Raw genomic sequence first — 72,089 nt, 5'->3', positions numbered from 1 at the left:
AATGGTCCTTCCCACTACCCTGTGCTGGCTCGATAATTGGTGTATACAGAGAATTGTAGGAGGGACCAGGGGGTGGAGTAAAACTATCCAGGGTCACTTTGGCGGTAGATGAGGAAGAAGGAGGTCAAGGAGATTCTGCTTCCATCCAATTCAATCCTACCTCTAAAGATCAAGAATAAAAACTAAGGACTTTTGCTTATCCTGACTAAGTTATCCAGGGTGCTAATGTGGTCATCACAGGGGACAGCTAGATGGTGCAGTGGATAGAGCGCCATCCCTGAAGTCAGGAGGACCAGAGTTCAAATCTGGCCTCAGACACTTAACACTTCCTAGCTGTGTGACGCTGGGCAAGTCACTTAACCACAATTGCCTCAGGAAAAAAAAAAAAAAGGCACTTTTGGCTGAATAGAGAATGGATCAGAATAGGAAGAGACCACAGGCAGGCAGACCCAACCAGCAAAGTTATTGCAGTAATCCAGGCATAAAATGATAAGGGCTTGCACTAGAGTAGTTGATGGCAGAGGACTGAAAGGGGCTTATTCAAGAAATGTTGCAAATATGAAATTAACAGACCTTGGCCATAGCTTGAATACTATGAGTGAAAAAGGAAGAAATCCAGAAATACTAGGTTGTGAGCCAGAAGTACTAGAAAGATGGTATTGTCATCATTAGCAGCAGCAGATTTATATAATGTCTTAAGATCTGCAAAACACTCTACAAATATCATTTCATATGATCCTCACAGCAACTCCAAGAGCTGGCTACTATTATTACCCTCATTTTATAGAAGAAACTGAGACTGAGAGAAGTTAAGTGACTTGTCCAGTGTTGCAATAGCTTGTAAGTATCTAAAGCTGGATTTGAGCTCAGGCTTCTTGATTCCAAGCCCAGTGTTCTATCTGATGTTGTCTCTAAGTACTTATTTCATCACTGTTACTTAGAAAAAAAATTCATTGTAAAGTGTAAAACTCCATATGTATGTATATACATGTGTGTGTGTATATACAGGCAAAAAAAAAATATATATATATATATATATATATATATATATATATATATACACAGACACACAGACACACACACATATATATACATATATATATATGCATTTTTATCAACCATCATCTCACCCTCAAAGTGCTGTATTGATGCTTCATTATCGCATGGCAGTGACCTTAGTCCTTGAGGACTGTTGAGGCAGCAGTGTGATTGCTTTTAGGTTCCATTAGTCTGGGAAAGTTTCAGATACAATTTCAGTGATGAAACAGTAGGTCTGTCATCCAAGGACTAGTTTGGTGGGGCATGAAGAGGGTCATCACCAGCTGAATTTTCCAGCCATACCAATGCTCGCCAAGGCATCTCTAAGAATGACTACTTGGTTGTAAAGGAAGTATAATTGGCATAAATGTAGAAAGAATGTTTTAGTGAAGCTTCTGGACTTAGTCTGCAAAACGAGTCTTGTGTCTGACATGAAGACTCCCACAAGACTGCTGTAGCCACAGAAAGCCAAGTCTACTTTCCCCTCAGGAACTCAGATGCTTGATATCTGGAGCTGTCAACACACAGGTGGGAAATCCATTTAAAACTATCCCTTGCAGCTGCTGGGTCAATTACTTTTAATGAGCTTGCATATTTATTCAGAGCGAAGGGGCAGGATCTCTGATTTCTCTGAAAAATCTCAGACAACACAACTGATTAGTTGCTTACCCCTTCACTCCTCCCCCACCACCCCTTTTGGTTTTAATTTTTTCAAACCACAGCTGCTGCCAACAGCTCTTTACAATGCTATTGCTCTTCACTAATATAGAAGCTTCTTCTCCATGTGTCAGAATCCCTTTCCTGCTGTCTCCATTCACATAAGTATCTATTTAGTGTTTGAATGTGTGAATGATTAGATGAATTGGTGAATGAATGAATGAATCTTCTAGTCAAATCAGGCTGAAATTGCCTAACACATTTCTGGTTTTTATACAGGACAAGAGTGTTGGACTTAAAGAGTAAGACATATTGTGTTTTATGGCATTTTGCTTCTTTGTACTTTGAAAATACTGTGGTTTTTTTATAAATTGAAAGTATGTGGCAACTCTGTTGAGTATATCTGTTGGTTCCATTTTTCCATGGGAGCAAATGTTCACATTGTGTTTCTGCTTCACATTTTGGTAATTCTCACAAAATTTCAAATTTTTTCATTATTATTGTACCTATTATGGTGATCTGTGACTGGTGATCTTTGATGTTACTGATGTAAATTGTTTTAGGGTGCCACCAATTGCACCCATACATGAAAGTGAGCTTAATTGATAAATGTTGTATGTATTCTCTCTGTTCCATTAGCCATCTGTACCCCTATCTCTCTCCTCCTCAGGCTTTTCCATTTCCTTAGACACAACATTGAAGAATAGTATATAAACTTAATTGATAAAGCAATGGCAGGGGTTGAGAGGATTGACTCTAATTTTGAAAGAAGTTCTATTTTGGGCTAAATGCTATAAAACAGCATTGCATGCTACAGAGATCTTCCATGAAAAGTCTATCAATGCAGCAAATTTCATTGTTGTCTTATTTAAGTGATTGCCACAATCACCCCAGCTTTTAGGAATCACCACCCTGATCAGTCAGCAGCCATCTAGGCAAGGCCCTCGACCAACAAAAAGATTACACTCACTAAAGGGTCAAATGCATTTTTTTAAGTAATAAAGCATTTTTAATTAATATATATAAATTTTTTCATTAGATAACATATAGTTGCATTTTAATAGACTACAATATGATGCAAACATAACTTATAAATGAACTGGGAAACCAAAAGTTTCATGTGATGGACTTTTATTGCAAGATTCACTTTATTACAATGTTCTGGAACAGAATCTGCAATATATTTGAAGTATGCCTGTAGTGAAAAGAAATTTAATTTAAAAATAAAAATATAAAACACTGTTTGCCATGAAAAGGTTTTATAATAGATCTTTTGAATTTGAGGGTATTAAATGATAAAATATTTTTTCCTGAAGTGTTAGAAGTCAGAAGACCTTGCTGAGAGCTACATACAGTTCATATGGCCTTGAACAAGTGGCTTAACTTTCCTGAGGAATAGTTTTTTTTTTTTTTTAATTACAAGATGAAATAGCATTTGCACTGCTTAATACCAGAAGGAGCTAGATGGCACAATGAATAAAATGTTGGAGCTGGACTTGAAAGACATGAGTTCAAATTCAGCCTTACTTACTGGACATTTACTGAATACTTAAGTGACCCTAGATTAGTCACTTAACGTAAGTTTCGTCAAAAGTAAAATATAAGGTGTGTCTTTAACTGTAAAAAGAGGTTGGGAGGGAGGCGGCGTTGGAGCATAGGTAAGGATCAAATTAATTATTTCTAAAATACTTAGCATAGCTCCTGGGCACATAGTAACTGGAACCTGTTTCTTTCCTTCCTTCCTTTTCTTGAAGGATAACTTCAAGTACAATGCATTGCAAGCTTGTAAATCCTAAAGCAAAATGAGCTACTGATATTAGTACTGGACTTTCCCTTCTATGATCTTCTCACTTCCCATCATTCTCACCCCCTAACAAGGCAATGGTCTCCACAAAGAAGGGTAACTTTGTTCTCAGGACACTGCATTTCAAATTAATCTGGATTTTCTTGTTAACCACTTTTTTAAGGTTTAGGATTCCTTTGAAAGAGGCCAGCTCTCACTTTCTCTCTCAATTTTTTTTTTAAGAAGCCAAGTCTCTCTTGAAAAATTTAAAACCTAACTTGAACATAAAAAATAATTTAAATAAATATAGAACTTTAGTTTCCTAGCAATGTGAAGCTTAAATCCTGAATTTAGCTGCTTGTAGAAGCTCTGATAAAAGGCTTAGTGAAAAAGAAATTTTAGCCTAATCTCTAAATGAAGATTTTACATTATCTATAGGTTTTTAATTCTCTCTTCTCCCTTTTTTGTCATCACCGTATATAATCAAAAGTTTAGCCATATTAGTTTCAAATTGGCTTCACAGGGTGAAGGGTGATATACTTTCATTTCTTATGCCTTTGTGTGTTCTCTTTATTATTGCTTTAAAGTACAATGTTATTTTATCACTTTAAGTAACTTTAACTACTTAGAATTATTCCCTTCGACTCCCCAGGGCTCAGGGACTGTCTGTGTGCATTTTTAACAAGCCAGCAATAGATAGATTTGGACATATAGTTTGCCTCAGTTCTTATGAGATGTAGTTATTGACCACATTCCTAAAACAAATTAAAGTTTTTGCTGGCAACATGCCATATTCTAATGTCTCTCCATAGTGTGAAGGTTGACCCAGAATTCTCAATAATTCTGCCAGTGATAATCAAAATCTGCCGAACTGAGATGTTAAAGCTTTAAGCATAATCCTGACAATCCTGGCATCTCTTTGGGAAGCCTATCAATCTAATCTAGCACAGAAAAACTCGTTATCAGTAGGCTAGTCACTTGGTGGCAAATTCTTTGCCCATAATGACTTGGGAAGTAAAGTACAAATTAGTCTTTATTCCTGCGCAACTGCCTTATACTTCTGTAGTTCTATAGCAGACAGAATGGTTGAAGAATATTAGAATTAACTTCTAAATATCAAATGAGCTGTTAGTTCTCTCTATAGAGAGAATCTTGTCCCATCCCAAAGAGTAAATCTTTTGTGATCTTCTCCATTAGAATACAAGCCCCTTAAGAGCAGAGAGTGTTTTTATCTTTCCTTGTTTTTTTCTTGTATCCCCAGAGCTTGTTAGTATACTTGGTGTATAGTTTGCACATAATGAATACCTGATTACTGATTGTCAAGATTAACAGGATTTTATTGTTCAAACATTCTCATTCTAGAGAAAAATAGAAAACAAAGGGAAGTTACAGCTAAAAAGAATAGCAAGTCAAATATTCTATAAATGAAAAAGGAGGTTGTACTGTTGAATATATATATATGTACATATGTACATATATAGATATAGATATAAATATAGACATTTTTATACACAGAGAAACAGAAACAGAGACAAAGAGAAAGAGGGAAGTAGAGGGAGGAAGGGAGAAATGTCATAGATGTATTTGTCTCCACAATTAAAATTTAAGCAAACTTGTTCCTTTGTACTTTTAATACCAATGCCTCATATAGTGGCTGAGCATAGAAGAAATATGTATATACATACATATACATGCATACATATGTATAGATGTAATGTATAAACATATGTATGTATATAAGATGTGTTGGAAAATATGACTAAAGAGCAAGAATTGAGAGACATGAATGGTTTGTAGACTATCCAAAATCTATATGTCTATATCATGAATGTTTCCTTCAATAAAAATATCAGAAGGTACCATACCAAGCATAAAAATACATTAAAAAAACTAATTATACCAAACATAAAATGATTCATTTTTAACATAGAAGACATTGCTAACTCAGTTGCATGTGTCCAACCAGAACAGTGATTTGTTAGAACAAAAATAATTAGACAGAACATGAAATAATATAAAATTAAAAATAATAAATTGAGAAATCTGTATACAACTGAAATAACTGAAATCGGCTTTTTAAAATGAATTATTGACACTAAAATGGAGTGCAGAAAATGGATGGAGGAATGGACAGCAATATAAATTGCAACAGTTTGCTGAAGAAATTAAACCAATGTAAAATTAAGTGTCTTAATAAGTTGATGAAAAGAAGCTTGACATAGAAGATAAAGAATACTTTAGAAGTCAGAAAGACCTGAGTTCAAATGCTGCTTTTGACACATGCTGATAACCCTTCCCTGTGCCCAAGATAACTTTCTAAAGTTCTACATTATAAAAAGGTAATTACCTGAACTGACTGAAAGAATTCTCTAATTAGTATTTTCTATACTAATAAGATCACACATCCTCAGTATCACTATCAAAAAGAAAAAAAAAAAAAAACTTATAAATCACCTTCGTTTAAAAAAAAAATCCTCATCTTTCCAGGTAATAAGATATGGGATCCAAGGACAGCAGTGGTTCAAAATATTAACTCACTCATTTTTAATAATAATTTATTTCCCAGTTACATGTAAAGATAATTTTTAACATTCCTTTTTTTAAATTTTGAGTTTCAAATTTTATCTATCTCTCATCTCCCACCTCTCTGAGATGGCAAGTAGTTTGATATAGGTTATATATGTTCAATCATGTAAAACAGCATACTGTACTAATAATATTTTGAAAGAGGACATGAACCCAAAGACAGAAAACACAAAAAGAAATACAGAAAGTGCAAAATGGTATGCTTCAATCTGCATTCAGACTGCATCAGTTCTTTCTCTGGGGATGGATAGCATTTTTATCATGAAGTTGTCTTGGATCATTTTATTGCTGAGAATAGCTAAGTCATTCATCTGATCATACAATATTTCTATTACTTTGTGCAATGTTCTCCTGGTTCTGCTCACTTCACTTTGCATCATTTCACATAAATCTTTCAAGATTTTTCTGAAATCAATCTGTTCCTCCTTTCTTATAGCACAGTAATAATATTCCATTACATTCATATATCACAACTTGTTCAACCATTCTCCAGTTGATGGGCATACCCTCAATTTCCAGTTTTTTTCCCTACTCCAAAAAGAGCTGCAATAAATATTTTTGTTCAAATGAGTTCTTCCCCTCCTCTCTCCCCCTGTTAAGTCTCTTTAGGATATAGACCTAATAAGGGTATTGCTGAATCAAAAGATATGCACAGTTTTATAGCTCTTTGGGCATAATTTGAAATTGTTCTCTGGAATGGATGGATCAATGAGCTCATTTATCAAATCATACAAGAGGTTAAGATATAATATACTATGAGCAGCGTTACCTAACAGCACAAGAAGAAGCAAGAGAGAAAAAAAATATATTTTAAAAAAGCTTAACCAAAGACCTAATTTAATAAAGTTATTCTGAGCATATTATCACAAAACTGGAAGGACAACAAACAGATGACAAAATGGAAAATTTACTAAATACTTTTTTTAACAAACAATTTTCATAATAAGAATAGCAGAGCTTCCAGAGTTAGATAATTTCATATGTGTTTCATGGAGGAGTGGAAATGTCATTGGATTAATCAAAGATGGGAAGAGCAGCTGGACTAAATTAAATATATCACATAGGAGATTTGTTCTGGAACTAAAAATTTTAATAATTGATCTTTCAGAGTTAATTTAAAATAGGCAAGGATACCAAAAGTTTGGAAGCAAACTATATTTACTCCAAAAAAAAAAAAAAAAAAACTAATTTAGTACATCTCAATTAGCCTAAAACCTGTAAGATTTTCTTTTATATCAATATAAAATGTTATATAAAGGCAGTGGAATCACTCTCAAAGCAGAAGCGTATTGATTTAGAAAACTACAAATTAGTATTATCTATGTTGTACTGCATTTTATTTAGTTTGATAAACATTTTCCAGTTACATTTTTCTCTGGTTTGGCTGAACTTGATAGTTCTCAGGTTTCTTGGTCCACAGTTGGATATCTCTGCACTACAGATACATCAAGTACATCCTTGATGAAGGTAAGATGAGAGAACAAATTGTCAAAAACTCTACTCTACAGTAGATTACACCTTTACAATCACACTAGCGGATGAAATGAATAAAATGCAAATTTCCACAGTAAAAAAAGCATGTTTATGCAAGTGAAGCCCCTCCTCTATTAAAGGGTCCCCCATGTATATGTGAAAATTATACATGATTCTTTGAAGGATTTAATAACATAATAGCTTCATTTGACATTCATAATTATTACCAAACTAGGCATAAAACAAGAATGATTGATGTTCATTTAAAATGTTTCTCATCATCTTGAAGAAGATCCAATATAAAGTAGAGATAGGACAAACGCCATATCAGTTGTGAGCTCCTCCAGATATTCCTGTTTGTGAGATGGCATGGCACTAATTACATCAAGCCCTGGAGCACTGCAGGCCCTCCTAAGTGAGATCTATAATCATTAGAGAGAGTTTGGTCTAACTCTGAAAACAAGTGAATGAAAAATGCATATTGTCTAGAAATGCAATTGAATTGTACAAACCATGGAGCATCAGAACATAGATCTTCATTAATCTTTGACAAATGTTACAAATGGACAGTGATGAGTAGGCTTACAATTGAAAAGAAGAGCAGAGTGAACTTCCTTTGAAAAATTATGAAGCTTTCTTCTGACTCCAGACTTGCCCTTGAAATAAATACTTATCTTTGTTAATGCCAAGATTCTTCCAGTAATGTTGTATGGCTCTCATACTACAAACTCCTAAAAAACTAAGGTTAAGTATCGCCTAAAGGTCAGTAAATGAAAACCTAGAGGTGATGAACAGTTTGCAAATTATTGTAAATGAAGATTTAAAAAGAAGTAGCTTAAAAGATATAATCAATTCATTGTATGACTTAGAATAGGGGGAGGTGGGAAGTAAACTGGTCATAAAGCAAAAGCAAGAGATAACTAATAAATAGCCTATGTGTTTTAAAATAAATCATTCAGTTCTCCTAATGAAGACCTCTAGACTATCAGGTAGATTCATGACACTGATTTATGAATAAGTGAATAATTTGCACAAATTGGGCAGGTCGTAATATGCATTGCTGGAGGAAATACTCATATTAATATGATTATAGTGCTATTATAATTGTAGTATAACTATATATAACAGATTCTTAACAGTTGTTCAAGATTGTAGAAAAACTGAAACACAAATATGCTATTAGTAGATCTATGAATTGGTTCAACAATTCTGAAAAGTGATTAAATGTCTAAAATATCTATATTTTAGAGATTCCCTAGATATATATCCCAAGAAGGTGAAAGATAAAGTGTGTGTGTGTGTGTGTGTGTATATATATATATGTTTTTTTTCTCTGTATGTATATATATAAATATAGATAACATATACCCTTTTTACCATAGCAAGGAACTAGAAACAAAGCTGATATTGGGTAGTAAGTAAATATATTATAGGATATTAATAGGCTATTATGATGAAAACTGAGAAATATGAATAATATGGGGGAAAGAAATGTCACATTAATTGATATGAAAACAAATAAGTAAAATAATAAAAAACAATTAACATAGTGACTATAATACTAAGGGAAAGAACAAAATCAAAACTGATGGGGTATAATTATAATGATCAAGATAAGCTGTCAAAAAAAGACATTCAGGAATGCACATCCTTCCCTTTTCTAAAAGTTGGGGGCCATGGAGGTAAAACAGTATATAATAATGGATTTGATTAAAATGTTAATTTTGCCTTCTTTTTTCGTGTGTGTGTGTATGTGTGTGTGTGTGTGTGTGTGTGTGTGTGTGTATTTTAGATAGGGATGGATATCTAGACCTATTATATTATAAAGGATTATTCTCATAGAGAGGGAAATTTTTGTATAAGTATATATAAATGAAGGTTATATTAAAAACTAGATAGTGTTGTACTTCATTTTCCCTAAATTTTCCTGATTCAATTTCCCTAAATGGTCCTCCCTCGGTTTCCTTAAATTGCCCTAAATTGCTCAGTTTCTCTAAATTGTCCTGTCTCAGTCTCCCTGAACTGTTCTGCCTCAGTTCCTTGAATTGTTCTGCTCAACCGCCCTGCTTACAACCCCCCTTCCTGACCATTAGGACTGAGATAATGAGGCTTGTAGAGATTTGGCATTCCAAAAAATAAAACTCCAGATGTCCTATCTCAGATGCCTAATTGGTATCCTCTATCTCCAAGTTCCAGACTTTCTCTCTCTAACTAACTATTCCAAGTTTATCAGAATTTATAGTCCTACCCCCACCCTATCAGAACCAGATTGATGGTTCATACTTGGAAATTTCCGCCGTTTACTAATGCTCGGACTCTACCCCCTTGCTTATCCTGACCTATGGAAACATATATAATTCATTGGAATTTCACATTGAATGATGGATTCTTGGAGACAAAAGTCTCATTCAGCCCTGGGATCAAAAATGGATTCTTTCAGTCCCAATAAATCTCTCCCTCTCAGAAATCCAAATAAAATATTAAAAACTCTCCAATTTCTATCTTGCCTCAGTTTCTCCTACATTACAATAGCAACATTTTTAATAATCATTTTTATCCCACAAACTTTTAATGATACTATATGCCTGGGAGGTGGGGATATAATAATGAAAAGAATTTAATTCTTGCCTACAGTGAATTTATAGGAGATTAAAAATTATATGCAGATATTACAATATGAAGCAATAAATAACATAAGAGGTATAAAGTGCTATAGAAGTCTGAGGAAGTAATACTTCTGGCTAGGATAATCAGGAAAGGTATCATGAAAAGAGATCTCACTTGAACTGGCTCTTGAAGAATGTGTAGAATTTCAATATATAAAGTAGAAGTTAAAAGAAATTTTAAAAGGAAAGAGAAGATAGGATTGGAAAGAAGCATATTTTGCCCTCCATTTTTAGCTATTTAGTTTTTGTTATTAAGCAAGATAATAAGGATCTATTTGAAGATCAAATGAGAGAATATGAGAAATGTATTGCAAAAATATGCTCTATATTATTTTATTTTTATTTTTTCAGTCTTCTAGAACTTTCAATAATGTTTGCTAATTATTACAATTTGGAACCCATTCACTAAAGAATGAATCTGGCAATAATCTATAGCAAAGTTAGATACCAGGGCTTTCTACTTTCTCTGTCTTGATTCTTAAAAATATTTCTCAAAGAAATGTTTTTACTTCAAAGTAGTTTTTTAAGAATATGTGTTTTAAAAATAGACAAAGATTCTCAAGTAATTCATAAGTAACATTTTTCAGTACTTATTTTCCATTCAAGTTTTGGGATTATAATTTGTATACCTTTGTTTCAGGGGAAGGTAAATGCCTCAGCCACAGATTCATTGTTGAATTCTTCAGTAACTCTTCAGGTTTAGGGCTACACTGGACAGATTGTAAGGCTGCATACTTTGTTGAGTGCAAATAGAAGGGAGATAGGGATGAGGAAGCTGTAAGAATGAAAAAAGTTTCTAGAGAAACTTAGAACCTAGAATCTCTACTTCCTGACTAATCACCTCCTTTCCTCAACCAGTATGTAAAGGAAAGTCCATCCATACTTAAGTCTAGACTCTTGACTTTCTAATCATATTCTCCTTTTTTCCCAATACTCTTGCCCTTTTCCTTTCTTTCCACTTCTTTCCCACAATTATGGAAACATAAACTATGATCAAATCAGTTGGGCCATTGTCCCTTGATGAGATATGTCATATCACACCTCTGACACCAATTCTTTGTCATTTTTAGTATAAAAGCAATCCTCTCTAGACACCACTTTACCATATGTGTTTTCTTTCCCATTAGAGTATAAACTCTCTGAAGAAAGGAACTATTTTTGTTTTATCTCCAACACTTTGCACAGATCTTGCAACATAGTAATTATTTGATAAATGCCTTTTCTTTATTTCATATCCAATTAGTGTTAAAACCACCTTTTGTTTCATTTTGGAAAGAATAAAATATGTGCCTTTTAGTTAATTTTTACAAAAATAAATATTTTATCTATCTGGTTTTTTACATTGCTTTTATTTTCCAATAGTTGCCTTCTACTCTCAACAATAGGCCCTACTTTAGCAACAGCAAGAAAAAAAAATGGAGAGGGAAAGAAATGAGATGGGAAAAGGGAGGAGAAATTTTTAGAGAAAGGTATGTTTTAAAGAATCCTAAATGTATTGGGGAGAGAATGAAATATAAGGAGAGCAAAAGCACATGAGTAAAAATGGTGATAACAAATCTCCCAGGTGACTTCATATTTTCAAAAACCAAGGAAAAAATAACTTTCAACTAAGATATGTCAGTGTTATTGCTGTCAATTTGCACAGTATTAACAGTGGCAGATGGCAATGACATTACTGAAAATAACTTGCCTGGAACTCAGAATTTTATGGATTTTAGGGTATGATTTATGAGGCTCACACCTACCTTTCCTTTGCTTCTTGGTGTAGCTTGATGAGTTGTTCTTTGCTATTCTTGCTCAGAATTGATTTTTCTTTCTTATTTTATCTTTTCTCTTTTTTTTTTCATATTTAAGATCTGATGGTTCTCATCTCCATTGCATACTTCCTCTTCCTACCTTCTCTTCTTTCCCAAGACTCTCAATCATTCGAAAAGTCTCTACATTTTTTTCATAAGATATTTATCTTTTTGCCTGATTTATTGAAGAAAAAAAATATTAAATTGCTCAGTTCCCTGAATTCATTATTTATTTTTTATTAAAAAAAACTTTTCATGGAATCAAATATATTCATGATTCATGTTTTTCTTAGATAAAAACCCAAGGAAATATAATAATCCACACTCAAGTTAAAACTGTATCTATTAAAAATAAGTTTAATATGAAATTAACTTCATTTTATGAACTATAGGCAGATTAAGATAAGATCCACATTTGAAACAATAATTTAAATGTTTGGAAAAGGGTTTTTAATTATTTAATTTGTATTTTTCTTGGCATTTGCATTTCAAACAATGCCATAATGAGTGTATTTGCACATTTAAAATAAAGTATCTCTATTCCTCTGTGAAAATGCAGTCTGAACCTGAGATTGCTGTTGAACTTTTACTTATAAATAGACTCTATGTTTGATAAAATGAATCACTTAATTCAATTAAAACAATTCAAAATGTGAGGTTATATGATGACCAAAAAAGCAGTTTCAATTCAATAAATAGAAATTCTTAAAGTGGGATGGCCATAAAATAGTTATTATGGAGATCTGAGAGTCACAACTATGACCAAGAGGTAATCTGACTCTCATTACATTAGCTTCTCATGGATTTCGCACATTTGAAATCTAGTTCTGAGGCTAAGCAATCTCTATTCCTCACAATCATAAAACATTTCATCAATTCAATCAAAACTTCAGGTGAATTAATTGATGATCATCATGTCAATAAAACATTCAGTTAGTTGATTTTTTCCCCTCACTTTTCAATTGATTATGGTAATATTTCTTAATAGTAACTTTGATCTTGTTGAAATCGCTTGTAAAATATGGTTTCTTTGCCAATTCTACTATTATAATTTTCAAATTGTAGCTTTCTTCAGATGCCTAGTTCAGTTGGGCTTTTAAGGCATAGCTGTTTATCACATTTTTTTCCTCAATATTGCATATGTATATTTTGGAAAAATAAGCGGGTGGGGCAGGGAACTTTCATTCTGTAGTATTATTTGTATTATTTAGTAATCATTCTTTAATTTGACTAATTAACAATTAGGGATAAGACTAGATTCACATTTATTTTTGCCTTATCTATAAATTAATGGGTTTGCCAAACAAATTATTAATAGTAACAAGATTTGTTAAAGGGATGTTATGAAAAATCTTCAGACACCATTAATGCCCCAAAGAAAGTAACCAGTCATTTTTTCAAAGCATTTTTGTGTTTTCACTAAAATAAGCACCCCAAAGATCTCAAAAAACAACACTCTGGTAATCAAAAAAAAACAGTCATTCCCAGAGTGTTGACCATTCAATTAATAAAAATATACTCCTGTGAACTTCCAAACTATTTCCTGGTATGGCGTTCGATAATCTGCAGACCAGAAAGTATTAACTTAATTGTCACATTCCATTTTTTATGTTAGCATTGCTCTGGTAATCCCTCAAATGCATGCCTAAGGCAAATTATGTGTGTTTCCATCTTTCATGGCTCCCTCTGATTGCCAGGCCTATGGTAGGGGACAGATATAGTAAATCTCAGTTATGCAACATTCCAGTTATATTATGGACTAAATGGTTAGGAGATGGGGGGGGGAGGGGAAGCTGCATTAGAGAGATAACTATTAATAAAATAAGGAAAGTAGTCAAGTATAATTGTAGGGCTAGGAAGGAAAGGAAGTCTAACCATTCACTTTGGGAAGGTCCATTGTTAATGTGTTTAAGCAAAGAAAAGTAATATAATTAACAATATTATCTTAAGGCTGGATGTCAATCAGTCAATTGTAAGGATAGAAAAGGGGCAACAGAGCTATTATATTTTGGGTACTCTGTCTTCCTTTAGCTCCATATGCACATATAGACACACACACACATATATATGATATCACTCTTTTCAGAGTCCCTGTGTCTTTCTATGGTTGATAATCATTCCCAAGAGGCAGTTGCTGAAATATAGTCTATGTGTGTTTTTCTAACAATATTCAATCTGTGACTATGTGTTCAAGCTACCCTAGAGCCTGAGCACCCATTAGCATCAATTGAGAGGTAGTTTGATAATTCTGTGGCTTCTGGCTTATATAAATCAATGTTCTTTATCATTTCCTCTTAAGACCATTACCACCCTTCGAGATATAATCAATAAGTAATCACTCAACCAATATTTACTAAATGTCTGCCATGGACAGGCACTATGCTAAGCTCTGGGTCTACAAAGAAAGGCAAAAAAAAAAAAAAAAGTCCTTCCTCTAAAGGAATTAATGTGAATTTAATGGGGGAAACAACATATTAAACAGCTATGTACAAATAAGATATAGGCAGGATAAATTGTGAGAAGTCTCTGAAAGAAGGGATTAAGATTAAGGAAGATTGGAGAAAGCTCTTTGTAGAAAGTAGAACTTGAGCCAAAACTGAAACGAAACCAGAGGAGCTAGGTATACAGCATTTGTTTATAATATACGTAATAAAATATAGTTTAGTAAAATATAAATATATTTAAACTCACCGTTATTTACAAAGTTGTTTATGTGGAAAAACATTCTAATTTATCCACAAAGGAATTTTTTTAAAAAACAAAACCCCTGATGAGCTGTTGCAGAGGCAGATTAAAACTTTAAAAGGGGAAAAATATCCTTATAGTTAGAACTGTCTCAAAAAAATAATAAAAAAGGAATGGGTTATTTCTGGAGGTAGAGGATTCACCCTCACTGAAGTTCTACATATGGATCCTGAGTGACTACTTACTTGAGGTTGTTCAGTATATTTTAATGCTATGTTTTTTTCTATTGAATTTTTTTTGGGGGGAGGGTGTAATGAACAAAAAATAAAATGGGGAATCATATAAACTCTATATCTAGAAATCAATTTTGTGATTATCAGAAAATCAGTCAATAAATACCTATGTACAAAGCACTGGAGATAAAAAGACAAAAGCAAAACAATCCTGCTGATAAGGTATAGGGAGAATTTTTATAGGAGGGAGACCATCTGCGGCTGACAGGATCAGAAAAAGTTTCAAGCAGAAGGTGGTATTTAGGCAGAGTTTTGAGGAAACAAGGGATCTTGGATTTAGCAAGTGCACTTAAGGTATGGGGCATATAGCCCATGCAAAGGTATTGAGATGAGACGTAGAATGTTGACAGTAAGAGGCAGGACGAGCTGTTTGGAGAGTAGACATTAGGAAAGACAGTAATATAAGATTTGGAAGGTAAAATGGAGCCAGATTTCAAAAGCATGTGAAAGTTTTCCTGTTTTATTTTTATATTTTTCATCAAGGAAACCTTCAATATGCTTGTAGATCGTTCTGATAAATATATAGTTAAATATTTTTTGAATGGGATTCTTGTTCAGAGATGACCATTGGACATATGCTATAGCCTACTTGCATCTATCATGCATCTCTTCAGATCATATAGCTGACAGATATATGGCGCTCTCCCTGCCTTTTTTTGAATTTTCATTAGACGTTTTGGCATGAAGTAGATATAAAGTCATCAAACCAATATGAATCTTTAGCCCGTTGTATAGAAATGGAATTGTGTTACTACATAGAGAGGGAAAAAAAACATAGAAATGACTGATTAATTTTGTGAAAAATGTTAAACCCTCACTAATCAGAATTAGTTTCATCTAAAATGAGTTTTCATTTGTTCCAGATGTTTATTCAACTTTATTCAGATAAATTGAAACTTTATGCAGTATTTGAATTGTAATTTAAGTATCTATATGATTAATGTTCCCACACATTTTTAGAAAATGAAATGCCACATTTCAACTCATCTAGACTAATGAAATATCATTCAATAAATTAAACACTGATGTGTTTGTAAGCATGCTCACAATATTAAGTGAATATGTGTGCAATATTAATAATAGCAGAAGGGTGTAAATAATCAGAAACAGTGAAAGATGGTACTTTCCAGCAAATCCATAGCAGCCAACAATATCATCTGGGTGTCTGTTTATTATTTTGTGGATTTCTTTAATGAATCATATTCAAAGAATATGATCCTGTTAAGATGTTGCCAAAGGGATTACTTTATTCAACAACTCATTTCTTATTAAGAATTCTATCATGGCTCATAAGATAGGAGGCTAGCTTCTTTCCATAAATGCTTTACATTTTCCATTTTAAAAGAGTGACTAAAGTAATTGATCTTGTTTAGAAATAGTAACTCCATAAAAAAAAAATACATTGTGCATTTACCATGATCTAAGCTAAGTGCATTACCTTTGTCCAGCTTGCCATTAATATTCATGAAATGTTTGCTCTCTTTATTTTCCCTATAGCACTTAATTTCAGCTGCACTCTTTTAGCAAATGTGGTTGAATAAAAAGCCTGAAGGACTATTTTATGAAACTGAAGTATTAATTTGTAAGGTAGTTAAAAAATGACTGATGGAAAAGTTAACAGGACATTTCTTGACAGATCATTTCCTAAGACATGTCATACGTATGCATTACCACAGTTCTTTCTTGATTTAAGTAGAAGACATAAACAATTGTCTAATCAAACATTGTGATTACTTTCAAATCGTAGATAAGCTAAGATACATACAAGTAGAACTGATGCCATGCCAAGTTAGGAATTTTTAAATAAGGGAAATTTGGTTAATAAGTCAGTTGATCCAATGTTTTTAAGCACCCACAGTATACTGTATCAAAACTGTATGGAAGTACTAGTAAAGCAATTAAAAAGAAAAAGAGCCTATCCTCAAGAAATTTACATTCTATTAGTAGGTGTATAAAATAATCATTTAAGTATATACATAGTAACTTGAGACTAAGGAGAGCTTTAGCAACTAAGGGAACCAAGAAATGTGATTCTGGCATAAGGCAACATATATAATAAACCAGGAGGGAAGACTGAGAGTTTAAGAGGGAGAAATTAAGGGAGCACGCATTATAGGCACACAATGAGGTGAAGAGATGAAGTGTCATTTCCAAGGGACAGCATGTAGTAAAATTCATCTACAATAAAGGTATTAAACATACAACCTGAGGGCCACATGCAACAGAAAATATTCCTGATAGAACTAAAATCAGATAAAATTGTAATTGAAAAATATTTAAGAAAATTAATTAATAAAAATATATAAACAGCATTTACTAACTCAATATATAAACCTCTGGGATCCTTTTATATGGTTTAGCAGTCTCCTGCTATTTGCATTTGAAACTGCTGATCTACAACATAAGATGAAGGAGAATAATCTCATTATGCCTAACTAACTAATAACATAAAGCAAAAACTGTAACTGATTTTGCATTGAATAGATTGATTTTGACATCAAGTAAACCTATCTTTTCCAGAGAAAAGATATACTAGATTTTTTTTTATTAAATTCTACTTGAATCTAAAACTATTTGTACCCCTCTAGAAAAATGGCCTGAGTACATGATAGCCAAATTTCACCATAGTTCTAGGAAATCCTGCTGGCCAATTAGTACAACTCTTAACAGTGTCAGTAATACAGTAGACATTTAATAAAATCTTTGTGATTGTCTGGTTCTTTCTAATATTATTCCCATGGAGCTCTACTGCCTCCCATAATTTCACTGCCCATAATGTCATATTTTCCCAAGACCAATTAGTAACATTAGGTGGAGCATGCCTAAAAACCCTCTTTGTTCCAGGCAAGTTGCCAAGCAGCTGTTGATCTACTCTGATAGAGTAATTTCCTCATTAGGAGTTCTCTTTACCTTTGAAATCACAGATTTTTTTTTTAAGATAATTATATAGTGCCACATTCAAGTTCTCAAAATTTATTCAATTTCTCCATCTATTCAGCTATTTCTTACAGTACCCTACTCAGGGTCTATGGTGCACAGCTGCAGCAATGCAGCAATGTCCAAAAAGTTTAGCTTTGTAGCAAACTGGGATGGCCTTTATGAAGAGTGGTGAGAAGTAGATTTAGCTGAGGATGGGCCCCAGATTCTAAATTCATGTTCCACTCGCTCCTATTTCTTATATCTTTCTATGTTATCTCTAAAGATACCTTTGCCAACCTCTCTCTGAGCATGAGTACAAATTTTGATCTTGCCACTTAAGAAACATGTGACTACCTTGCTAATAATTTCATTTCCCTCTATATCAATTTATGTATTTATAAACTGGAAATGACAATAATGGCATTATCTGTCTTACAGCGTTGTGAGGATCCATTGAGATCTTGCATATAAAGACCTCAAAGTGCTACATAACTGTCACTACAGAAAGAAAGAACACATATAAATTAGGATTCTGTACAAAATCCCTTCAGCTATGTAACACTGCTTTTTAGTGCCAACACAGACTAAAACTCTCAATAAGATGAGAGTCATATTTTGCCAAACTGAAAACTTCAGAGGTAAGCCCAGTATCCAATTAAGTAGGATATGCTAGGGTGAATTTCTGAGAACTTGTAGTCAAATTTCATAATAATGAGTTCCCTATGTAATGTAAAATGTAATGAAATCTAAAGAGGGAAAAAGTGATATAACCATAAATATGATGTAGTGAATAATAGACATGGAGAATGGCATTTAGGATGCCATAAAATTGCAGTTTCTTATTTCAATTCAACAGGCATTTTTTAATCACCATCATGTGTCCTGTAAGGGACAAAAGACCCAATTCCTGTCTTCAATAAGCTTGAAATCCATGAAGAAAATAAAATGAGAATCCAAGCAACTCGAGGATACACAGGATATAATTAAATTCTCAGAGGAAGTGCAAAGTGCTGATTGTTTAGAGGAGGAGATGATGTATGTTTCAGAGTATGAGGAGTATGACATCAGTTATGAATCAAGTTTGAAAGCCTTTGTTTATCCTCTTCAGACTAGTCTAGCTCAGTTTATAAGATGGTATTTTAGTTGAACACTGACAGAGAAGTAGAATTTTGAAAGAGGGAGAAACTGTGGCAAAGAATTGGAAAATGAGTAGATGCCCCATCAATTGGGGAATGGTTGAATAAGTTATGGCATATGAAAGGAATGGAATATTATTTTTTATAAAAATGATGAAAAAGACAATTTTAGAAAGGCGTGGAAAGATTTACATGAAGTGATGCTGAGCGAAACAAGCAAAACTAACACATTATACATAGTAACAGCAAGATTATGCAATGATCAACTATGAAAGACTTGGTTCTTCTGGGTGGCTCAGTGAACCAAAGCAATCCCAATAGACTTTGGATAGAAAACACTAACTGCATGCTAAAAAGAGAACTATCCAGATTGAATGTAGATCAAGACATGCTTATGCTCACTTTTTTTTCTTCTATTTTTTTCTTCTTGTGGTTTTCCCTTTTGTTCTGCTTTTTCTCTCCCAACATGCTTCATAAATGGTGTACTAAAAATTAATGTGCATGTATAACTAGAAAAAATAATTTAAAAAAGGAAAATAAAAGAAGGAGAAACAGGGGAAGAATATATTAAGCAAGAGTAAAAGCTCCAAAGTATAAAAAACAAATATTTTCAATGAAGATGAACCCTTATTGAAAGTAATAAAAATTATAATTGCATAAATATCTTAAAGATGACTAATATAAAAGCTTAGATCTTATCCAGATAGTATTTAGCATGATATTCTAAATTAGCAGTTAGTGCACAGTATTTTTTAAAAATCCCCTCACCAAAGTACAACTCCAGTGCTTCATCATGGCACAATAACAACAACAACAATATTTATATAATGCTCTAATGTTTATAAAACTTATCTAATTTAATCATCAAAATAGTCTTTTGAAGTTGACACTTTTATCTCCCATTTACAGATGGAAAAATTAAGGCTGAGAAAGGTAAAATGAAGTGATACTGGGTTTGAACTCAGATCTTTATGAATATCAGTCTAGCATGATGTCCACTGGACTACCAACTTTCATGGAGGTAACCCCAGTCTCTAGAAGTTTCTGTTCTAAGAGGATTAAAAATTCTTCAAATAGGAATCTGAAATCCAATGTGTGCCATCTAAGGACCAGCCTAATCAAATTTTGAAAGGCTCATCACCAGAAGATGGCTGCTAGGTGATAATATTTAGGACGGAGGGGAGAAGAGAGGGTTCCACAGCAATTCATAAAAGCAATGTAATAAGCAGCTATATGGCACAGTGTATTAGACTTTGTATCAGAAAGACCTGGGTTCAAATCCTGCCTTGATCATTTCCTGGATGTACGAACTTGGATAAATCACTTGACCTTTACATGCTTCAATTCCTTCATCTGTGAAATGGAGATAATCATAGTTCCTACTTCCCAGGATTCTCCTGAAAATCAAAAGAGATAATACTTACAAAGTCCTTTGTAAACCTTAAACCAACATATAAAGGCTAGCTACAAGGTCATAAAGGAAGTCTTGATGTGTAGTAAAGGAAATGGTCAGTATTCACTCTGTTGAAATAAAAAAATATTTTCAGCATTGAAGTAAATATTTAAAAATTAGTACTATCATTTCAACCCAGCCAATAATTATTTAGCACTTCAGTTTTGCAGGGTCCTATGTTAGGCATTGTGGGAGACATAAGAGTGAGAGAAAATAATTACAGCAAGATGAATTAACAGAGAGATGGCCAAATCAGTCTAGAGAAGAGTTCTAATAATAAGGAAATCTCGTTGATCTTTTGAATAATCTTAGCAGGAGTATGAGGATGTACACTCAAAACTGGAGACAGATCTATTACTATAAATCTCAATTTTTCAAATTTAAAAGTGCTGCTTCTCAGGGTATGTCTGAAATGGCACATTAACATATTAAATGCCATAATTACCTACAGGAGGTCACTTAGCTTACTTTTTTTGTGTGTGACTATCTGGGAATGGTATAGGAGCCTTGTCTGGAAGTAAAAATAAATGTAATATACCTCTGTCAAGCTAAAGAGAATGAAAAATGTCATGAGTCAATAGGATATACACACTGTTTAAGAAAGAAAGAAAAAAAACACTTCTAACAACTTTCTTCAATGACTGAAAGAAAAACAACAGACAAATTCCCACTAGGTCAAGGGCTTGTTTATTCTGCTTAGCTCAAACAATTTATACTTTCTTTAGTCCTCTTTTAAAATTGGCATGGGAATTTGTTTAAATGTCTCTAAATTGTACCCCACCAACCCACCACCCCCGCCTGGAGCAGAACCACACAAGTTTCCACATTGGAGCTGAAATTTATCTCAGATCACAATCAACTTGGCCTAATCCCCAGAATAAAAATTCATATACCATCCCTTATTAATTCATTCCATTAATTTACAACACTCCTAGCTGGGGTGTTGACCCTAAAATCCCAATGACTACCATTTAAACCTGTCCCTCCTGCTTCAGCTGATAGAAAAGGAGAGCAGTTGCTCAGCAACAAGCCTTTATGCACTTGAAATCGCCCCCTCATTCTTCTAAATACCTCAGTTACATTTTCCAGGCTCAATAATTCCAATTACTCTGACCTTGCCAACCTCTTAATCATTTTCATTGCTCTCTCCTGTACTCTCCAACTTCTTCTCTTCATTATCAACTAACATTGCATGACACTGAACTGGGCATCCCACTTAAGTTTTAAAGTACTAAGTTGGAGAGCATTCTTTGATAAAGGCTTAATGAATACAGAAAATATTAAGAAGACCCACTCCATTTGATTTCTACTGTTGACCTTTACAGAACCCCATGCAATAAAATTCATTTGAACTATTTATGACTCCTAGAAAAAGTTGATATTTCTACAGACACAGAAATGGGTTATCAATGCATTAAGTAGTTAACTCAATTTAGGATACTTCATCTGAAAGCTTTGAAATTTATCTCATTGACCTGTAGAATACCTCGGGAAATAGACCTTGTACTCTAAGCATTATTTAAGACACTGCCCAGTTGGAATAATTTAAAAATAAGCATGGTCCAGGTTTTTGGTGGTAATGAGCTTTGCCAACTATTTCCCAGCTCAAAAAATTTTATGAAGTTTTTAAGAGAAAAATTTATTAACACAACAAGATTATGTGATGATCAACTCTGATGAACTTGACTCTTTTCAACAATGAAGTGATTCAGGCCAATTCCAATAGATTTAGGATGGAGAGAACCATCTGCATCCAAAAAGAGGAATGTAGAGACTGAATGTGAATCATAACATAGTATTTTCACCTTCCTTGTTTGTTTGCTTTTCTTCTCTTTCCCATTTTTTCTTCTTTGATCTGATTTTTCTTGTGCAACATGATAAATGTGGAAATATGTATAGAAGAATTGCACAGGTTTAACCTATATTGGATTACTTGCTGTTTAAGGGAGAAACTTGGGACACAAGGTTTTACAAGGATAAACGTTGAAAACTATCTTCACATATATTTTGAAAATAAAAGATTATTATTAAAAAAGAAAAATCTGTTAATATCATTCCTTATCACAAAACCATGTTATCCTCCTTATTATTTTTACCAAATATTAGGTGAATACCTAATAAATTAGGTGAAGTATCAGGTCCAACATCCACAACATTTAAATGATAACTTTAAAGGACAAGAAAAGAAAACTTTAGCTCTACTCTAGGAGAACCAATGAATGGAAGTCACACTATGGCAAATTCCAGCTCAATATATAGAAAACTTAATGACCAGGAATATAACTGTAGAACAGATTACCTCATGTAAGGAATTTCTGGTTATTGAAGATGTTGAAGAAGAAGCTGTGACCATTTATCCAAGAATGCTATAGATGGCATTGTTGTAGAGTAAGAGTCTGAGCTAGATAACCTCTGTGGTTTTCCTTCTGCCTTTTGGATTATATAATCCCACATCTATTTATACATTATTTGCATGTAAGCATGCATATATGTATGTATGTAGAAAGAGAGAGAGGTAGCAAGATAGATCCTTTTCTCTGCATCTGATTTCCCCATGCCAGACTAATTTATTTATCTTTTCCCACACTATACCAATGAAAGGAATTCTGGCCAAAAAAAAAAAAAAAAAAAAAAAATTCAGACTGAAATGGTGTCACAGATAAAAGGTAGACAAAGCCAGAAGGACCTAAGTTAAGATACTACCTGACACTAGTTGTAACTTCATCTCTAAGCCTCAGTTTCCTCAAATGCAAAATGATAGTCTCTGAGGTTGCTTCCAGCTCTAACTCTATCTTCCTGTCACCACATTTACTGTAGGAACAGAATATAAAAATTGCCTAGGGCCAGTGAAAAACTAACATCTTTCCCAATGAATTCAATTATTTCTATGTAAAGTGACTAAATTCTTTATTTCCAGTCCTAAATCATCAGCATCCTGCCAGAAGTCTCCACCTGGATGTTCTATTTGCCATACCAAACTCAATATGTTCAAAACAGAGCCTATTTTCTTCCCTACTAAATGTGTTCATCCTACAAATTCCCCTATTTCTGCTGAAGGCACTGCCATCTTTCTAGATACTCAAATAAGCAACCTTAGAAACCATTCTTGATTCCCTTTTCTTTACTAACTCCTCACTGAGTCTAAATAATTGTAAAATCTTGTCAGTTCTATCTCCACTTCTTTCTCATTCATCCCTACTCACAGGACCACTATAGTTCAGTTCTTGTCACCTTTAACTTGGACTATTTCAATGAGTGCCTAAAAAACCTTTTGCTTTCTAGTTTCTCTCTTTTCCAATCCGTCCTCTGAGTAGCTGCCTCATTGATCCTCCTAAAATACAGCTTTAACCAAGTCATTCTCTTGTTGAAACATTTTTAGCAATTGTTTCATTGTCTTAAGAATAAAATATAACTTCCTCTACTTGCTATTTACTGTACAATCTATCTCTAGTTTACCTGTTCAGACATCTGCCTTCATGCCTTTTCATTCCTCTTAATTCCTTCTCACCTCTGAATCCTAGGATGCTTATTTTCTTTCAAAACTCAGTTTATCTACTGTCTCCTGAAGAAGTCTTTGTTAATATCCCCTAAGTAACACAATACAGAAAGGGATGGGCATGAAGTCAGGAAGACCTCAAATCCAGTCTCAGACCTTGAGCAAATCATTTAATCTCTTTTTGCCTTAGTCACTTTAAAATGAAGAAAATAGCATCTCTCTATGTCCCAGGCTTATTGTGAAGATCAAATGAGATGCTATTTGTAAGGTAATTAGCTTACTGCATGGTCTGTAGTAGATATTTATAAATATTTTTTTCTTGCCCTTCTTAAGTTTCTTATGCTACTTTCTGATTGCATGTTCTAGTTCTCTTGATAAAATATAATTTCATATAAATGTGTTTTTGCTCCACTCCTCCATATCTAATAATTGTAGATGCTTAGTAAATGTGTGTTGTATTGAATTGGATGCTTTTAGTTTTTTTTTTTTAATTGTGGAAACTTTTTAGCTCTTTTATATTTCTATCCCAGCAGATGAGTGCTCCCCAATTTGTAACAGCTCTTGAATTCACAGGAAGCTACTGAAGCCAAGACTGCTGTTCTCCATCTGTCTCTGGCACCAATACTGAGATCCTTCTTTTGCATGCAGAACTTATCATTTTAATACCACATTGTTCTCCATCAGATTAGGCCACCAAAATCTTCAGTTGGTACAAGATTCAAGTGAGCCCCTTAGGAATGTTTCCTGCGTAGACTAGAACTTTAACTTTTGCCAGAGAAAACTAATAAAAATCTCAGGATTTATATGTGCTTTCTTTCAATGTGGGCTACTGATGTCTTTTTTTTAACCTAATCTTTTTTTTTAACTGAATACAAGAAAAATAATTTTAAGCTTTTTGAGACCCTATTAAATATCAGTCAAAAGAAAAAATGAAGTTATTATTGAATACAAGATCTCCCCACAAAGCACTTTTGTTTGATGGTAGATTGCAAACACACTTTTCTTCTACTTTATCTAGGCCTATTAGAGTTCTTTGTTACTGTATTTGAATTACAATAGAATAGAAATTCGACTTTAGATGTTTGCCACAAATTTATTTTGACCATATCAGTAGTCCCTGTCAAATTAGCCGATATTATGAACCTTTTAAAAAGGAGATAAAGTATCTGTATCTGATCTGTCTTTTCTACAGGTTTTTAGTTGCTGCACTATCTGTAAAGCCTAAACTATTTAGATTACCTGTATAACTTAATCGCATAAGTCTACATATAATTCAATACATACCCATCCCTAATCTCATTCTTCAGTCAGAATTAGATTCTAACTTCTAAATCTCAGTGGTGAGATTCTATATTTGTCTCTTATGTTTTTAGTGTCTTATAAGATAAATTTGTTCCTGCTCAATTGTAAATTTTAAAACTTTTGTTGTGTAATTGTATTTGACTCTTTGTGATCCAATTTTGGGACTTTCTTGGCAAAATTACTAGAGCAGTTTGTCATTTCCTTCTCCAACTCATTTTTATATATAGGGAACTGAGGCAAAATAGTTTCTGTCAAAATTTCAAAACCATAAAAGGTACCACAAAAATGTAACTTTATCCAGTGGCACAGTATGTAAAGTTCTGGGCCTGAAGTCAGGAAAACCTGACCATATCTGGCCTCAAATCTTACTAGTTATATGACCTTAAATAAGTCATTTTAACTTTGGTCTGCCTCAGTTTCCTTAACTATAAAACAGAGATAATAATACACATACCTCCCAGGGTTGTTGTGAGGATGAAATGAGATGATACTTGTAATGTGCTTACCACAATGCCTGGCACATTATGTAAAAATTAACTATTGTTACTATATTAGGTACCAAATGAACTACAGTGTCTGATACTGAACTATGAATATTTGAAAAATAACAAAAGTCTTGTAAATAGTTTTACCTTTTCCAAAAAATTATATGTGATCTGAAAGAATTATTAGTCTAGACACTTATTGATTTCCATAAAGGAAAGAAAAACAAGTATGAAAGTTAAATATTTAACAAAGTATTAGTACAGGAAGTCAGTGAGTAAACAGTATATCATTAGCTACTTTTGAGTTAACTCATTGAATTAAACCTCCTGGTTTTCAATCCAGATTTTCCCTTGAACATCTTTTTAAGATAGAATTTAGTTTAATTTCATATAAATGGTTCTCTGAACTAAGTAACAATAAATTTATAAGGTACAAACATACCTTATTTTATTGTGCATCTATCTTTTGCACTTCACAGATTTTTTTTTAAACAAATTGAGGATTTATAACAACCTTGCTTCAAGTAAGTTTATTGCCACCATTTTGCAACAGCAAATCTCACATCATATCTCTGTGTCACATTTTGGTAATTGTCACAGTCTTTCAAACTTTTTCATTATTACTATTACTATTAGAGTGATCTGTGATCACTTCTTTGATGTTACTATTGTAATTGGTTTGGGATGTCATCAGCCAAACCCATGTAAGATGTTAAAATTTATCAATAAATGTCGTATGTGTTCTAACTACTCAACCAGTCATTTGTTCCCATCTCTCTCTTTTTCCTTGGGCCTCCCTCTTCCCTAAGACACAAAAATATTGACATTATGTCAATTAATAACCCTACAATGAATGATCTCTAAGTATTCTAGTGAAAAGAAGTTAATCAATACAATAAACTTCATTGTTATCTTATTTCAAGAAACTGCCAACAGTCTTCAGCAACCAGCACCCTGATCAATCGGCCCCCATCAGCATCAAAGCCATCTACCAGCAAAAGATTCCTATTTGTTGAAGGCTCAGGTGATAGTTAACATTTTTGAGCAATAAAGAACTTTCTAATTGAAGTATGGACAGTTTTAAGATATAATACTATAGTGCACTTAATAGACTATGATGGAATATAAACATAACTTTTATATACATTGGAAAGCCAAAAAATTCCTGGGACTGTCATAATAACTTTATGTGGTAGTCTAGTACTGAAGCAACAACATCTCAGAACTATGTTTATAATAATCAAATTTTTTGAAGTAAACAAACACTTAAACAACAGAGAGTGAAACAAAGGAAGAACAGAACAGCTAGCTTTCCAATTTTCCTACACATTTTCTTCTACGTAATAAGTGAACATTAGGTAATATTAGATATATTTTTGAGGCTAAATGGAAGAGTTAGGACTAGATTCCAAGATCTTTTATTCTTTCTGATTTTTTTTCTCTTTTCATGTTAATTGTTGTACAAAAATCTAAAGAAAAAGAGTACTGAATTTGATGAATCAAGTTGAATCCTAGTTCTACCACTTATTGCCTGTGAGACATTGAATAAATCACTTATCTCATGGATTCAGTTTTTTATTTGTAAAAAAGAAGGAATTCAACAAGATGACCTTCCAGGTCCCTTCCAGCTTTAAATCTCAAATTGTATGAATTAGATAATAGTATGAGTGAAAGATCTCAAAGGAAAAAAAATGTCCACATCCCTTCTGCCCCTCCAAAAAAACCTCCACCAACCTCTTATGCTTAAAATTACCACTAAAACTTTGAGGATTGTCTTCTATTATAGTGGAAATACCATAGAAAGGTAACTCATGGTATAGTTAGAAAAGATTATGGTTTTTCAGGCCTAAGCTTTTACCATCACTACCCATCCCCCTCTTCTAATTCTTTAATTGGTTCACTCTCCTTTATAACTGTCTCTTTCTCTAAATCTCATCACCATATTTGGAATCATACTTCAGTCAAATTTTCACTTTCATAGTTTGTCACTACTTTGCTACTATGACACTAGTGATGGAATACTAATGAAAGTTAGGATCTCTATCCTTACGTAAAGCACCTGACCAGTTCTTCTCCTCTCCTCACCATGACCTCCAGCTAAAATAGTTGCTCTGTCCCCAGCACTGCCTGAACTATTTTGGAACATGGATTCTGGAGTCCTAAATCATCATGAATTCAGTCTTCCTAATTCTGCTTGAGGCTCAAGGCAAGATTACTTTGTGACTCTCGCCCCTTTTCAATCCTTCTTTAGAAATAACTAGGGGGGAAATACCTCATTCAAGAAGCTAAGAAGCATTATATCCTTTTTATATAGCTTGCTATTTTAAAAATGAAGAAAACCTTCCTTTGTTAACTTAAATTACTAGAGTGAGTCATCTCATTTTAAGATTAAACTTCAACTAAACAGGTGCTAGCATTAGACCCAATCCTACAAGGAATCACAAAGAGAATAGGGAAGAGGAAAAAGATAGACTGAAAAGGGAGCTACAATGACTTTGGGCAGTGAGCATAAAAGCTAACTATTTCAGTTAAGCACTAAGCTAGAGTAGTAGGTACTTTGGGAGATTCTCTACTTAGTCTAAGGGGGAAAAAAATGGCTCCGTGACCTGCTCAGATCCTTGTATCTGCTCCATGCTTTTTTATTGCCAACATGTATGCACAACAGACATAAACAAAGAGATAGTGACCTAGTTTCTGCTCTCTCAGTCAAAGCCCTGTGATGTTGGATGCTGTATGTGCTTCTAGTGTAGCCTCTCAGATAAATTCACAAGCATCTATCAGCTAGCAGCAATTCTTGCCATTCTTTCTGATGTCAGTGTCTTAACCATACAGAACAACATCAGTAGCTCAGAAAAACACAGAAACTATACTTTGGAGAATGTCTTACGGTGTTTTTGAAATTCTTATTTGCCTAGAGCTTGATTTCTTTAAGGACTTATTATATGTCTTTCAAGACTTTTGCTCTAATAATGAGTTGGATGCTCATACACCCACCATTATAAATAAAGATCGTTCTAGAAACTTTCTTTTTATCTGAGACTAGGTAAATTTTGGTACTATTTGGAGGATATACTTCAGTGTTTAACCACTGGATCAATATAATTGTTGATACTACTATCAGAGGCATTTATTAAAAGTTTATTCTCCCTGTTTTAATGACAGTGGCAATTATTTTGCCCCTTCATTGTATCCATTTATTTTCACTTCCAAATTCATTTCATAAATTGAATAATGTCTCTTTATTTCAAGGGAAATTTTTTACAATTTTCTTTTCTTATAGTCTCTGCCACATGGATTTTTTTTTAAATCTTGTACTTTCCATGTCATAGACTGAATATAATCAGATCCCCATCATGAATTTTAAAGAAGTAATCCATGGTCTAGCCATGGAGAGGAAAAGGACCAGTACTGAGTAGACAAACGCAAGAGAATTCATGGGATCATAGATTTAGCATTGTAAAGGGTCCTAGAGGTAAGTTAGCCAAACCTCCTCATTTTAAAAATGAAAAAACTAAGTCCCAGTAAGGTGAAATTATTTGGTCTACTGCATGTAGGAAGGAGAGGGAAAAGTATTATTAAAGACCTAATGTCTGCCAAGCACTGTGCAGTTGTTTTACCTGTTGTTATTTAAGCTGAACCTCACAACATCCTGGGAGGAAAATGCGACTGTTTTCTCCATTTCATAATTGTGAAAATGAGGCAGACTGGGAGTAAATGACTTGCTATGGTCACTAGAAAGTATCTGAGTCTGAATTTGAACTCAGACTTTCCTGACTTCAGGCCCAGCCCTCTATCCAGGTGAATAGCAGAACTAGGACTTGAAAACAGGTCCTCTAACTGCAAATCTGATATTTTTGTACTATGTAGTCTCCAATCTGATATGAGAATTATTTCGAGCCAATATGAGATGTTAACCTTTCAGAGTAGTGAATATATTATATCTTCCACATAATTGCAAAATAATCCTCCTAAACACAAGTCTGACCTTGTCATTCTCTTGGTAAATAGCATTCAATGATTCCCTACCACTTCTGAGATAAAATACAAATATCTAAAGTCCTAAAAGTCTGGCTTCAGTCCATATTTTCAGAGATATTTCACATAATTCTTTTTCATACATTCAGTGTTTCATACAATCTGGTTTGCTCACTGTTCGTAGAATTTGCTATTTCATTTCATTTCTTATCTTCATATGTTTGCATAGAATAAAGCTAAAGCTGAGACATTCTCCCTTCACCTTCACTTCCTTAGCTTTCTGCAAGAATCAGCTTCATTATCCCTCTAATCACTAGTGCTTTACCCTTCTCAATTTTTATTGCATTTATCTATTTTTGTATTGTATCCACTCAGTAAAATGCAAAATTCCTTGGATATTTTTCAGGCATATCTTTGTATCCCCAGCACCTAATACAGTGCCCTACATATATCAAATGTTTAATTAATACTAGTTGAATTAAATCTTGCCTTTGATAATGTTTCATAGGCATAGATATGTTCTCTTCTTTCTGAAATGGAGATTAGCACATGCAAAAACCACTGAAGAAACAAGTGTTTCTTCAAATGGAAGAACCCAGAAGCTTACTTTCAGGATACTGCTGATGACATATAATGAAAGGGCCACAGAAAGACTTTGTTCAATGCATATACATTTGATACCTGGTTGTGATCTGCTAATTGTAGTAAACCCCAGACTCTTGACTTACTTGACTTGTAGAAATGGAGCTGAAGCTGTCTTTTCACAGCCAAAGCCTCAGCCATTTTTCCCTCATTGGCTATTCTATTCATGATTGGAGTCTTTTACTGATGGAATATAAGGACCAAGACTCCATTTGGCCCCATGAAAAAATTGTTCTTAGCACGTAGAATCTATATTGATTTTTTTTTATTTTAGGTAAAGGAATTGGAAGCTCTTTCTAGGTTTTGAAAGGTTAGGAGAGGGAACACCTAAATATTTGGTCATCCTAAGATCCTGGTTTTTTAACCAGTCTAGATGAGATAACAACACCTCTAGTAGTTAAACTACATTTGTCTGTAAATTTGTTGGGATCAAAGTTACACAAGAAGTAAGCAAAAACTGAGCCTCTTTTTCTCAGGAGGTAGGATAAGGATATCTTTTTATAAAAGCTAACAGAAATAGGTAGCTAAATAAAACTAAAATACTAATAGCAGTTTGGGTTGAAAATGCAGACTGGAAGGAATGGTATTAGAAGAGAGACATCCCCAAACCACTCAGAATAGTGGATGGATTCTAGGTGAGTGAATCAGAATGTAGTTGCTACATTGATTAATTAAATTTATTTTAGACTCTAGATTAAGTCAAATTGGGTACCTGACAAGTGTTAATAATCTGACAAAACACAAAACTATCTTGATACCAAATAGCATATTTGATGTTCCCCACGTAGGACATTCTGTCTTTCATTTTTGTTTTTACAAATGTAGCCTTCTGTTCCTGGAATGTTCTTCCCTCTTATCTCTACCTCCTATGATCTCTAATTTTCTTCAAGGCTTTGCTAAAGTACCACCTACTTTAAGAGAGCTATCCTGATTTCCCCAGTTGTTAATGCTCCCCACCAATATTTAATTATTTAGTCTTATTTTGTATTTATTTTGCATATTGTGGTGGGCAATAGTTGTTCTTTGTTGTTGTTATTGTGGTGGTGGTGGTGTTCAATCATATAGTTATATCCATTTCTTTGTGACCCAGTAGACTATAACTTACCAATACTATCTATAGAATTTTCTTGGCAAAAATACTGGAGTAATTTGCCATTTTCTCTCTGATGGGTTAAGGCAAACAAAAGGTACATGACTTGACCAGAGTCATACACCTGGTAAGTGTCTGAGTGCAGATTTGAACTTAGGTCTTCTTGATTCCAGGCACAGCCCTCTATCCACTGAGCCACCTAGGTGTCCATGGGGTTTTCTTAGCAAAGATACTGGAGAGATTTGTCATTTCTTTCTCCAATGGAATCATTTTTCAACCAATTTCTTTTCACCCTGTCCTGCTTTCCCCACACACTCTTACAGTTAATATAGTCAGAGGAATTAAAGGAAAATAACAGATGTTACATGATAAGAAGCTGTTACACTAATTGTAAAAAACAAAACATATATATATATATATATATATATATATTCTGTGCCATCTACAATATATTTCTGTGCAAAAATATTTCTCTGACTGAATTTTAAGAGGAATATTGAATTGATTGTTTAAAAAAAAATCACACCCAAAGAATATTTTAAATAGCCAAGGCTACCACACCTGGAATTATTTGACCGAGTTCAAAAATTTGAGCCCTCCAAGTTAGGAGCAACTTTGTGACCCCTGTTTCTACATGAGATGGCAGTAGGAGGATGGAATACAGTTAATCCCTTCTCTTCCAGCAGTTGAAGAGTTTGTCAGTTTAGGAATGTCCACACAAGAGCCAACATTGAACAGAAACATACATTTTGCAGACAGATAAAAACATAGAGAAGCAGTCATTTGAGAGAGGAAGCATTTTCAAGGATCATAGTCCCTGGATTCAGAAAAAAAAAATATCTGACCTTAGATTCAAAGGAGAATTAGCCCTGGGGATCAAGAGGTGAGGTATAAGAGGATTCCTTAAGCAGAGAAAGAATTAAAGTCCTTCAAACCAAATGTGAGAATTTCTTTGGCAACATATTTTCCCTACATGTATACCTTATCTTAAATTTGTGCTCACCCTTCCCAGATACACTGGCTATTTATGAGAGATTGTTTCCCAGATATAAGGGGGAAATGTTTTGTATGAAGGAAGGAAGGAAACAAACATTTGTTAAGTGCTTGTGGTGTAGCAGGAACGGTGCTAAGTACTTCACAAATATTATCTTATTTGCTCCTCAGAACAAGCCTAGTTTAAGTAAGTGCTGTTTTTATCCCATCTTATAATTGGAAAACTGAAGCAAATATGTTAAGTGACTTACCCTGGGTCATACAATTTATAAGTGTCTAAGGTTGTATTTACACTCCAATCTTCCCTTTTCCACATCTAGTGGTCTATGCAACTTAGTCTATCTGTAGCTATTGTTGTTGCCATGCTATCTTAGCAAATGCTTTTTCTTTAACTCAATTGTGTCAACTGGTAAACTTTTAAGGGAAAGTTCACAAGTAGGAATCTCTAAATTATAAGGAATCTCTAAATTATAAGACTATAGATTCATATAGCAACTAACATCCTAGAACTTACTGCCTTCTGGTGAAATAATTCAATAAAAATTACATATTTTGTATTTATTTATTTTTGTACATATTGTTTTCTACCAGCAGAATATAAGCTCCTTGAAATCAGGAACAAAACCGTTTTGTTGTCTTTGTTATCCCTATCATCACCTAGCACAGATGATTATACTCACTTAATTATACTCACTTAAAAAATGTTATTTAAGTTCAATTCTAATAAAGCTCTTAGAGATAAAATATTGTCCTATTGTCTTCAATATATATCACAAATTACTTGAAGACAATGCTTTTAAAATAATAAGCTTGCTTCAAAAATTGCAAATATGTTTCAAAAAGAAAATAATTATCTTCAAGGAAAAGAAATTTTTTTCTATTTATTCTTGTGTATTCTACAAGAAATACAACCTCTACTAACTGTAGGAAAGTATCAATCTCTGATAAATATGTGCAAGCTTCTCCCAAAGATCAAGCACCAATTAATCAATCAACAAGGATACATTATGCATCTATGACATGCCAAGTACTGGACTAGAAATTGTGGACATGCTTTTTGTACTCTGCACTTCATGTCAAGCTAGGTTTTCTTTTTGGTCTTTTAATTCAATAACCTTCCAACCTCTCAAGATGTGTATCTGTGATGGAAGAAAGAGAAGAAAGATGAATATTGTCTAACTACTGAGCACTGACTGATTACAGAAAAGATTACATTGAAAACAAATAAAAAAAACCCTGAAAGATTAAGATGCAGAAGACATAGTTTTGCCCATACTTTAAAGAACAACATGATCTAAATAAATCACTCTGATTTTATTTTCCCCACAGAATGAAATAAGCCTAGGAATAAATATTGAAATTGAAAGAGGGAATAAAGCATCCAAATCCTGTAACATGTATTTAAAATGAAATGTTTCCTCAAAATATTCTGTGGTTGCTGCTCTATCCCTCAATACTTACCATCTGCCCAAATGTGTAGGCAGATTAAGTAATTTCAACAGATAAGGTACTAGACTTAAAGTAAAGAAGACCTGTGTTAAAACTGAGCCTCAGACATTGATTTAGTTGTTTGATACTGGGGAAATTACTTAACATGTCTCAGGATTAATTTTCTAATCTGTAAAATGGGAACAATAATAGCAAATACTTCAAATGGTTGGTTGTGAAGAGCAAGTGAAATATTACATATAAAGCTGTAAACCTTAAAATACATATATAAATACTAGTTATCTTTCTATGGGTTGGTGCACTGGTCAATTTGTAATCAAACAACAAGGTTTTATTATTTCACTGTATATTAGGTCTTGTGCTAGATGCTAGCCATACAAATAGGAAGAATTAAACAGTTCTTGTTTATTTCCTAATTAGATAGGCAGGTGCTATAAAAAATATATAGAAATAATAAATATAAAGAGGGTTAAATATAAATAAAGAGAAAAAATATAAAGTAATTACAAGGTCATTTGAGAGAAGGAGCACTAGCCTTGCTAATTTTATGAATATTGTTCCATTAAGTAAAATTTTGAATCCTGCTCCCAAATGCCCAAAGTTTATTCCCAATGCCCATTGTATTCAGAAAGGTTAAAACTCTCTATGATGTGTGGCAGCAGCAACATTCTGAAATGAAAACCCATGTTTATATTAATTTTGACAACCAATATAGGAGCATATTTATTGCGAAAGGAAAACTTAAGCAAGGAAAAAGCATTTTTAAAAATTGATAATGGCTAGGCCTTGAGAGACACTACCAGGAAATTGTTAAATATCTGTAGCATATACTATGGATCCCAATGCTTGTGAATTAAAAATGTGCAGTCAGAGGTAAAATTGCTGTTCTTGAAAAATGTCCTATATGGTTTGACAGCTGGTTAGATGTTCCCTTGACAACTGCTCTGGTTAATCAAGGGTGTAAATGAAGCCGGGAATTCAGTGTTACATAGTCTTCTTTGCAGAAGCTGTCTTTAAAAAGCAGATTTTCTCAGGTAGAGCAGCTAGTTTTCCTTTGTGATTTGTTAGTAAGTGGACTTGGCCTCTTTCATCTACTAGAAAGGGAAATTAGATAAAACAATCTCATACTAATGATCATGTCACCAAGATCATCAAGGGAAAGAAGGACTATGTAGATATTTACTGGAGAACAGGGGCCTGTGGCTACTGAAAAAGGATCCCTCACCATCTTTGTTTGTTTTATGAGAATAAACAACCAATTATTCTGGTTGTCTGATGGTTATTGTTTTTTAAGCAGGGCCTTTGAAGTTGTGGTTTTCTTGTCTTGACCTTTTTCACATTGTTTTGACACAAATTTTGCTGAGGCCAGTGAACAGTGACCACAGAAATGTGGCTGTTGCTAATGATAAGAGAAGAACTTTAAAATATTTAAATAGTATTTACACAGTTGTGAATTTTCCTTTTCCCCTGATTGCATTAGCAGTTAGCTGTACTTTCTCAGACATCTTCATCCATATTTTTGCATGGGTAATCAACTTAAAATATTTTACTATATTCTCCTTGTCATGAACAAGGAGATAAAACAATCACACTATCAATTAGATTTCTAAGTTAGACTTTCCAGTGAGTCATAGGAACTGTCCAGTGCTGATTAAACCATTCTCTTTGTCGTGTGACTTGACTGCCACCTGGTGACTGTGAGTCTGCTGCATGTAACATTTCTATTCTGCTCTCCTCCTTGGGCAGAGCTAACTGACACAGTATAAGGTAAAACATTTGCTTGAACAAGGAGATTATATCTGCTAACATTTAAATTTAAAATGTCTCCATCTTAATGCTGGCTTAAAAAGATCCCTTTTAATAACTGTTCCAAGGCTAGCCTAATCCATTCCTAATGCCTTATACCTACCAGTTGTGTCAGAGCAAGAGAGTCATATTTGGTAAATGCTACAGTAGTTCATTATCTGTTAGCAATTTGATAAGCAGTCATTGAGAGATTAATTACATTACTGAACATATTGCAACTAATTACTATAACAAACTTGGTGGGGGGGCACAAAGAAAGACAGGGCATGAGGGGATCTTTCTGTAAAAAGTTCTCACAAATTAAGAAGATATAAACCTGTTTATAAGCCCTGTGTTTACTCTTATTCATATCCAAAATGCACAACAGACAAGATGCCATTATTAGTTGTAGAATAGCCAAGCATGTTGACAAGGGAAATGAACATTTATGTTTTGCACCTGCATATAGTATGATCATCAATCTTGTAATGCATTTTCTCTACAAGCTGCATTTGCGACACAGCTATCATTGTTCCAGCTCTGCTTCAGAACTGTCAGGCTTCTGTAATTATGTGTGAACAGTGCTCAATATGCCCTCCTGCTACCAGCCTACGAGAGTTCTGAAAATCATTCCATCTAGAGATGGTATGATGTCAATGAGTCCTTTGACTTCCAGATCTGATCAATCAAGCATGCATATTTTGGAGGTAGGGAGAAGATAAATAGGAATAGCACACTTTCTATCTCTGCCATATATTTCTCTAAAAGACAAACTCAACCAACTTTATCTGAGTTTGAATAAAACCATACACACACACACACACACACACACACACACACACACACACACACCCACCATGATGGTGATAGATTGAAATGCTGTTAGCAAAAAATAAACCTGACTTACCACAAAACCCAAGAAAATGAAACCTTCCACATTTAAGGTACACATTCTTTACCATTTTGTTCTTTTAAAAAATCAATCTCAGAGACAATGAAAATAATTTAGGAAAACAGATCTCAGGAATTTTCAGACTTCTTGAAAAGAAAATCACTTACTTTTTAAAGTATACACCTCTATTATTGCCACTTTAAACTTATGCCATTATACCTGACAAGCTTCAGAATAATCTCATTAATGGCATATATAAATGCTTTTATGTTTGTAGCTGTGGGATCCCAGATGGAAAAAAAATCTGCCCATTTGAAATGGTTGAGTTGGGACTGCCAAAAGAAAAGAATTATTTAGAGCTGCTCAACCTCATTAAGATCATTTTCTCTAACTCAAAAATGAGAAAGATAAATGAGCCTTTGACCAATAGGAACCAGTTCAGTTGTTTTTTTTTTACTCCCATAGTCCTTCTAAAGTAATCAAAGCAATGTTCTTCCTCTGAGAAGTCTAACAAGTTTACTTTCTAATAGGTTGTTATTGTTTCCATTCTTCTTTTCAAGTCTGAACTTGTCCTGTACTTTCAAATTGTTTTGACTCTTCAGTTGAGCTATAATGCTCCTGTTGGAGATGACTCTAATGCCAGCACACTTAGTTGGAATGAAACACTCAAAAATTATTAAACAGTTAATAAAAAGAGATTTACTTAGATTTAACAAAGCAAGGACATGCTACAAATATACAAAAGCATTTAGCTTTTCTCATTGCCATATTGAAATAAAGGCAGGATATAGTGAAGGTCATAATGACTTACATTGTCTTCAGAATTATACCAGATCTGAGGACCCCAACTGTCTGTGTCTGTGTCTTCTTTTATGTTTTTAAGTGACCAGAAGCTATGTCAGAAAACATTTCTGCATCTATGCTGTTCCTTAACAACACAGTGCTAAGGAACTGACCTCCTTAGTGACTCTGAATAAATATTTCTCTGGCTCTTTCAGAATGAATAATTGTTTGTGGACAACTCTTTGTGTCATCTATGGACAATATAGTCCCAAGTATACGAATACTTTCATTTAATTGTGTTATCTATTTAATATAGAGTACCATTTTGGTAGAGATCCATCTACCCAGTTAAATAATTTTAACATTAGCTTTAGTTTTAATATTAACAATGAATGCAACGTTTATATTATAAGTGAATAAATTAATGTAAAAGTATTTAGTGAGCATTTCCTATGCTCAACATTGGGGATTCAAACCAAAAAGTACAGGAATTCTCCTTTCAAGAAGCATACATTCTTTTAGTGGGAGGAGACACATCTGAGGTGCACCATCAGAATAGATGATCCTTAACCCAGTGATCCTTAAATTACATTTAAAATTTAATTCTCTAGAGAGATGTTAGATTTTTATAAGGGCCATGACTCAGAATAAAGATGTAGAGTAGGAATAAAAAGAGGATGAATATCTAAGAGGGAAAAGAGAAAATCTTTTTGAAAAGATGCACAAAGAATGAAATTTTAAAAATCAGTGAACAGAACTGGTTCTTAGGCAGGCCTAATTGAAGGGGAGGAAAAGAAGGGGGAATCTATTTAACTAAGAGAGGGGAAAGGTTGGTGTGGAGAGGAAGATTATATAACCAGATAAAAGCAGGAGAGAAAAGGGGACTTATAAATAAAATTCCAAAGGGAAAAATATAACAAATGAAAGTAGGAGAGTTAAGAGGTGAAAGAAAGGGAGCTAGTTCAGAATAGAGTTGCCTTAAAAGGAAAAGCAACTGAAAAAACATATAATTGTCAATAGCAGAAGGAAAAAAAATCATAACTTGAAAAAACCTAATATTAGAGATGGAGAAAAATATATGCTTAACTCTCATTATTTTAAAGGTTAATGGATTACATGGTCCAACAAAATGGGAAAAAAAGTCAAAGCTTGGCTAATACAACAAAATCCTACAGAAATGTAACTCTCAGCAACCATTTAAGAGGTCAATGATTATGACTAGCATGTGTGAACTTAAGTCAAATACTCAAGTTCACTCAATGGAATGTCTCAAAAATTCCACATATTTCAGTGGATATGTGGTCTTGTTAATGTGTGAACTTCTATTTAAAGAAAACACAACTCTTCCATACCTCATAATTTTTATTGATATGCACAAGAGGATTTTAGTTCTCTCAATTTTTCATACCTTTAGCAGAGCATTCAATGTGTTTTAGTATCATTCACTCTTGCTAAATGACCAACCCATGGTCATGATGCTGATATACTAAAATGCCTTTGCACAAAATACCAGAAAAATTATTTCTTCCACATTTGAAAATGTACATTCTTTACTCCTTTTTGCTATTTAGAAAGTCAATAAGAGAGGCAATGAAAAGAATGTAGAATAGAATTAGGCCCATCTTCTTTTCTGCCCAAAGTATTTAATATAGTTCCTGGCACACTAAAAATGCTTGTTCCTCTACCCTCCTTCTTCCTTCTGAAGCACATCTTTGATGAAGTTGTTAAACCTCTTTTCATATTTAATCAATTCTGAGCCTTAGTTTATTCATCTATAAAATTAATTTATAATTATATAATTTATATGTTGATTTAGTCAGCACCTTCAAGAGTATATCAACCCTCAACTCTTTAAAACCATCAATATATGTCAGTGATTTTGAAACTACATGATTCTTAGTACCCTCTCAATGGAATCTATCAAAATCTATCCATTCAATGTAATCTTTATTTAAGCTTATTAATCAAGAGACTTTGCTATCTTTAGAATCCTTTTACTATAATCTGAGATCTCATAGATGGAGATAAATGGTCATTTTTTTTATTCGAGTTGCCTAATAGTACAAAATGACTCTTTATATATGAATTCATAGCAGCACCAATGTAGTTTTGATAGGAGACTATACAATTGTCATGATGCTACAGTAAAAAGAACGCTGTATAGAGATAGAAGATACTTTAAGTTGCCTATAGGGTTTTTCTGACCTCATCACCTCCATTTTATTCATCATTTCACAACTCCAGCCTCTCTCTCTTCTTATTTATCCTAATAAACGAGGATTATAGGAGATGAGAGTTAGGAAGGATCTCAAGTCCAGCCTCCCTATTTCACAGATAAAGAAACTGAATTTGATTAATGACAAATGACATGTCCAGAATCACGTGGCTAATAAGAGATTGAAGCAGGTTTTCATCTGAAGTATTCCCAGATTCCAAATAGAGCACTCTGCCCTTGGTTTCCACTAGCTTCTTCAGATTTTTGTAATCACCACATTAAGGAATTCTTATGTCATACATGGGATTATATTTTATCTTTAGAACAATCTGGGCATGTTAACCTACCTTATTCAGCACTATATAAACTAACAATATAGATTATACAGAATGATTCCACAGTAATTAGATCTTTGAGCCAATAGTAAAGAAAATTTGTGTTCAAATTAACCCTTGCAGAGTATCTATATAACTTTGGGTAAATCATTCAACCTTGTTTGCTTTCATTTCTTCAATTATAAAATGGGAATAATAAGAACACCTACCTCTTAGGGTTATTGAGAGGATCAAAGGAGATGATGTTTGTAAAATGTCTAATATAGTGCTTGACATGTAATAGGAACTTAGTAAACTCTTATTCCTTTCCTTCTCTTCTATTATTCATACTATCATTCATAGTAGTTACCATGATTCCTTAATACTTCCAGATTTTAGATAGGATTTTATACACCTTCTTATTTTAGCTTCCCAGTAGTCCTATAAAATAATTGCTATTAGTGTTCCCAGCATATAGATGAATAAATTGAGGCTCTGAAAATCTGTTATTTGCCCAGAATAATATAAATAGTAAAGTTTAAAAAAAGAAATAACAAATATACCATAATGCCACTTTTCTCTTACGTGTGTTAGAATTAACTACAAGGGTATTAAATTTACCCATATGTATAAAAGGATCAGAAATTAAATCTAAAATATCCCACAAAATGGGTGGCTTCCTAGTAGAGAGAGAAGAAAAATTTAAACTGTTCAACTTCAGGCTTTTTTGACTCCAAGCTCAGCTTCAATATGACACAATGCTAGAGACTGAGAATCACTTTCAGGGAAGTGTTATGAACAAATCTTGGTATTACGATAAGTAGCATTTTTCTTCAGAGACCAATCCTAGCCTTCTGTGATGTTTGACATGTTGTTTGTCAGTGAACTGAATTTAAGCATATATGCATTATTTACAGATGATGTCAACTCATGTGCTATCTAAATGTCAATCAAATTCAAAATGGCCTTTGATCAACTGGATCTATTGTAAAAAACAATCAGGATAAACTTTTGGGGGGGAAAGAGAGCAAAATACACTTTTGGATGGGGGGAAACGCAAATATAAATGGGAGTGAACTTTTTAGTTAATCTCCAATATCTAGATGACATGATAATAAAGACAAATAAAGACATTGTTTAATATTTATAAATGATACCAGCTAGCTCTACCACATTTGGCAAGTAATAGGAGTCAGGGATGAAGTGGGATAATAGTCTTTTATGCTATTTTTTTTCTTAAAATGTCTAAATAAATTGTTTAAAAGACAATAAACATTATTAGATTTTTTACCAGGCTCCATCATTTGAAAAAAATGAAAAATATTCAATTATTTTGTAGGCTCTTTCTAGTCTTTATTAATTCCCTTAACCTTTTATTCTTCTTTATCTCTGAGTCTCAGTACCAGACAGTACATTAATGGCATGCTTCCTAAGTAGAGATAACTATATCACAGTATAATCTCAATGCTCAGAGGTATGCAACCTTTCATTTCTTATTCTATTCCTATTTCCCCCGTAGGCCAAGAAGGGGAAATTTCTACCCAGGGAGTTTAGCATTATTCAACACTGATGTTTTTTGTCCAACAATCACCTATTCAAGGGAGACCATACGCCAACCACAGTTAACACTTACAATTTATCAATATCCACTTACACATGTAAAGTTGTAGAGATGCGTTTTTTTTCCCTTTCTATAAACATTTCAGCTGATGAAATCAGAGACTGAAGAAAAGGAAAATAGAATGTTAGAAAGAAACATATCTTTTACTTGTCCTAAAAATAGTTTACTTATTCCCCTAAGAAACATCTTCCAGCATTATGTTACAGGCAGAAATTTTTCCTCACTCAAAGGGAGATTATTATGAATGATGTGATAAGAATGCCCCAGTAGATAGTAAGCTCCTGGAAGGCAGAGATTGTTTTTGTTTTGTTTTATTTTATCTTTCATCTCCAGGGCCTAGCAAAGTGTCTTACCAGTAGTAGCCCTTAAATGAATTTTGCTGGATTGATTTTATTGTTACTATATGTTCCTGTAAATAACATAGGCAATAATGAGAGTCTTTGTTTTTACTTCTAGCTATATGTTGCCTTTTGGCAGTACTAGCGGGGACTGCATGATTGAAATGGCTGTAGATGGAAATCCTCTAATACAGAAGAAAGATAGAAAATTGCATTACTCTGCTCAGGTCAGCAAAAAAAATGATTGTCTTCAAATATTATAGTTATTCTTGTTCAGACCATTCCAGCAGTTTTGTCATTTATTTTGTGAAGCTAATAATGGTCATTAATTACACTTAATTAATGGTCACATCATTATGTGGATAAATCAAGTTTTGAGATTTCATCTATATGAAAACTTCTTCCATTGCCTCAGAACAATACCTCAGTAGGTAAGTCTGAGAAATTTGCCTCATGTTTAAAGAGATCAAGCAACTTGTTCTAGATTGTACAGTTAAGAAGTATCAAAGGTGGAATTTAAACCAAATCTTCCTGATTCCATCTTTCTCTCTGTCATGGTGTCTATCTAATTCATTAATGGATCTTTTTTTTTTAAGTAAAACTACAACAATTACAACATGGTATCACTGGAAAAATACTCCTCTGATTCTACAGATGTAATTAGCTATTGCATATGTTTGAGTATCATTTTTATTTGGAATCACTGAGCACATATCTTTATAGAATACCTTACTTATATTAATGATAATAATAATAATAATAGCATTTATATAGCACTTTAAGGTTTGTAAAGTATTTTACAGATATTATATTATTTGATCCAAACAATAACCCTGGGAGATAGATGCAATTATTATTGACTTTCTACAGTTGAGGAAACTCAGGCAGATGGAAGTTGTGATTAGTGGGGGTAACATGTTAGTAAGTGCCTGGCTTTCAGATCTTTTTGACTCTTGGCTTTTTCACCATACCACCTATCTGTGATCTAGTTGAGGAAAAACCCCATTTCATAAAAGGAAGACAGAGATTGCCAACCAATAGAGATAGATATTTAATATTTAGACATATCTTTTAAGGAACTTAATAGAAATGCATAATTTTAATAATTTACTATTAAGTTTTCAAACTGCTTAGTCTAAGAATGTCACCCTAACAAAACCAGTTATATCAAAATTGAGCTAATTTTGAATTTATGTGTATATGTATATATGTATGTGATATGTGATACATAATATTTACACATATACATGTGTATAGCGAGAGACAGACTTGGTTCTTTTGATTTAAAGGCAACATTGGCTATAGGTTTATTTAATATGAGTCTTTACAACAATTATTTAAACAAATTAAATCCTGGTTCATTTGATTATTATAGATTGCCAATCATAATTTTTTGGGAATCTATAGCAAAAACTTTTAGCTGGTCTCTAGTACAAATTTTCTGCAGTTATTGAAAAGCATGCTCATAAATTTATTTCTTCTTATCTTCTTGCAGTCATTTCCATTAAATTATAGTATTGCTAATATTGCCAAAGATTTTCTTAATCACTGCAAGTATTTTTATTCATTAACTACTAGCAATCTTTCACTTTGTTTGTAACAGTTTGTTACAATATAGTTAATGTATTGAATCAATTAATAAGCAATCAATGAATTAAATAAATAAAATGATAAATTAATATAATGCTCTAACCGTAAGAGCTTTATCAGATGAAAATGCCTATAAGAATTTTAAAATTAATGTAAAACAGTAAACAAGATGCAAGACAAGTCTTTAATCTGTTTAGGAATGAAAGGTGGATGAAGGGTAATGACCACATAGGAAGTGGATTGTCTAAAGGTAATATATCATGCCCTATGGATTTTGGATAAAAGAACAAGACACTTCTAAATCTATTTTTGCAAGGTTGGGCTAGCCTAATGGTAGAAGCAACTCCACTAAGCCTCTGAAAAAATAATTGCTAGGTATGGGAAGATAGAGGAGAGAGCCTCTGTTTCTTTTCTTCTCCTCCCTCATAAACCTTAACCAGAGATTAATCTAAAAAAACTTCAAAACATATATAGATTTTGGGCTATCATTGCAATAACAGGTCCTGGTAGCGATATCACTGAGAGCTAAGAACAAACTAGACTCAGTAAAAAAGAACAACTTCAAGACTCTAAGAATCCCATTAAAAAAAAAAAAAAAAAGCTATACCATACCTAAGAGGAAAACTCTTGAGTGTCACAGGGAGAGTTGCAATAGACTTCCAGAAACAGGAATCTTTGAGTATCCCTTTGTGATATGTGGTCACTGTTTGAGACCACTTTCCCCTGGATTCTCTATGGTCTTGTGGGAAATTATCCCCCAAATTTGGAGGAAGGGATGTTTTATACCAACCAAAATTACTCTCTTCCTTTAAAAATGCTCTTTTCTAAAACTTAATTAAATCTGGATGCTTAATTTGTTTTAATTTTTAATCAATGATTAAAAACATTGATGATAGAGAAATACACTGATGGGGTATTGTGATCAATAGCATTAGAAAGACATCTAACATCTCATGGTTACCCATGGAATCCTAAAGGAAGAAATAGGCAGCCACTTTCCAGGGATTCATCCTACTAGACATAGAAGATCTTGGTAGAATGAGCCCCAAAACTTATGCTACATTTATAAGGAAATTTCAATTAGGGAGTTCTGAAGGTTATTTTTGAAATTATTTTTTTCAACTCCTTTACAGTAGTCATGTAATAATTAAAGTCTACTTAGCAAAATTTGGTTACATGTTTTGTGTCTTTTGGAGGTAGCTAGGTAGAAAGAGTAGGTAGAGTTCTGGGACAGGAATAAGGTAGTTCAAATTTTACCTCAATCACTTACTAGATTTGTGAGCCTGAGCAAATCACTTTACTATTGTTTGATTCGGTTTTCTCAACTCTTAAAAAACAGGGTTGATAATAATAGTAGCTGTCCCCAGGGTTGTTGTGAAGATCAAATGAGATATTTACAAACTGCTTAGCACAATGCCTGCTATATAGTAAGTATTTCTTACTCATAAGTAAGTATATTCTTCTCACCTTTCCTTTTTAAAATCATAAAATATAAGTAACAGCATATAAGTAATAATGAACCATGAATTCATTTTAAAATTTTCATTCATAAATTGATATGATAATAATATCTTACATAGCATATCAATATGCTTCCAGAAGAATTGAATCAATTAATCTTGGCATTCTCAGCATAAATGAAACCAGAAGATATAAGAAAGTTACAGTTAAATAGAAGCATGGTTATCATACTCTCCCTAGAGAGAGAAATAAAAGAGCTGGCAGAATTGGTTTCATCATGCATCTAACAGCCACAGGAGACATCATTTTGTGGGATACTTGGTCACATTGCAGTGCTCATTAAGAGTATTAAGAAAAAAAGACCACTATGAAGATAATTTTAGCTCAGACAATCTAAGGATGATACTGGAAGAAAAATAACCCTAAGATGAAAAAAAAATAAAAAAAGATCTGTGAAAACTTATGTAACAAACTCTTTTCTCTATCAGTGACAGTAGATCTGCCACCATTACAGTCTAACATCAAAATACAAAATGTGCTGCTTGAAGAAGCAGAAATGGTACTAAAGAAAAAGTCGGAAAGAATAATTGAACCAGAGCAAGTACACAGAGGAAGTCCTTGCTGGAAGCAATATAATTTGGAGGGTACTGAGGGAATGATTCTTAAGCTTTTTGAAAACTAAAATATATGTTGAAATTCTCTCCAAACTAAAGCTCTCATGAGCTGCCACCTATGTGTTTATCTTTGTGAGTAAACCAAATAACAAGCTAAATTAAAACATAAGACAATTGTGCATATATATATATGTATATATATACATATATATATACATATCTTCATACACATAAATGCATATAAATGTATGTATATGTGTATATATATACATATATACATATACACACACACATACATATAGCAAAGACAGAATATTCCTTTCATAAATCTTGAACTCACTTTCCACAAAGATATGTGAACTTTTAGAAGGAAAAGTTGACTTAGATAATAATCATCAGCAGGGGAAACATATATAAAGGAAACTATGTCCTATGGAAGTATCTATATGAAAAACTAAACCCATATGGAGAGGAAACTCATGCCTCTAGAAATTACTTCTACTGAAATCATTGATGCTTTCTCTTGAACTTGTTCTCCAATAAATTTGGTTCTCCTTCAATAACCACCCGGTATCAAATGATGCTTCCTTACTAATATTGGATTTCAGTTGCTTTCTTCGGAGGGCTTCTGTCTTACCATTTCCCTCTGGAAAGTCTGCCAACTATCAGAGTTTTTTGTTTTAGATTATCTTCCAGGCATCCAACTGTATTCAGAGTTATTTAATATCCTGTCCTATATCCACCTAGGATTCTCTGATATTAAGTCTCTCTCCCTTCAGGAAAGGCCATAACTAATTCACCAACTCTTTTAGCCCTCTCCAAAATCCACTGTAGAATGCTATGACTATTAAGTCTTGCCCACATAAAGGAGGGGTTAGAGCTTTTTGATTCTACTGATCTTGGGCTACTGTGACTGCTAAAATTGTTATTTTCAGGACCACCTATTAATCTGCCATCCTAGTACTAAAGATGCTAAGTCTTTCCTATGCAGAGAAGAATTTAGTACTCCTCTCATTTATCCATCTCAGGCAACATGACAAATGATTTTTCAACGTTCTCAATCTTCTCAGCTAGTGACTGTGAAGTTCTTTTTATTCAGATAAAGATATCCCAACTAAAATCAGACTTGATCTTTGAACTCTTCTTAGAAATATTCTATTTGTAATATAGAATATTTCTAAGAAGAGTTCAAAGATCAAGTCTGATTTCTATTTGATCTTCCTAAATTTATTTTGTCTCTCTCCATTCCTTCCTCCACAGAGCTGCCAAAATAATCTTTCTAAAGGATTGGTCTAGCCATATTACTTACCCTACTCAAAAAATTTAGTGGATATTTGTTTCTCAGAAATATAAAATACAACTTCTCTGTTTGGTCTTTTAAACCCTTAACAAATTAATTCCAATCTATTTTTTCAAGCCCAATTGTATGTTACTTGCCCTCAAGCTTTCTACATTCTAGCCAAACAATATCTTTTTGCACTCTATAGAAGATATTCTGCCTTCCAGATTTATTATAGCTTACCCCAACTATTACCCATGTCTACAGTGCTTTTCTTTCTTACCTTTATCTCTCAGAACTCTTAAAGTCCTTTGAAGGCAGGTGAAGTACCACCCCCTATAATTAATTTTTTCTGATTCTTTTAGTTGTTAATATTCTTCTCCATTAAGTTATTTTGTATGTAATTCACACATACTTTTTATTTGTTTATTTGTGTATGTTTCCCTCCCAAGTGCAATATAAAAAGTCTGAGTATAGAGTGATCTTGTTGTCCTTTGTGATCTCTTCTATATCCCTCAGATCAACTATCACCTAACTGATAGTCACAAACACACTTTGGCTGTTCGATTTTGTCAAGTACTAATACAAAAGCTGATATAAAAGTTCCCAGAATTGTAGGTCATCAAATGGAAAAGGAACTGAGTGACTGTTGCAGGGAAACTTTTAACTTCCTCCTATTAGCTCCTTTGTTCTATGAAAATACCAATTTCTTTGCTTGCTAGAAAGGCTGAAATTCTACTGGCCTTATTTTTTTGGATCTTGAACATTCTAAGGTGCTACCACTGTGACCAAAGAGATTTTTATAATTTTTTGTTATTAAATGAATACTAATAGCATCTTCCTGCTTTCTATTTTTCAAAAATTTTTGCACATCATAACATATTCCTAACTAGAAAAAAGAAGCTATGGCTTTGATTTTAAAAGAAATTCAGAAGAGAAGGGTATAATATTAACTTTATATTATTTAATTTTTTATCAGATATGGAAGCTTTTTCACTTGGTTATCACATATTTTTCATTATTCCAATGATTTCCCCTTGATTTTCCATATCTGCTCTCTGTGATTTTATCTTGTAAGATGTGAGGCTAGATCCTCTCTAGTCTAATTTATAAAAGATTATTAGAAAAGACTTATTAGAAAGACCTGTCCCCTTTGGAATGATCATATACATGAAAGCTAGTTTTTGGCTAATTGAGAGTCTAGGGATAGAGCCAGTCAACAATTTTATTGGTTATCAATCTGTGTCATCATTGACATTTGCTTTTTTTTTTTTTTAAGCTTTTCCCCCACCCTTTCCCAGGGCTCTAGTTAAGCTTGGACTTCCAGATAGAAGAGATATAAACTCTATACTATCCTCATTTTCTGGAGATTGCTTGTTTTGTTTGTGTTTTTAATAGCATTTTTAAGTATATCATAAATACTCCTATAGACATTTTCTCAGATCTGCCAAACACTGAGAGGAAAAGAGGATCTGCTTCCATTCTGTATTAGTTTTGTGCTAAAACAGCACACTTGTCAAGGCAGTGAGGTATTGCTGTTCTAAGTGTTTTATAAATACATAGAGAAACAAAAATTCCTAAGTAAAAGTGAGGTAGTAGCCTTGAGCTTGCTGAATCTACACTTTCATGTTTAATTCTAAGATACCTTAAGTAATGAATTTTATCTTACATGATAAAAGAATCAGTTAATAGTTTATTAGAAGAGCTAAAAATGACTGACATAGAAGGGATTTTTTTCATTCCTGGCATTTTTATCTCCAGTACCTTGCATTTAGTACCTTGGATCTAATCCAATCGAAAGAATATTGGTGGATGAAAGAAAGTGGAACTGTAGTTTGAATGATTCCAACAAAGACTGATGTCCATGCCCTCTCACAACCCAATGTAAAACCATGCTATTTCAATCTCCAGAATCCCAGTTACATAGCACTTTAAATAGACAAAGTGCTTTTCTCACAAGCTTGTGATGTAAACAGTGTAAGTATTATCATCCCATTCCAATCCAATCCAATGCAATAAGCATTTTATTAAGCATTCATTGGTCCATCAGATACAATTGAACAACATGGTCCAAACGACCACATTAAGTCCAGGGAAGATAGTGATAAAAAAAAAAGTACCTGCCATCAAGGAACTTATATTCTTCTGAAGGATAAAACAAACAAACAACTAAGTATCTACATGATAATTTGAGGCTGAGGCTGAGGGAGTAAATATTAACAACTAAGGATATGAGAAATTTCCCATACCTGATAAAACAAGAGATAAACCTTGAAGCAAACAATGAATTTTAAGAGCCAGAAGTGAAAAGGGAGTACATACAGGAATGGGAAACAATTTCTATAGAGCCATAGAAGTAAGAGATGGGAAGGTTCAGTTTGGGAAATAGCAAAATAAGCTATTTTGACCAGAGCATGAAACTGAGTTTTCACAGAGAACCAGTAACAAGAAGGAAAAGATATTCTAATTGAAGCACCTGGGAGTAGCCAAAACTTTGAGAATAAGCTCCTGAATAAAAGGTTTTCTCAGATTCAACATATTATATGAATCCATGTCATTTCTCTTACAAGCCCCTACCAACATATTTAGCTTCAATAGTCAGCTAGACAGCATAATTAACTGAAAAAAGATGTTTGATAAAATAATATTTTAAGAAATATATCAATAAAGCCTTTGTGCCATAATCTTGGGTCACAGTCGCCTATAAATATTTTCTGCATTAATAGGAAGAATAGGCAGACATAAGTAATAAATATGGAAGGGTGCACATGAAACAAGAGTTCATTTATGGAAAGTTCCACACATAAGAAACAGCAATGATCTGGAACTCTGATATTTTCTAGTGGTGTCATAACACCATTCCTACTGGGTATAATGCCTGTTAGTCTCCACTAGATATGCTTTCCTGGGCAAAGTTCTTCAAAATGTGTAGTCTCTTCCAAAAGAGTAATCCATTATGGATACATCTCCCATCGATACTGTTCCATTGTCAAGTCCAGCCCCACTAGACATAAGGCTATGGAGAGTTTCTCTGCTTCCAATTTTTATCCTCCACTGAATTTCATGACTGTACAACTGGCCCTCCCTCATGGAATCTGTCATGCTCTTTTAGTTCAAAGTCAAAAACTTTTTAAAATTGCACTTTTAGAAAAGTATCTGCTCTTACCTTTGTCATAGAAACTACAAAAAGGTGGGAAGGAGGAAGGAAGAGAACTCTTTTAAAACAATAATAAAGTAGCCCTTACCCTAGTCTTGGTTAGAAGATCTATCATCAAAAGGAGACTTTTTGCCCCAGTTGCCAAACTCTGTAAGAACTAAAGCAAATTCCTCCATCTTGCTAATATTCTCAGGTTTAATTTTTTTCCTTAAACTTTCTGGGCCAAAATCTCTCTAAAATAATATATGATCTGTCTTAATTATTAACTACTTAAGTCTCCCAATATTATGCTCTGAAAGCTAAACTTTACTTGTGTAAGGCTTATTCACCTGTCAGGTGACATAGCTAAAGTCTCTGAGGTCCTAGAATTTTCGGATTTCTCAATTCCAGAAGCTTTTTCTTCATTCCAACACAGCTGAATAGTACAGAAAAAGCACTGTTGTACCCAATGACAATAGTGAAACTGGGGAAGATTGACTTAATAACTGAACTTCTACATCACCGAAAGGAGCAGTTGTGTAAGCCAAAATGCAGCAGTGGATCTGAAACAGTTTGAGTTAATTTTTCCTCCAGTAAACTGATTTAAGTACTCACTTATTCCCTTTAGCAAAATAGATTTAGAAGCATTTTTAGAATTTAGGTGGGGAGCTTCAGAGACCCCAGGTAACTTCCTTGCCAGCTTCTTTTAATCTCTTTGTGAGCAGTTTTTACTTTCCTAGATTGCTTTTCATCATCTTGGGGCCCACTTTTAAATGAAAATTATTGAAAATGCTCTTGTTAAAGGAATTATTTATCTGAACACTGAGGTTATGCTTGGACCATTTCCTCCAATATGGATCCATGACTGGGAAAGCTAAGTTAAGCACAAAAATAAGGTATCATTTCTCCTCCATCCTCAGATACACTCTTAGTTGTTTGCATTTATGCATAACCAACTTTAGCCTAAGAGGAATTGATCCTTGAATGAATAAATTTCCCCCAACTGGCACTACTTGGGAAAAGAAAGTATATGTTATATGCAAGATTATCAGTCTGATTTGCTCTTGACCTTAATGTCAAAGGAACTTGGTCCTCTGAGATAATCCTAGGACAAGCCAAATCAATAGATGCTAAAACTAGACATTTCAGACACATGTGTTTCAGCTAATGTTTCATGATTTTATTTATTATTATAAGTGTAAGGACCGGAGCACATGCATGTCATATACATGATTATTCTGATTCTCTCATTACATATTGACAGATGATCTAGATTTCAATATAACTTTAAATTCTTCTGTCATTCAAATGAAATGATCTATTGGTAGAGACAAAATGTCCTTTTTTCTTTTCTTCATTAATATGGGCTTATAACAAATGGATTCAAGATTTATGCCTCTGTGCCCACAACAAAAAGTTATTTCCTATTCAGTTTGTGGAATGACAGATGAATAAGTAGTTCACATATACTGATATTTTTAAAGATCTATGAATTCATCTTTGAGAGTACTGCCTCCATCATTAGGTTGAAACCTCTTGAAGCCTTCCTATCCTCTAAGATTCTTTTCTATCTGCCCAATAAGCTGAAAACCTTTCCTTTTCTCACTTTTCTTCTGATTTTTACAGGTTCCAGTGACCTACATGAACTATTTTTCTATCTATTTTCTTTCTTTCTGTAAATATGACTTGTATACTTCCTTTCCTTATCACACTTGTCCTCAATATTTTCTTTCATGACACTTTTATGCAAATGATTCTTGTTAAAAAGATACAACCTCTTAAAAACCACAATGGTCTTTTTATTGCCTTTTTTGGGGGGTGGGAAACACTTGTAACTATAAATCATTTCAGATTCTGACATTTTTAGATTTGTAGCCATTTTAATCACTAGATTAACATTAATCTTAATATTTGTTGTGGCAAGTAACTTGAGATTTTTTTTTAATATTAAAAATTGTACAATTTCCCAAATGCACATTGGCAGGCTCATTCTCCATTTCAATTCTGGACTAGATTTATTATCCACCAAAAATATTTGCCCAAAATATATATATATTGCTGGACTAACTTTGCAGATGGTCTCTCCAATTGCATGTGGTAATAGGAGCATTTTGAGTTTTTCACTCATATTTTTCCAATGTAGATGGTCAAAACAATCTGTTTATAATTACTGTGATTTTCATTGAGGAACCTTTCTAGAGTACTGGGTCCCAAGGCAGTAAGAATGAGAGCCTCTGCCTCTGAAAATAACATCTTATCTCTAATAGGAACATTTTATTTTGCTTGAAATTTGGATGAAGATATGATTAGTAAAAGTGCTGATAGTAATAACTATCCTTTCAAAATTCAACCCATCCTCCATGTTGTCTAATAATTATCTTAATATTTTACATTTTCCTGGCTCAGTCAAGGTTTTTCTATTATTGTGTACATAAAGAAAGATTCAGAACAAAGACATGCAAGCAGGTCTCACAGCAATTTTCTCCAACAAAATGAACTATAGAGTATTAAGTTATAATGTTTGCCAGTCTAAGAAGATAAAAAATAAATTGGAGATAGTACAGCATTGAAAGAGAATGAAAAGTGACACAATGCCCAGAAAGGAAAATGCAAAGTGAATTGATACAAGAAGGTATGATTAGAAAGTCACATGACCAAGTCGTGATTGGACTATTCTAGGAACAAAAACTAAGTGATTTCTATTATCCTCAGTAGGGACAGAACTCTCCCAAGGGAACTCTCCCCAGTGGTTTCCTAATATTAGCAATATTTAATCAACCATCTGGACTTTGCATCGATCCCAGTCTCTGTAGAAAAACTACTGACAATACAGACCTAAGGTTCTGATTCAAAAATCATGGGAAGTGAGATAGATTGTAATATAAAGTAAAAGTATACAACCAAATTGTTCTCCTTCATGCCTGGTATGTACTTCTTTCCTCTTCTTTTTTTTTGTATTATAGTTTTTTATTGACAAAACATATGCGTGGGTAATTTTTCAACAATGACCCTTGCTAAAACTTCTGTTCCAACTTTTCCCTTCTTTCCCCCCACCCTCTCCCCTAGATGACAGGTAGTCCCTTCCATGTTAAATATGTTAAAGTATATGTTAAATACAATATATGTATACCTATCTATACAATTGTCTTGCTTATGTACTACTTTCCTTAACCATACTTCCATTCTATCCATCCACTCAATCAGTATCTTCTCATGAAGCCTTTCCTGATTACATGTATTATTTGTGACTACCCTTCCAAACTAAACCATGTTAAACTATTTTGTTGTCTATTAATAGTTAGACACATATGTATTTATTAATTATATATTTATACTACATACATTTTCATATGTATTTGTCTCCCTCGTTCAGGGTAGGAATTCTTTAACTTACATCTCCAAGTCCTAGCATAGTGAATAGTAGATTAGAGTATAGCAGGCACTTAATGCCTGCTGATTTGCTAATATAATGTGGTCTTTGTGTTCCCTGAGTGGTAAAAGCAAGACAGGAAAATTTAATATTGCCAAACTGTGCTCTGTTGATATCACTAGTGGTATATTTATATACCTATATGACTAAATAGCATGTTATAACTGTTTCCTATCTAGAAAAAATATGGTATAAATCATTTTTAAAACCTTCAGATTGATCATGATGATTAATTTAACATGGAAGATGGTGGAATATGCTGCATCTTCATAATCTAGTACCACAAGAAGGATTGATGCAGTAGAATAAATCAGAAATACCAATATCTCTCATATCCCAAAAATATTTTGGTGAAGATACAACTACTACTACAGTGGTCAAGCTAAAAGTGGACTTGGATTTAACTGAATAAATTAATTTACTTTATATGATGGCACATTATAACAAAATTGGAAATAGATTTTACCAATTATAGGCAAATACTTCATCCTGACATTGTGAATGTTTTCTTCAGTGCTAAAGATATCATAGACCTTATTGCTAATCAGGTCAATTGTCAGAAATCACTTCATTTCTAAACCTAAATTTGATTTAAAAAAAAAAGAGTTCAGTTTAAAAAGGGAAAACTTGAAGAATCTGAAGGCACTCATTCAATCAACAAACATTTATTATTTCAAGCCTGGAATTATGCTAGACATTCAGGATATAAATACAAATAAAAATAACAATCCGTTCTCTCAGGATACTGAAATTCTTTGGGAGGAGACAAGTAAATGTACAAGCACAAACAAATACAAATAAATAGAAAGGGGCTACATCTAATATTAATGAGATGCAGAACACATCTATAGGAGCTATATAAAAATGAAATAAATAAAAAAATTATGCTGAGTTCTCAAAGCATTTTGAAAAGAAGATGGGTATACTTAAATTGGAACTTTTAAAGTCTGATAGCATAAATACAATTAATAAACAAGTAGACCAAAAATGGAACAATGTTTTAAAATGCTATACATCATGAATATCATGCACTCCTGCAATATTTGATTCTGGGAACATTTTAAGACAAGTACAACAGGACATATTGTGGTCTTTACCAGAGTGAAAACAATAGAAGGAAAGAAGATACTACTTACTAATTCTCTGAAGAATCATGGCAAAATTAAGTTGAGAAAAATATTGAAAATCTGTGAAAAGCCACTGGATAATTACATCAATATTTAATTGGTACAAAAGTTAGAAAATTTTGACACCATATCACCTGATTAGAGGCAACAAAAAAATTTATGGGATGGAACACACACAAGAAAAATTGAGGGGAAGACTCTCAAACAGCAATTTAAAGACAAAAGATAAAACAAAAAAATATATAACAGCTTCTGTGGAATATGAAAATATTTTGTAAACCATAAAGTTGCATATAATGTGAAATTAAATTAGAAGTATTTAATTATGGAGAAATTATGAAACATTATGGGATAGGGGGTAAAGTGTTCAACTTGTAATCAGGAGACCTCACTTGATTTTCTTTTATAAATATTTAGTGGCTATTTTTTTCATAACCAAGTCACTTAACTTCAAAAACTTCAATTTTCTCATATATAAAATGGAGATGATAATATTTATGCTAAATACCTCATAGAGCTTTGAACAAAGGATTTTGAAAATCTTACAGCACTCTATTGTTGTGGGTAATCCCAATGCTTTTGTTGGTGGTAGTGATATTAATATTATTATTTTGGAATAGCAATTTTTTTATTCTCATTGTGTATTAAGAATTTGTGCCCTTTAAATGACAAATGTTCACATGAAGGTGAGTGCCTACATTGTATGTCTGACATGCTAGAAGCCTTGAAGGATATATAGACGTACGCCACATCATCCTAGACCTTCAAGAATAATGTAGTTGGGAAGACAAACATATATACATTTCCTCAGATGCCAAGATCTATCCAACAAGGCTACATACTATATGCCCTACTGTCAACCCCTTTTCTCCAGAAGGAACTATAATCCTAAGGATCTAGACTTACAGACTTGCTCCCCACTATCTCATACTTTATGAGAATAAATCCATTTAGCACTAGGAATCTACTCCTGATTCTTGGATGAATGAGTTAATGAAAACTCATTTCAATTCATTATAACTAACTGTCCTTAAACTATATTTTATCTTTTATTGAGCCATCCACCAGGACCTTCCATTTTGTGTCCTTTTTGCCCCTTCCCCATGCACATCTCTCCACATAAACACTATCTCTCTCTTGCTGTCACATTGGTACCAATAATTAAATCAATACACTATTACTAATGGAAAGAGAGTGATCACCTAATGCCTTTTTGTAGCTCCTGTGACTTTTCAGTCAAAATGCCTTTTCCCTTATATACTGTGTTGCTCTCTTAAAATGTAAGCTCCTTGAGGGTAGGGACAGTTCAATTTTTATACTTATGATCCTAGCTTTTAGCATTGTGTCTGGCATGAAACAGGTATTTCATAAATATTTGTTCATTAATAAAGAAAGCATTTTACACCATGCCATGATAAAGCAATGAGTCATGTGTTCATCATACATAGCCTAAAAAGGGATTAAAATTAAATTTTTGTTAATCGCATTTTCTATAGGTTCATTTTGGATCAATATTCCTTGGCCACATCCCAGAAACGGTTAAGGTTCATGAGAACACGAGACAAATTCATGGGTATAAAGGCTGTATTCGAGAACTCCAAGTGAACAACAAAGAACTTTTCATCATTGATGAAGCACTAAGTGGAAAGAATATTGAGAACTGCAATGTCCCTATATGCAATTATCACCCATGCCAGAATGGTGGTACCTGTACCAGGTAAGCACAAATTTCCTCATTCCTAACTATATCCTGCAAATAATTCCTATCCAGAATTGTCAGCTGAATAAAAGACAAGAAAGAAACCGACATCTATCTGTACAAGACAGCGTATTAAAACCATGGGGGACTGTTTATTTACCCAGAGAGATTTATATCAACATTGTTCAAGTGAGAAGATATATTCCCAGACTCAGTCTGCAGAAAATAATTAGGTAACTATGTCTCACGGGAACAGTTTCAGTCAAACCAGAGTTGAGGTTCACCCAGAGGCTTCTACTTTTGAGAAACCTGAATGTGTATTTTTTCTGTTCTTCCTTCACAAAGCAATCAGATTAGAGCTGTGAGATTAGGGGGCAGGAAAAAATATACCTTACAAGAAAATTCGCTCTTTTGTGTCTATTTCTTACTCTCCCTGGAAAATCCTCTTTATTTCTTCCCTTCTTTGGAAAAAAAGTTCATCATGCTTGCAAGCTTAAGGAGATCTTAATTAAAATGACTTTCTGCCCCACTAGAATGTCTTAAATAAATTGACTCTAAAGAATTCTCATCTTGGGTGTTATGTAAAAGGATGTTGCTTCAGTCCTCTGAGAAGTTTCCACAGCAGAGCAGGAATCAGTATCAGATTAAAAGCCAAAACATTTGATAAATATATTTAAAATAATTTAAAACAAGTTAAAAATGGCTAAGTCTCACAGGAAATGTCCAAGTGTTTTTTAAATATCTTAATTAAGCCAAATAGCTAATGATTTTGTGAAAGTAAACATCAATATGCATGGTCTGGTCTGAGTAAAAGAGAGAAATTATAAAAATGGAAGGATTGGGTAAAAAGCAAGAATGAAGTTATGAGGGAGGTGGAAAGGAAGACAAGAAGGTGAAAGAACCAAGTTGGGGGGGAGGGGGGTAAGGAAGAGAAAAATGGAGAAAAGAGAAAGTATGAAAAAGAGGGAGAAAAAAGAAGGGAGAAGGAAGAACAATGAGGGGGAGAAGGAAACAAGGAGGGGGAAGAGGAAGAGGATTGTTGTTGTTCAGTCATTTTTCAGTTGAGTCCAACTCTAGGACCCCTTTTAGAGACTTTTTTGCCAAAAGTGCTTTGCCATTCCTTTTATATCTCATTTTGCAAATGAGAAAACTGAGACAAACAAGCTTAAGTGACTTACCTAGTATCACACAGTTTGTGTCTAAAGTCATATTTGAACTCAAGAAGTTGTGTCTTCCCACCTGTAGGCCCAATATTCTGTTCACCACTCTACCAAGTACACCTAGAAGGGCTGAAGAAGAGGAAAAGTAGGACAAAAAGGAGGAAGCAGAGAATAGAAAAAATAACTTATATAAAGTTATTAAAAACTTTTGAAGAAAAAAGTGATATGAATTATAACATTGAACATTATGTTCTTGATCATGGTTATTTTAATAAAAAGATACAATCAATTATTTGCTTAATAACTGTGACCTGGTTTCTACTACATTCTTGATCATAATTGATGATTAAGATGCTAATGATGTGAAATTATTAATTGAGGCAAACTGGAAGACTCGAGGGAAGAACTCTGCTTTTATATCTCATTAAGGCAATTGGAAACAGGAAATAGACTGTCCTGATTTGAGTTATAAGTCTTATACCTGGTACATGCCTACATTTTGCACAAATTTACATTTTTGTAAGCCTCTAACATTGATAGTATGTATTAAGAATTGTTCTTTCCTCACCCCCTGTCATCATGCAGTTTCTTATGGTTGTCTCCAAGATCACTAATTGGAATAAGGTTAGCTTTATTTAAGAAAGACAAATGCCATATGTAAAAGAGGGTGGGAGAACTCCACATATTGGGAAACGTGTATTTGTTATTAAATCAATTAGATCTATTTATCAATGAAATTAAAAGATCTCCATTTTATTCACAGACACATACATCTTTTTTCTTACTTATTTCAAAGATTTGTTACTTTTTTCTGTATTGCTATATAATGTAATATGTCTAGTCCTCAGTAGATATTTTTCATAAATTGCTGTAACCAAAAACAAGAAAATTGTTACCAAGTGGTGAACCTTTTGGTAATGAGTCATTTAACATTATCTAAAAGTAACCAAAAGGGGAACCTCATTGGTCATTTATAATTTTTACATAAGATGATAAAATACTCTTTAAAAAGACATTATTTTCTCCATTCTCTGGGATCTACAATTTCCTAAATTCTTATGGCAAAAAAAAAAAATTACCTGCCAATCAAACCGGTGCTACTGTACTTGTCCAAATATAGAATTATCAGGAAAACAACTTATAAAATGTTTGATCTCGAAGGGGCCTTAGAGATAGTGTAAGCTATTTTTCTGAGGCTCAGAGGAATGGTGTAAATAAATAAACAAGTAAATTTGTGAGAGGAAGGAAGGAAGAGAGGGAGGGAGAGAGGAAGGGACGAAAGAAGGGAAGGAGGGAGGGAGGAAGGAAGGAAAGAAGGAAAGGGAGGAAGGAAGGAAGGAAGAAAAGAAGGAAGGAAGGGAGGGAGGGAGGGAGAAAAGGAAGGAAGAAAAGGGGAAGGGAAAGGAAAGGAAGAGAGAAGGGAAAGGAAGGGGAAAGAAAGAGGAAGCAAAAGGGAATCCACTTGCTTACAGAATAGTTGGACAAGTTGAGGTATATGATTGTGATAGAATCATGCTATAAGAAATGATTAAATAGGATGATTTCAGAAAAATCTGGACTTGTATGAACTGAAGCAGAATGAAGTGAGCAGAACCAGGAGAACATTGTACACATTAACGGTGATATTGTAAGATGACCAATTGTAAATGACTTGGCTATTTTCAGCAGTACAATGATCCAAGATAATCCCAAAGGACTAATGATAAAAAATTTTATCTGCCTCCAGAGGAAGAATTGATGGTAAATGAATGTAGACTGAAGCATTCAGTTTTTCACTTTTTTTCCTTTCCTTTTTTTTTTTTTTGAATATGGGATTCAAATTTTTTTCTACAAAATAATTAATATATTAATATGTTTACATAAGTGAAAATGTATGTATAACTTAGATTGATTACTATCTGAAAGAGGCAGAGAATTTGGAACTGAATTTTTTTTCAGTGAATGTTGAAAATTATTTTACATGTAATTGAGGAAAAGAATAATTAAAAAAAAAAAAAAAGGAGATCCCACTACCTCCCATTCTGCACTAGTCACAAGAGATCAGGGTAGTTCTAAAAATACCAAGGGATGCAGAGGGGATTTGGAGTAATAGTTATTTCTTGCTCCCATTCATTTCTGGAGCTTGATGAAACATTTTGTTTGAGTTTTGTGTTAAAACTCAGAACATAATTTTCCACAGAAGTCATTGTAAATGGTTATTATTGTAATGTTAATTCTCTAGTTCAGTAAAATAGATTAAATGAGCTTTTATGTTGTAATTTGGAAATCTAACTGGCATTGTTTCTAGGAAAATGAAATCCAAATTCCAAACACTTAATAGAAAATAATTTTTGGAATATCATCCATTGAACTATTTATAATTGCTCTCTCTCCATGTATGTATATTGTCTGTCTTTCTGTCTGTCTCTCTCTCACATACATACACAGTGTTTATACAAAGTTGTATGTTCATATGAAGAGAAAAGAGAATGAGAAAAGAGATAAATGGAGTGGAGATATTCAGTCTGCATGTGAAGAATTCTACTATAAAAGTTTTTAGCCATAGGAACAAGCTTCCAGTATAGTTATAAAATCGCCTTTCATAGCAATCTTTAAAAATAGCACAGTCATCTAAATGGTCTGATTTTATGCACAGACCTGCCTGGAGGCAAAGGGAATAGACAAGATGACTGGCTATATTTCTTTCTAACCTTATGATTCTACTATTGCATTTTCAAAATAATAGAATCACATAATGATAGCCTCCTTTTCTTTGTGCTTCTCTCTGCCTGTCTATCTCCATATGAGATAACCTGATGTTTCTATAAAGTATAATTTGTGTGCCTAATTATCCTTTATACTTGAAAATGATGCAAACATTTCTTATAACATTTGGATAATCCTAGACTTTTGACTGACCCAGTACACAGTGACCAAAATGAAATCCAGGATAAGATGGATATTTATAATCCATTCTTCCTTAGCAGCTTTAGCTAGGTTGATGTAATTCAGATTTTCTTGTTGCTGTCCCATAGAATGGTTATGTGGGTAATCTCCTTGAAAAAATAAATTTTACACACTGAAAAAGTAGTGAGGAAAAGCAATACTTCAACAGCGTTATTGGACAAATATCATCCTGCTGCTCTTAGCAGCATCCCATGTTTCTGGACAATGGCCAATCCTTTTTCATTTCACTGTAAATCTGTGCTAGAAGTCCCAAACCTCTATGGTTGTTCATTTTAAAGAAATCTAAATTGTATGTGGGGGAATTTCATTGAGGAATTCACTACAGAGAAGTTACTTTAAGGCTCCAAACTTCTTTTGACTTTGAACAAACTGTCTCATGAAAGTCAGACAGGTTAACAAATTAGGTGGCTGGTATTTAAATTATTTTCTCACATCTATGCATATACTTTAAAGTAGGCTAAACAATAATTAACCATAAGCATCAAATTTGGGAAATACTACCTACAATTATTAAACTTTAATATTGACATCTCTATCACAATATTAGCTGGTGATTAAGATATTATTCTGGAGTGATGTTTTATCTCAGCAGGAATAGAACACAGATGAACATACTGGAGGTTTGTAGCTTTGGGCACATGGTGAAAGGTATAGCTCACATGCATGAGCCATGTTTTCAGTGTCTCTAACTATCATCATAGCAATCAATCTTTGCCATTGCAGGCTAGAGTACCAGATGGGAGCACTAATGTTAATCAAATAATTAAGATGAAATAATCCAACTCAGTTAATAGTGTTTCAGGATTGAGAGAAATCTACAGCTCCATGGTGGACTGCAAAGAAAAAATATTTTTTCCCAATTCACCAAAAAGAAAATGTTTTCTATTTGTTACTTATGCTTCCTTGGCCCAAGTACACTGAGCAAAAGCAGTTTTCTTTGATTGCTTTACTTCCAACTTTTTCTTCCTTTTATCTCCTGTGAAAGATTTTTTAGGCTGTATCCGGAGAGGAAAAATATAGTTTATCATGGGTTTCAGAGATCTTTATTCATTCAGAGCTCAAAAATGAGCAAGAAACTTTAAAATGAATTTGAAATTTGAAAACTTGTATAAATAGTAACCATAGTGAAATTTAAAGAATTAGAATGTTGCATTTCAGTTATTCATTCTGTCCAGTAATGAGCTGCAACCCCTCCCCAGGGATATTATAGGCAGAGTCATAGAACTCAAAGAGACCTCAAGAGACCTCTCAGCTCTTTCTCTGCCTCCAATCTGACTATAATTTCTCTCTCCTAAACAAGTGGTAGCTCTACTCAGCTACTCAAAGATTTTGCTTTGTTTGAGTATCTCACCACACTTTTAACTTGATAATTCTTTTACCATTTTACCTTTATCTTTCCTTCTACATTTACCTAAGTTCGTATAAAATATTATTGGTATTCCCTTAGGATTGAGAAGTATGCTGTAGGGCTAATCCTTGAAAGAAAACTTTGAAATTATTAAGCACAATGCTCTCATCTGACAGATGAGGAAACTAAGGTCCTGAAAGAAGAAATGACTTGCCCACAGTCACACAAAATTAATAAATAGTAGAATACGACATTGAAGGTCATATTTCAAATCCAGTTCTCTTTTTAATAAACTTTTCCTTTAAAGATAAGAGTGTATCTTGCTGCAACATATGTCTAATGAACCCGAAACCATTGTGAATTGATGTTGATAGAGTAGCTTTCTCACTCTTATAACGAACACCAAGGTTATTTAATATGAGTTTGAGTAAACATAGGAAGAAAGATGAAAGTTACATAGTAGAAGATTTTCCAAGTTAAAAGGATAGTCCTTATGCCTGAGAGGGAGAAAAAGAAGTAAAATAAGAAATTTTCTTTACATTTATCTAGAAGAATGAAAAACATCCTGTAAAGGAAAAAATATTCCTTTTCTCTTTCTTTATATTCCAGGCATGTATCTATAACAAATCACTCAAAGAACCATTAATTTAGAGTTTTACAGATTAATTTAATCTCATTTGACCCACAAAAATATGATCATCCTAGTCTTGAATGTTAATGTGTGTCACTAAATGACAACATATCAGTTTCATCAGGAATTGCAGCCATTTTTTCCAGTACTCCCACTTTTAATGCCAGACCTTGGAAAATGCTATTCAGAAGGGATGTTCACAAGACAAAAGACCTTCAACATAGTGAAGTTTTCAGTCTTCTCATGGAAGCTGAAAAAACTCACAACTAGCTTAGAGTTTCTGGAAAAATTACTTACCAGAACCAAACCAATCTTACTTCAATCTTCCTTGTTCCCTGATACCATCAGTGTTGCAAATAGTAATTGCTTGCTTTGAAAACACTAATTGCTGTACTGTTAAATTATTTGTATGATTATTTGCATAAATATACATATATTATGTTGCCACCTATCATTCTTAAGCATATCTCTATGCATTTAGACTTAATAAGAACATCTTTCTACCTTTAGCCTTGTCATTTCTACCTATCTCAGTTACCAAGAAGAAAATATTTTATAAACTATGATTGCTATGTCAATGAGAATTGTCTTTTTTTTTTAATCATTCTAGCCTGCATTTGACATTGTAGAATTGGCATGTTGAACTGGTTACTGCATAAAGTCATGTAATAATAGGCCTTACTTTAATGGTCTCATTATTATCAATTCAGAAGAGTGAAATGAAACTTGAATAGAGTCAGAAAGCTTGGGTTCAAATCCTGTCAGTGACACTAAACATGTGACCTTGTCCTTAATTTCTCTGAACTTCATTTTCTTCTCTAAAATAAGGGTATAAAACTATATGACCTCTAGGGTCTCTTTCAGCTTTTGATCACCATGTGTTTCCTTCAAATTAGGCAGGGGGAAAAAAGTATTCTTTAGAACATTTTTTAATGATAAATAATTGCTAGTATGAACAAGTTACTGCCTCTCCAAAGAATATGCTTAATGGCAAAGATTTTCTGACATATAAATTCTCAGAAAAAAAATCTTTCAAATGCATTAAAATCCCATTTTTGCATAATAGCATCCTAATGGAAAATTGTCCAGTAAGAAAAATTTAAAGGATGGTTCCAAATGCCAGAATAAATTGTGGTCTATCAAAGTAGTGGAATATTTTAAGAAATTATAAACATGAGAAATTCAGAAAATCCTGGGAAGGCCAATAAAAACTGATAAATTATAAAGAATACAAAACCTATTGACTAAATATGACTAAAATAATATGAATTAGCATAACACTAAAGAGTTGCTTAATCAGATTAATCACAAAAGACAGTCTTGGTCCCAGAATGATGAAACACAATTCCTTCATGGTGACATTAGAAGGAAATGTACTACAGATCATGCTATCAGTTGACAATTTTGTCTGTTTAAATATTTTTCTTTGTTATGAGGGAAGTTTAGATGAGGAAGTAAAGTAAAATATTATAAAATTAGTAAAATTTTAAACAAAAAATAATATTTTAAATGAAAGCTAGCAAAGATTAGGACCTGAAAGAATAGTTTTGGGTTATCTACTCCAATCCTCTTATTTTACAAATAAACAACATACTTTGAAGAGATTTAGAAAAGATAATAACTTACCCAAGATCAAAGAAATAATTAGTGGCAGAGCTAAAATATAAAACCAGGTTTTTTGACTCCCAATACAGCATTTATCCATTAAACAATGCTTTATTAAAATTTACTCACTAAATCATTCATTCATAAAATAGGGACATGAGGAACATGGGTATATTCACCCAGAATTATTGAAAGAGAATATGTTTTTTTCAATATAAAGGGGAAGTTATCTATTTCCATTTTTCTTTTGTAATAAGCACTTTTTTAAAATGACTTTCATTCTAAACCTTTTTGTTGAAAGCAGCATTTGGGTTTCATTTTGGTTTTCAAGCCTTTTAATTACTCCTTTGTACAACACCAGAGTATGCCCTAAATGGAAAAAAGAAAGAAAGAAAATAAATAAATAAATAAAGAGTGGGAAATAAATTCTATTTATCATAAATATGTAGCCCTTTCCTTCCCAATTATTGTTGGTTATCTCCTTTCTTTCTGTTTTTTTTCTACTTTTTCTGTAAGTAGCAGGCATTGTGAGAATAGATTGATGTTGAGCCATTTATTCTTCCTTGGAAAGAGTGGCTCGAACAGCAGGTTTTTAGTTGCTTATAAAAGTGGATCACATATTTGGAAAAGCATAACTCTTCCCAATGTAAGTGTCACGGGGCCCTCTGTAAAGTACAAATGCTGTTTAAATTGATTTTCTAACCAGTTTTATTACTGCCACCCCTGAGTGCTACAATGAGGGAAAGGGGGCGGTGATTATTTTTACAGGGCAGAAAGCATTTGGGTCCAGTGGGAACCACTATATGCAAATGAGAATTTCATTAGTGTTGGTGATTACTGCATTGCCACATTTAAATAAGCACCAATAAGTTTATCAATGGAAGAACTTGGGTTGTTTGCACCACAAACAGAATTTATGAACATTTCAGCAGTCTCAAAGAGTTAAAAGTTTGAGAGCTTGACTAGTAGAACAGAGTATCAAATGCTACACTTTTTTTTTTTATATTTATGCAGCAAGGTCAAACAAATGGGGGAGGTTGTGAAGGGGATCTCATCTTCAATTTTCTCTGCCCTTAGGTAATAATACATGGAGAACTCATTTACCCTGATTGATCTTCCCGGGCATAAGAGACCTCTCCGGCTTAAGTCCCATATGAAAACTATCTTTTCTTTCCCTTTCTCATCAAATGCTAACATTTCCCTTAGCACATCCTTCTTCCGTTCAGAGCACAAACAGGTGAAAGTGTAACACACAAATATTTTTCACTTAACTGTTTTGCTTCCCTTCCTAAATCTCTTTACTAATGTCCTTTTCAATAGGGAATGATTTGCTCAAATCTGTTTATTTTGTAACTAGAGCATTTGTTCCTTCTTCAAACTGAGTGTTTACTCTTTGCAGATCACAGTGATGCACCCAAAAGAGTTGTGACAAATTACGTTAATTGCTCTGAGTTTTGGTGTTTTTTTTACATATATTTAGAACCACACGGTCCATGGTAAATTTGTGGGAAAAACTGGATGGTTTTAAGCATTCTCAAAATGAAAGTGCAGACAAGCATTCGAGCACATAAGGAAAAGAGAAACAAAAATAAGGAGACATCATTTTGACTTGAATTTACACATTTCTCAAGAGAAGATATTAAACCCACTCAGTGATTAAGGCTAGGTAGCAATTAAGGCAAAGAATTTCCTAGTCCAAATAAATAAATAAATTACTGAATGAATCTGGGAGGGGAATACCTTCAGCCTTTCTGGTCAAAGTAGAAATGATTGCTATTTACATTCAATCTGAGTCAATCAGGACCAAAATAATGACCAAGAGGGGCTTGGCAGGGGACCTATTGGTAACCAATCAATGAGAATCAGATTAGTTCTGTGGTTTACTGGCTAGAATAATAATAATAGTTATCATTTATATGTATATTAAAGTTTGCAAAGTATGTTGTTTATCTCATCCATGTCCTATAAGATAGGTATTATTATCCCATTTTAAAGATGAGAAAAATTAAGATAAAAGAATTGAATTGATTAGTCATGGGTGACATAGCTAGTAAGTTATACTAAATATGAGGAAAATTATTATTAGAAGTAGGAATACTGAAGTCTGGGTCTCCCTGACTCCAGCACTCTATGTACTATGCCAACTAGCTGTCAATTTGGAAGAGAACAAATTGCTCCACTTAGTTATACACATTAGTGAGGCATTGGGGTGAAGAGGGGTCACTGAACAGAACTGTATTTTATTATTTACTATAGGTAGTGCTTTGCCATAGGCTTTCCAGAAATTGTTTTCTGTCTAAGCAAATCAACAGAAATTGAAACTAGCCTACCTATGTAAACCTTGGGTTGGGGAATTTGTAAATTGTTTTTTTAAATACCTAAGAACATATGAATTAGTATGTATTGTTAAAAGAGAATAGTAACTTCAAGGGGAAAATTCTATCTATGTTTTGCAAAAAGTTATATCTGTTATATTATTTGCTACTGACCTTTAAATTATAAAGTATCATCATAGTTTCTCATAATGGTCTAATGGCTTTATTCTAGGGAAATTTCAATGTGAATTACTTTAAGCCTCAAACATAGATTATTTCTTTTCGATAAGTGGGAATCTGAGATATGTGGGTTAAGAGAGATGTCTAATGTAACAGTGATGATGAAATATATAAAAACAACAAAATAAAAAGTCAATGTTCTAGATCAAGCCACATATGAATCAGTGACCTACTCCAGCCAAGAAAAAGTTCTACAAGAATATGTGATTTGGCCACTTTCTCCAAGTGTTCTCTGACTTAAAAATAATATTTGAGAACAAAATGGCATCTTATTTGAATCACAATCATGACTCCATTTGTATGTCTTTGAAACAGGGAGATATAGTGCTAAAGTTGAAAGAAAAAAAAAGCAGGACCAGGAAGACCTGGTTCTAATATCAACTTTGTTGTTAGGCAATTATTGCTCATTTTAATAGCCTTCTAATTATTCTTTCTATTTCCAATCTCTTCCTCTTTGAATCCATCCTCTACATAGCTTGAAGTACAGGTGTGACTATGTAATTCCCCTTGCTCAATAAACTTCTTTGACTCCTTATGACTCCAAGGAATAAATACAAATGCTTCCGTTTGAATTTTTAAGCCTTTCAAATAATGATTCTATCCTATCTGTAGCAGGCATATTTTATATTTCTTCCCCTTTTACTGCTTATAATTCAGCCAAACTTACTATTGCTGTTCCTCATCTATAATCTATCACATCCCTCTTTCTTTTCCCTTTAATACCTGTACCTGTTGTCTAGAATGCATTCATTGGTCAGATAAACCTTTCCTGACCCCCTATATCTGCTAATTCCCTTCCAGATTAGCTCGTATTTATTCTACAAAATACAAATGTGTGCTATGTCTCCCTCTATAGACTTTCTATAGATTATAGAAATCTATAATAATATATAATAAATCTATAGAATCTATAGATTCCTTGAAAGTGGGGATTGTTTCATTTATATTTTTGAGTACATAAGTACTCAATAAATATTTTTGATTGGTTGGTTGATGTTAGGCAGATCATTTCTCTGCGACTCAGTTTCCTCCTTGTGAGTAAGTTTTATGTGGTGTTGTCATTTTTCAGTTGTATCCGACTCTTCATGACCCCATTTGGGATTTTCTTGGCAAAGATATTGGAATGGTTCACCATTTTCTTCTCCAGCTTATTTTACAAATGAGAAAACTAAGAGAAATAGAGTGAAGTGACTCACCCATGGTCACACAGCTAGAAAATAACTGAAGGAAGATTTGAACTCAGGAAGACGTCTTCTTGACTCTAGGTCCAATACTCCAGCCACTTTGCCACCTAGCTGTGTCAATGAGTTGGACTAAATTATTTTAAGATTTTTAAAATGCTAAAATCTACAGACTAACATCTGTATCACTTTGGCCTATATTTAGAAAATGCCAAAGGAATGAAGAAATATTCATTAAGGAACTATTCTGTACAAGGAATTATGTTGTGTAAAAATGAAGGTAATTGAAGTCCAGACTTTAGAGAGGGGCTATTTCCTTCTTTTTTGGACATAGCAAAGTTGTCAGTGCATAGCAATCACTCAATAAATGCTTATTGATGAAGCTGATGTTTTGAGTTTAATATATGAAATCAGATTTTCATATTTTTTAAGCAAACTAAAAGGAATACAGATAAGGTTATATCAATACATATTTAACAATAAACTGGCAAAAATGTACATGTGATATATTTTTCTTCATAACTTTCTTAAATCTAGACTTTCAACAAAATGATAAATTAAGCCTTAATTTGTAGCACTTGTCTATTTCTAAGGTGTAAATATTTACACTGAAAATTTAACAATTGGCTTCTACAAATGAGTATGAGCTAGTTCCAGAATACCCTTGAATATAGGTATCTGTAGATTATATATATACATATATATGTGGTTGTTTATATTTGGTCATTTTTCAGGCATGTCTGACTCTTCATGATCCTATTTAGAGTTGTCTAAAAAGATTCTGCAGTCATTTGCCTTCTCTTCCTTCAGTTCATTTTTCAAATGAAAAAACTAAGGCAAGTGGGATTAAGTGACTTGCCTGTGTTCACAGCTAGTAAGTGTCTGAAGCCAGATTTGAACTCAGGAAGATTAGTCTTTCTGGCTCTAGACCTGGCACTCTATTCACTATATCACCTAGCTACCCACGTAAGCATGAGTCATGTACATAACCTGCAAGATGATGGATGAGGCTGTCCCTAACTGTAATGTGACATTGCAGAGAGGGTGTTAAGGTTGCAGTCAGGAAAAAAATGGATTAAATTTCCACCTCTGACACTTTTCATCTGTGTGACCACTGGCAAGTCATTTAACCTTGGTTGAACTTGATTTTGTAATCCACAAAATAAAGATGGCAACTTAACACATACATCATAAAATTGTTATGAGGCTCAGATGTGCTTTTGCAAATCTGAAAGCACTACAGAATATAAACTACTATTCTTATTACTAGAGAACCAAAGGCTAGAAAAAAATCTCATTGTGTAATACCTCTCACCTTTAGCAGCTGGAATCAGGCTAAAATTACTCTTGTAAGCAAGTTTGAATGAGGAAACAAGTCTCAAAGTAGGAAATAGGCAATCTTATTCTGTTTTGCTTCATTTCTCGAGATCATGGGGGTCTGTATTGCTTGGCATGAGCTTCAGATATTTTTAACACCAATTGGTCCAGCCATCTCTTGTGTTCCCAGTAAGTCAACATCCTAAGTCGATTTTGGCCCAGTAATCAATCACTGAAGCATTCAGAAAGGTTCACAAAGAAACAGCATCTGGGGACTCTTCCAATTCCCAAGGCTCCCTTAATGGAAAAAAGGGTTGGACAAATATCTAATTTTCATTGGTGATTCTCCAAACAACTACTAGCATGTTCCCAGAAATGACCTGACTTTCAATAGAACATCCATTCATTTGGGAATATGATGGCATCCAGAAATATTGGCATGCAATTTCTTAACTGAGATCTTTAGCATTTCAGCCAGAAATTAATTACAGAATCCGCCAATTCTTTGCAGTGAATCTATGGGACATTTATCATTCTCATTAAGCCAAATGGCCAGAAGGACTACACCCTGCACAATCCTACAAGGATAAGTTCCTGCCAACTACCTGGGTGTTATAAAGAAAACAAACTCATCTTGCTTCACTTTAATAAAATCCTAAAATAGTTATCACTTTTATTAATAAGACTTTCACTGTTGCTAATTTGTACAATTTATTTTATGTAAATGTTGATGATTCCAAGGCCATTAAAAATAAATGTTCATGACTGCTTTATTTTTTAAAAGTATCATCCTATCATGAAATACAATCTTGTGTAACTGTTGAAATACTCAACATAATTATGAGTACAAAATGTAATCTTCATGCTAGGCACTGACATCACAAATTGAATTGTTCTATTCAGTGCTCCAACTTGTATAGACGATGTATTACTTGTATCCAACCAGAAGCACATTTAATGCATCTTGTATAGACGACTTATTGCTTGTATCCAACCAAAAGCACATTTAATGTAGTGTGCACCTAGTTCAGACTTATTCTCTGGAGTTCTGCTACTGTTAGATTTGCATTACTGACTAAAACATCTAAAACTGCAGAGTAGGGGAAAAAGCCAATGAAATTCCAGAAGTGCCTAACATGGCTGACTGGAGATTTAACAGTGGTGAACATCATCCTTTTCTGAGCCCAGCTTGGGGAATTTTTTTTTCATTGAAAGGAAGAGTGAAGTTTATCAAGGGTCATCTGGCAGGACAGATTTTTATTAGAGTTTTGAGAAGCCTCTGAAATATTCTGCGTTCACCTTTGGAGCCTTGTTGAACAGGGCACTGTCGATCACATGGCTAATATTCAAACTGAAATTGGAAGACATAGATATGAGAAATCAACTTGACATCAAAGGTTACCCTTCTCCCACACATGCTTCTTATGCCTGAATTCCAGCTCACTAAGAACATTTATTTTTTATGTTTGCTTTATGGAAAAAAGAGAGAAAATGAGTCTTCCTTTTTCCATTCTTATCCATCCATTCCCATCCATTAAGCTTTTCTGCAAAACCATCTGAAAATTTTGTGCTACTATTCAGACTTCTACAAATAGATAGTAGAAACAGAGAATAACTGGAAATATGTCAGATTGCATTCTAAAGTACATGGATCTCTGTTTGTCCTTGATGATATTACCTTTTTATTCTAAATTAAATGTTTTTTATAAACAAGTTATGTTATTAACTTTGTTTACATGTATATATATATATGTGTGTGTGTGTGTGTATACATATGTATATGTATATATATATATATATATATATATATATATATATATATATGTGAGTTCTTTGTAAAATGTATTCCTAGGTATGTGGGGGGAAGGGTGGGAAACAAAGAAATATCAAAATATAATAACCTCCTAGAAGGAACATACATAAAAATCTTCAAGAGCTGTGGAGAGAACAAAAATCCCTTTGTTTTTAAGTTCTCCTTTTTTTCCTAACAGATAAAAGAAACTGATTGAAATATCATACATTGAATAGACAGTATTTATACTTGGTAAAATGCAGCACAGAATGATGTGGTTTACAAACAAGGTAAAAAAACTTGCCTTTTCCCCCACAATGGACATCATTAGTGTCTCACTAATAGGCATTCATTCAGCCTGGTCCCTATGACAACTATAAAAACAAACAAAAACCAGTGTTTTGTTGTAGAGAAACAGAAAAACAGATGTGAAAATTATTTTGAGGAATAATCAATCAGTTTCTGTGCTTCCATTAAGTTTCACTATGGGTTATACACCTTCTTCAATTATTCCCAAATTAGTTTAAATAATGAACTATTGGGATATCTTTTACATGAAGACTTAATAATGCCCATAAACATAATGGGCAGCTAGATAGCTCAGCAAAAAGAGTGGTGGTCTTAAAGTCAAGAATACCCAAGTTCAGATGAGGCATTTAACTAGCCATGTGACCCTGACCAAGACACTTAACACTGTTTGCTTCAGTTTTTTTCATCTGTGAAATGAACTGAAGAAGGATATGGCAAACCACTCCAGTATCTTGGCCAAAAGAATCTCAAAAAGTGTTCGATATGACCAAAACAATAAAAAACAAAAATTATGCTAAAACTATTGCTTTGAAATGACCCTTATAAGAAACTGAACAAAAAGAGCTGATGAACAGAAAGCAAATGTCTCTGATCCTGATAGCTTTTCTTTGACTGTTTTTTGGTAACAATTATCTCTTTTTTTACTACATTTTCCATGAAGGCATGAAAAGAATAGGGTCCTTACCTCTATTCTAGGTATCACGGATGACTGAGTGGAGAAGGATAGAGGTAATTGTCCCAGCTCCTTAAGCCCAGCAGTTACTATATTTTTAAGCAGGTATGGAATATAATTCAACAAACATTTATTAAAGGTCTATGAAGTGTCAGGGAATTGTGCTAAGTATTAGCAATACAAAGCAAAAAGAAAATAGTCCTTCCCCTCAAGACATTAATATTCCACCAGAATGTTTCATGTGTTGTTAGATGCTGTTAAAGCACAGTTTGTTTTGTTCAATTGTTTTTCTTTGTAATAAGGAAAGGTTTAATGTATTTAGTTGGGGAGGAGCAGTGTGACAAAAAGATTAAGTAATAACTATTAGAGTC

This window comes from Antechinus flavipes, chromosome 4 (assembly GCF_016432865.1).
Source record: "Antechinus flavipes isolate AdamAnt ecotype Samford, QLD, Australia chromosome 4, AdamAnt_v2, whole genome shotgun sequence".
NCBI lineage: Eukaryota > Metazoa > Chordata > Mammalia > Dasyuromorphia > Dasyuridae > Antechinus > Antechinus flavipes.
Note: the sequence above shows the minus strand (reverse complement) of the source record.